The sequence below is a fragment of the Podarcis melisellensis genome (assembly GCF_964234715.1).
Source record: "Podarcis melisellensis genome assembly, chromosome: 3".
NCBI lineage: Eukaryota > Metazoa > Chordata > Lepidosauria > Squamata > Lacertidae > Podarcis > Podarcis melisellensis.
Genome location: NC_138530.1, coordinates 29,089,993 through 29,162,081, shown reverse-complemented (window position 1 = coordinate 29,162,081; position 72,089 = coordinate 29,089,993). Strand labels below are relative to the sequence as shown.

The following is a 72,089-nucleotide window of genomic DNA, read 5'->3' as shown; positions in this document are numbered from 1 at the left end:
GAGTAGGCTCAAACGGTGGGATGCAATGCCAGGCCTACTCAGAGTAGACTCATTGAAATTAATGGCCATGACTAAGTTAGGTCAATTAATTTCAGCAAGTCCACTGTGAATAAAAGTTGGTTGAATTCCGCCCATAAGGTTGATGAATGGAAAGAAACGCCCAAATGAATGAGAACCGCATGCAGACTTGTCGAAAAGCCCATATCCTGATTAGCTAATTGGATTTGCACATGTTTTCCCTAATAGAAGGAGCATATTTGCAAAATCAATTATATGCTGTGCTTTTACAGGTTTATTATTATAGTCAAATGTGGTCTCGGTTTAAAGAGTTAAGTATTTTTTTTTAAAGTAACTTCAAAGCAGTTCTTGTCTACACGGATGACATTTGGAAAATTGCTAGTCCTTGTTTTATAGAGTTGCTATACGTTGCGTAGACAAAATTAAGTTGCACTGATTTTGTTTAAGGAAGATTATAGGCACACCCACATGCTAATTCATTTAAAAAAACAACCCACAAAACCCTTCCAGTTTAAGAACAGAGGTTCAAGCACCACAAAGCCAGGAAACTGGAAGTGAAGGCTAATTCCTTAACAAATGTGTCTTCTGTTCTGGAAAGATGTTATTCAACATCACACAGTGGTACCTCGGGTTAAGAACTTAATTCATTCTGGAGGTTCATTCTTAAGCTGAAACTGTTCTTCACCTGAGGTATCACTTTAGCTAATGGGGCCTCCCGCTGCTGCCGCCGCACCACCGCCACACGATTTCTGTTCTCATCCTGAAGCAAAGTTCTTAACCCGAGGTACTATTTCTGGGATAGCGGAGTCTGTAACCTGAAGCGTCTGTAACCTGAGGTACTACTGTATTCTGCTTGATTACAGCTTAGTACACATGGGGCACCTTCGCTGTTCCCAGACACTCCAACATCTCCATTTGGATTTGGGCCTGAAAGAGCAAGGAAAGGGGCAGGGCATGGGTGGGATAAATTGTAGGTATGCGCAATTTATGGTCTTCAACCAGCTGGTGTTTGTTTGTTTTTAACATTGAATTTTTCTGGGGTTTTTTGAACGCATTATATTAACATGTTGAGGAATGTGGGTCCAGAACCTATCAATAATATTTATTTTAAACTAGTAACTGTAGGGAACCTCATACTTTAAATTGCAGTATGTTCAATATGCAGACGTAGACATAGCTTGTGCAGACCTTTCCAATATCTATCAGTGATCTGAACCCATATCTCATTGTTCCAAGTCCAACACTCTATTCACTAAACCAGGCTGGCTCTCTCTTTTAAGATGGATCATTTGTCCTTTTCCAGCTGATTACGAAAACAATCTCTGTACAGAAAATTCCTTTGATTCTTTCCAGTCTCATCTCCTTTCTGTTGTCCTCCTTTCTGTTTTTTTCACTCTTTTCTTCTCCCTCTTCGTTCAGTTTTCCCCAATGATATATGTTAAAGCACAGCATGCTAGGCGCCAAGATGGGGTGCCAAGGTGAAGGAAGTGGCACCTGAAATGTTCCCTATTCCTTGCTGCTCCACCTTTGTGCATTCACCTGCCCCCACCAGCAATCCCTTTCTAAAACCAGGATGTCACTGCAAGTCTCCAGTCCCTTCATGCCCTTTTCACACCACTGCCACCACCTGCTATGAACCACCATTGGCAGGATCAGCAGCAACGGCAGCAGATATGTTCTAAGCTTATGATAACATTTTATCCTTTTGTTAAATATGCTGTTTTAAATGTGCATTTTATGTTTGACTTCCTTTATTAATGTTTGCTTTTCAGACCTTTGCGATTTCTTTTGGTTAACTTTGCTGTACTCAATGTGAACCTGCAGTTGACCTGCTTTGTAATGTTTTCTTTTGAAATCTGATAGATAACACTTTAGTTTCCTGTTGCTTTGAATGTATCGTTTATATTTGACTTCCTTCAGTACTGTTTTATTCTGGCTTGTTTTATTCTGGTTTGTTTTAATGTGTTGTAAACTGCTTTGAGATTTGTTTCCTTAGAAATATAAAGCGGTATAGAAATGAAATGAGTAATAATAAACAATCATAACTGAACCATTGCTGCGATTGCATCTTTTGCAGGATGGTGGTGTCACTGATTAAGTGTAGGTGTCACTCCCCTTAACTCAGCACATAAGAATCTCATGATTCCAGCAGATGTTTCCGCTTCTTCGCCAAATGTGAAGTTTATGGACCGGCAATGTGAAAGTCCAGAAAGCTGTCACTCAGCATGTCACCTGGGGAGCTTCTCTTGCTTCATAAAATCACTTCATAAACATGCATTCCTCTTTCATACTGGACGAAGAACTCCCTTCTCCCAAACTCTTAAAATGTAGAGCTTCATTAAAAATCAAACAGACAACGGAGAGTCTCATTGCGCGTCAAAGACTCGCAAAGTTATTGTGGCATTAACTTTCAGGGACTATAGTCCATTCTATCAAATGCATGAAGTGTTATCCTGAGTTATGGACATAGTTATATATGTTGGGGGAGGAAGGGACTGTAAACAGTGAGGTGAGAAGGAAATGAAACATAAAAATAAAGATTGTGATAATTACATTATAAACAATGGCTGTTAACAAACAACTCCCCACACACATTTGTTGATTGTGAATGCATGTAGTGTAACAAAATCCATTGTCCCAATTCAGTCTACAAGTGATAGTATGGAACTTCTTGAAGTCTTATGGTTTCATGTTGCAGTCTCCCTTTGTAGTTCATTTGCTCTAGTATGGCCACCTTAAGATTTGGTACAAAGCATCCTGGGTAGCTGAAATGTCTCCCCATTTGTTTTTGGATGGTGCTATTTCTAATATCAGATTTGTGCCCATTATTTTTTTAAGTATACATTTTCCTGTTTGTCCTGTGTAGAATGACAAGGGCATTGTTAGATAATGATAGAACATAACACATCGGCTGTTCGAATCTCCGTGACAGGGTGAGCTCCTGTTGCTCTGTCCCAGCTCCTGCCAACCTAGCAGTTTGAAAGCACGCCAAAAGTGCAAGTAGATAAATAGGTACCGCTCCAGCAGGAAGGTAAACGGCGTTTCCGTGCACTGCTCTGGCCGTTGCGCCAGAAGCGGCTTAGTCATGCTGGCCACATGACCCAGAAAAACTGTCTGCGGACAAACGCTGGCTCCCTCAGCCTGTAAAGTGAGATGAAAATTGCAACACCAGAGTTGTCTGCGACTGGACTTAACTGTCAGGAGTCCTTTACCTTTTTATGGGACAATTAGATTAAAGCACCTTAAGGAAATGTTTGATAACTATTGAGAAAATTTGGACATGCAAGTCATGTAGCCAAATCAGACAGAGAAAAAATGTACTGGCAATTTATTAGAGTATGACCAAGGGGCTTTGACAGAAACTCTGGCATCATAATATATTTTTAAATAATTGGTTACTGCTTAGTGCACTTCCTGAGTAACTTCCCCAAATTTTATCAGTCTACTGCTGTGGAGTAACCCATGAGTCTCCAGATGTTGGTGGACTGTATCCCTTCAGCACTAGCCAACATGACCAATGGTGAGGGATAATGGTAGAGCCTCCAACAGCATCTTGAGGACCACAAGTTCCCCATGTCTGCTTTAGTAAGCTGCCTGGGACTTGCTTCTGCACAAACAAGAATAGCATCACGCCGTAAGTGTGACTCGGTTTTTTTTAAAGGAAGGCTATTTTTATAAAGCTTGCTTTATGAAACAGATTTTCCACTAGAAGCCCCCTTCAAGTCAGGCCTAAAGGTCTGAAAATTATCTGGGTGGAAATGAGCCTCTTTATACCCTTTTTAAAGTGAAAAGATCTAATGGCAGAAAACATCAAACTTTTGGTCAAATAAGAAAAATAAACTTCTTTTGAGGCAAGCCTCTTTCCCATAAACTGAAACCTCTATAAGAAGCGTCTGCCAAAAAAACAGACCGTTTTCCTGGAATGTGGGGAATGGAAAGTCAGCAGCTTGCTTTGAATATGTTCAACCAACATCCACTGCCACAGTTGACATCCTAGCTGACCCGGTGAGCAACTTTTTGATTCCTGTTGCTCCCCCCCCCATCTTGGGGTATTCTTTGAGGACTGTGTACATTAAAAAGGAAGCTGGCCAGCAAGAAAGCTACTAATGGACCTCGATGTGCTGGCCAGAGCTTCTTTTGCCATAAAATAATCATATATATTAAGACCACGCTTATCTGGACCTCCCATAACTAGACCTTTTTCTCTACTAGGCAGACTTCCCAGTATTAACTATATCCTATATACTTTATGCCTCTCTGCCTCCACAAATTTCGGATATCCGCTACTGTGGATACATTTCACGTCCCCCAGGATGTCCGGATCTTATGGGCTCTCCTCTATAACAAATGCCTTCTCAGTGAGCAGAAAGACTTTGAACGATGCTGAGGAATGCTACTTTGACTAGAATATCCTCTTTGCCTGCTAACATTGTAAATCTGTAATTGGCAATAAAAGGCAGACCACACTCTCTCTATTTCACTAATATTTACTTAAACCTTACCATAAAGTGTACATAGCTGTTTCTCTAGACTCCAGCAAGACAGAACCTCTTAGCCAAGGGTAAAGAAAAAAAAAAAGAATGAGAGAGAGTGTTTTATAACACTGTTCTGTAATTTTTAAAATAAATTTTCTGGGGAGTAAAAATATAAGGCACAATCCAGGCACCATTAAGCACTTCTAAGCCCATTTGATTTCAGTGGGAGAGTTAAGCATATGTTTTATCTTTCCAGTTGGAATCAGAACTTGGGCTGAATCATGCCTGGAGTATTTTAATTTTTACTGAAACTTCCCGTGTTCATTAGTTTTAGACATGCTATCCAATCCAAGAAGGTTGACCTTCTTATGGAATGGATGAAGTCGAGCACACTTCCCAACCTGGCACCCTCCAGATGTTGTGGAACTGCAGTTCCCATCATCAGTGACCATTGGCCATGCTGGCTGGAGCAGATCAAAGCAGTAGTCTAAAACATCTGGAAAGCACCATGCTAGGGGCGGCTGAAGTACAGTCCAAACAGGCAACCGGAGATACCCAGCTACTTTCTCCCCTTTCAGATGTAATGGTTCTGGCTTGCTAGCTGGGAATGACTGTCAGATCCACTTGCTCTTCCTCTTCTCCTCCCAAAACATGCTGCCTCTGATGCTGTGATACTGGTCAGTTGGAACCAGAGAATCAGTATTACACCTGAACGAAGCACTCTCGTTTAATGTCACTTGAACCAGGAACAGAGATATATCTCCCTACTTATATCTGTTACCTGATGTTGTGTGTGTGGTAGGGTTTAAGGTATCCATGCTTAATGGTAATAGCTTTATAAAAACAAAGAATGACTCTCTGAGCTCCTCAGAGACATGATCTCATACATTGCTATTCTGACGTTTTCTTTAGCCTTATCTCTCAGCATCAATTCACCATATATCAGTGGTTTTCAACCAGTGTGCCGTGGCACCCTGGGGTGCCTTGAATGATGGTCAGGGGTGCTGCGGGCAACACTGGCCTCTGTCCCTCTTTCCTTCCGTCCCTCTCTGATGCTCTCTTGTGTCTCTGCCTCCCAAAGTCTTTCACAGCTGTTTGTTGCAGCAGCACTGGATACAAGCTCCCCAGGTGAATGGTGCCTCTGGGGTTGGCCAGGGGGTGCTTCCGAGGCCCCTGTGGGGCAATGTGAGGAGGCACCTCTCTTTGGGGTGGGAGGGGTAGCTCAGAGACCAGGGGCGGCAACAGTGGCTGCCCAGAAGACTCTGAAGGAGAGGGGAGAGGAGAGGTTGCTCAGGGAATACTCCACAAGGGAGGGTGTTTGAAAAGGGGTAAGGGGCTGCCAGCTCTGCAGCAAGGGGTGACATAACTGGGCCCCTGGAGCCCCACAGGGGTGCCGCAGAAAGAATGTAGTTGATGAAGGGAGCCATGGACTCAAAAAGGCTGAAAATCTCTGCTGTATATTAATATGATGTTTATCATCTAATTCTCATACAGAAGAGGAAACAATACAAACACCTTTTCTGTGGACATTTTAACGACAGACAAATGATCACTACAATCTAACCCCTTCCCCCCACCCAGTGGGTGTTGCTTGTAATGAAAAAAAAGTTTCGTATTAGTTTGAATATTTAAACTGTGAATCTTACTAAGATATTTATTGTCAATGTTGCTTCTTTGTATGAAGAAATAAGTTTAAATTGCATACTTTTTAAAAAAGAAAATTGCTTTTTTAAAGAAATGCATTCTTACAAATGAATGGCATTTTATTTGAAAAATCTGAATAGAATATATATTTTGTTATAAAAATGTTTATTTTAATTATATAATTTATTGATCTCCTTTCCCTCTTTTTCATGTGCTTTCTATCATCTTTCTTATGTGTTGGCTTCCACTTTAGCCATACAGTAATGGTCAAAGTGAATTATTTTTTCTCCAAGGAAAAGTAAATAAAGTGAGCTTTACAAAGCCTTTTATGTTTCTTTCTTTGTTGTATACTTCTCCAGTCTATCTGGGTTTGCATGGTAACAAAAGTTACTCATATAGAGTTAGCATTTGAGTCACTGCATTTCAGGTGATGCGAAGGTGGCACAGCCCCTGACGTTTATAAAAATGACTTTCTAACAGTCTGTAATTTTTTTGTTTGTTAAAAAAAAATTGTTTCGGCATTTCTAAAGCTACTGCCATTTAGCATGACTAGCTTACAGGATAAGAAGCATAACAATGATAGCTAATAGCTACCACCATCGCTACCACCATCGCAGAGTAATTCATGTGACATCGCCAAGAAGAAAATGCCCCCCTGCAGGAAGTGGCCATTTGATGCTGGGCAAGAAAACACAGGAGTAGTGCTGTAAATAGCAACAGGAGAATTGCAAACAGTAACATTCTTTTCATACCCAGCCGAGATCATACAAATTTAACAAAATGTGGAATCTTGACAGACAGAGCTTGTGTAACAATAATGGGATTAAAATGAAAGGATATGGAACAATGAACAACATCCCATCTTGGGTGTTGATGTTGGTTGAAGAAGAAGGACATGTTGTGAGTGTTAGGAGGTTCAGGGGAAACCTTAGCTGTAGAGGATCAGAAGGAATTCCGATTCCTTAACACTGCACCCTCCCCCCCCCCATGGGATAAAAGCTATGATAGCTCTTGAGTTGGTCAACAGACAATCATGAAAAGCTTCTCACCTTGCAATCCCAAACCTTGTAGAATCCAGGGAGGGGCAGTTCCTCTACCCTAAACTCCTTCCCATAGGATACTCTGCTGGTTTCTCACAGTTACTTCATTTTTCTACAATTTTTGAGATGGGTACATGCAACATCAGCTGGATAGCTGAGTGTGGTGCTGATAATGCCAAGGTTGCAGGTTGGTTCCTTTAAGGGCCAGCTGCATATTCCTGCAAGGGGTTGTACTAGATCAGGCATAGGCAAACTCCGGCCCTCCAGATGTTTGGGACTACAATTCCCATCATCCCTGACCACCGGTCCTGTTAGCTAGGGATGATAGGAGTTGTAGTCCCAAACATCTGGAGGGCCGGAGTTTTCCTATGCCTGTATTAGATGGGTCCCTTCCATCTTCTCTTCTCTTCTCTTCTCTTCTCTTCTCTTCTCTTCTCTTCTCTTCTCAGCTCACTACAACTCCCTCATAGCTTCAATTGACAGAGAGCTGCCATTTTATAGTCCTGGAAGACCCCATCCCAAGGAACATTCTGAGGAAAACATCATTGCAGCCATTACAAAAGGAAGAAGAATGAAGGTGGTTGACCCCACTGCAGCCCTCCATTTTCTGTTGTGGCTACCATCTTCTCCTCAGGATGATGATGTTTAATTATTATTAATAATTGCATTTGTATACCACCCTTTATCCTCAGCATTCGGGGACAGGAGGGTAGTGTTTTTTTAAGAGGGGAAAAAAACCTCTGGCGACTGTTAGGCAATGAGAGTTGAGAGGAAGCTCTGGTGAGTTTGTTGGTGAACCCCAAGATCTGGAAGAGTGGAGGCAGCTTCACTACTTCTCCTCCTCTTCTTACCCCAAATGCGAGCAGAACATTTGACAGTTTGAACATTTGGCCCAGCTTTAAGTGGGATCCAGTGGAAGCTTTTCTTTTTAACTTTTGAAAGAGCTGAGGCAGATTCTCCCCCTCCCTGCAAGCAAATAAAGAATCCAGATGGACAAAAGTGTGCAAAATAATTGAAGAAATGTCTCGAGGCTTGATGTATTTTGTGATTTTGTACATATTTTTTAAAAAGCCAGTTGGTTGTTCATAATAAGTTATTATAACTAATGGTATATTTAATAAGAGTTGCTAGCCTTGAAAGATTTCTGGACCTTACCAGATGATGGCTGGCAGACCCAGCAGGAAGCTTCAGCCCTACAGAGAAATAGGGAAGACTTTTGAGGGTCTGCCTGTGACAACATCTGGATACTATAGCTGTTCCTGATGGGATGGGCAGGAATATTATGGTTTGCATCTTTCAAAATATACCATTGATTCTAGAAATTTGAACAACTGGAAGTGTCACATGGGTCTTGATCAGATACTCTTGCATCAAACATACATTGACATTTCTTTCCCCCCATGAACTTCAGAACTTAATAACCAATGGCTGAGTCATATATATATATACACACACGCATCATCCAGCTGTCTCCTTTGAGCTTTTGGTTGAGCTGCTAAAGCGAAAGAGTCGGGCTGCAAACACCCCATACCTTGGAAGCACATTCAAAACATGTTGTTTCCCTCAAAGAATTCTATACTCACAGAGTTACAATTCCCAGCAACCCTTAACAAACCACACTGCCCATAATTCTCTGAGGGAAAGAATGTGCTTTGGATGTGCTTTAAAGGTATAGTGGGTCCATAGCCTAAGCCTCAGAATATTGACAAGCAATGAAGACATCTTGAGTTAAGGGGAAGATTGGCAGAATTGGCTCTTAGGGATGAAAAACAGGGCAGTGAAGTAGACGAGCTCACTGGGAGCTTTCGAAGTGATCTCCTGAAATAGACCAGTGAAGACACAGGCTGCATACACATGACCTTTTATTCTAGAATCAATGGAGGCTGAGAACTTTTTTCTCCTATGCAGTTCACACACAATATAGATCTATGGTCCTGGCAGTGTGTGTGTGTGTGTGTGTGTGTGTTTGTTTGTGTGTGTGTGTGTATGCTCAATGGTGTTGTGGCTGGGCCTATGTCAAGCTCACAATTCCCACTCCCTTCTTTGTTCACCTGGGGGCACAAACAAGGAGGAAAAGGCGTGGACAAGCTAACCAAGGGGAAGGTTTTCAAATGTTTAGCAAGCAACCTCACCCACCCTTGTGGATGGCAGGATCTAGAATCAATCTAGATTGAAGCCAGCATATTGAGGGCAAGCGTGATTGACTCTGGAAAAAACTACATTTTTGTATTACAAATGGGTTAGTGTGAAGGTTTTTGCTTTGTACAGAGATGACAAAGATAATGCCAAGTCTTTCATAGGTTTAAAGGTTATGGGATTATAAACATGCTTTAAATTGAGAAAGGTTACAGGAGACACCTAGAACAATGTTGGCCATCCACCAATCCTGTTTCTGTATTGGTACTAATAATGACAGCTGTGCTGTCTCCTGCCCTGAATCTTCATCATCATTGGGTTAGAAATAAAAACAGCTAATCATGCCACTAGACACATGGCAGTCTATGTGTATACACCTCGTGTAAAGGGTAAGGAATCTGCAACCTTCCCACTGTGGTTAGAATATAACTCCTAGCATCCACGAGACTCTTGGGACTCAGCTATACAGCTGCAAATGTGTTTTAAATGTGTTTTTAGTGCATTATACAAATGTGACACGAGGTGGCAATGGTGAGTTAAATGGCAAATTCAATATGTTTTTTAAAGTGGTTTTTTAAAAAGCATTTTCACTGTGTTTTTCTTATGTGTCTCAATTCCACCTTAAACTCAGGCTTGTGGGTTTGAGCCCCAACTCTGGGCGAAAGATTCCTGCATTGCAGAGAGTTGGACTAGATCAGTGTTTCCCAGCCTTGGGGCTCCAGCTGTTTTTGGACTACAATTCCCATCATCCCTGACCGCTGGTCTTGCTAGCTAGGGATGATGGAAGTTGTATTTCAAAAACAGCTGAAGACCCAACTTTGGGAAACACTGGACTAGATGACCCTCACGCTCCCTTCCAACTCTACGGAAAACACAAAGGCAATCTATGCCTGAGCATTGGCCATGTTGGCAGGAGCTGGTGGAAATCTTCCACTCCTGCCTTATGCTAGAATGCTCTATAGGACTACAGGTTTGTTTTGTTAACCTGTTAACTTGTGTTTGAAAACAGTTCATGATGCTTGGGGATTTGTCAAGCAAATGCTACGATTTGTCGATGCTCTGATCAACACTGCTTTGTCTCAGTTAATGAAGAAACAGCCTAAGCTTCTCTTTCAACAATCTCTTAATGCTTGTTGGGTTTTCTTGGGTGGGTAGGGAGACACTTGGAGTTTATGAAATGGAGCTTGCAGGGGAGCCACCGAGCTAAGTGGTCTGATATACAGTAGCTTTATTGTACTTCGAAGCGATGCTTAATTCGCAAGCGACAAATGTCTCTGACATTTCTATAAACACACTACCTTTTAAGCAGTCCAGAAGCTAGGCACGTCCTTCGCCTGCTTTTTTTTAAAATAAATAAATAAATGCAACTTCTGTGGGCTTTGTAAAGAAATTGAATTCTCCAGTAGGCATTTCTACGTTGAACGGCTCTTAAACCCTAAACAGGTTTAGTAGTCAAATACTTGCCTGAAGCCCTATTGGGGTGTTACTGAGCTTGTGAGGAGCGAGACCATTATGTGAAGAGTGCAATGGAGCCTTTTGGGTGTATAGCCTGGAAGCTGCAAATTTTGGGTGTATAGCCTGGAAGCTGCAAATTGACTCAAGCAGCTGTTTACCTGTTTTCAAGAAGCATAATCCAGTTCACAGCAAGTCAGGGCACAATTGTCCCATGATTTTATATGCACACGAGGTTTGGGGTGAGGAAATTCAGAGTAAAAGCTTCCCTGAAACATCCAGGCTAATTGCAAATTGAGCCCAAACCATCATGAAATTCAGGCTCGGCTTGCAATTAGCTCATTCCTAGCGCCAGCAGCAGCCTACTCATTTGCCAAAGATGTTACTCTTCTTTCCTACTCAAAATTTACCTCATGGCAGAAAGGCTGCTGACTTCTGTGATTTCCTCAGGTAGACTGTGACATGACTTTAGTTCTCCAGGACTTCTGCATCCCTCATAAGGACTGCAGAGCTCTGTATAATTCCTTGGAATTTTGGTACCCAATATGCTTCTGAGAAGCTTACTCAGCAGGTTCCCTGGAAAGTGACAATTCCATGGGCTAGTAAAGGTAAAGGGACCCCGTGACCGACTCTGGGGTTGCGGCGCTCATCTCGCTTTATTGGCCGAGGGAGCCAGCATATAGCTTCCGGATCATGTGGCCAGCATGACTAAGCCGCTTCTGGTGAACCAGAGCAGCGTACGGAAACGCCGTTTACCTTCCCACTGGGGCGTTACCTATTTATCTACTTGCACTTTGATGTGCTTTCGAACTGCTAGGTTGGTAGGAGTAGGGACCAAGCAACGGGAGCTAACTGCGTTGTGGGGATTCGAATTGCCGACCTTCTGACCGGCAAGTCCTAGGCTCTGTGGTTTAACCCACAGCGCCACCCACGTCCCTCAGCGCCAAGTTGCCACACCAAGGGCTAATCAAGTTGTTTTTCTCATCTGTACCTGTAACTGCTGACAGGTAAGAAAGGGGGAAAGAGCAAGATAGATTTGGGAGGAGGAGTTCAATCTGGACAGCCCTCTAGGCTTAGCTGTGTTCCCCTGTGTGGACAGAGGCCTTCAGACCTCATTGCTTTCCCGATGACAACATTATTATCATGATCAGTCCTGGAGTTCAGGATGAGCCCAAGGAAAAAAATGAACTAATTCAGATCTTTTGAATTATGGTTGCTTTTGAATTATGGTGCTGGAGGAGACTCTTGAGAGTCCCATGGACTGCAAGAAGATCAAACCTATCCATTCTTAAGGAAATCAGCCCTGAGTGCTCACCGGAAGGACAAATTGTGAAGCTGAGGCTCCAATACTTTGGCCACCTCATGAGAAGAGAAGACTCCCTGGAAAACACCCTGATGTTGGGAAAGATTGAGGGCACAAGGAGAAGGGGACAACAGAGTAAGAGATGGTTGGACAGTGTTCTCGAAGCTACCAACATGAGTTTGACCAGACTGTGGGAGGCAGTGGAAGGTAGGAGTGCCTGGCGTGCTCTGGTCCATGGGGTTACGAAAAGTCAGACACGACTAAACGACTAAACAACAGCAATTCGGATCTAAACCAAACTGTGCCCAAATTAGCCATTTTTAACCTAACTGAACTCAGGAGAGCTTGCTCATTGCTAGTGCTATGTGACACCCTTAATTATGGAACCGTATCTATGCCATTCCACATTCTCAAACAGCAAATGCATATTTAACAACACACGTTCATATAATGTGTGTGTATGGGGAAGGTGGGGGGAGAATGATGGCCAATTTTGATTCCTTGGCATGTTCACTTGGATAATGCACATGAGGGCAACATACATATGTTTTCAGAGGTACGTATGCAAAGTTTTGCATGCTCATGTTAAAGACTTGCACATCTTGGGGTGGTGGAAGAAGAATGATGCCTGCCATGTTTGATTCCTCCTCCTCAAAAAAGTGTGTGCATTTGGGGGCAGGGAGAGAGATTGCTTGGATTCCATACAATAAAGAATAAAAATTCTGGGATGGAATTGACCCAACACCTATTAAGCTTTCTGCTGAGAAATATGCTGCATTAGGAGAAAACAGAGCTACGCACATATGGAAAGAGATTGTTTTCCATGTACCCTATGCCACAACTGCATGTTTAAAAAAGTTGAATATTTGTTCCCCTATTATGTTGATGGTTTGGGGGGATGATTCCTGATAGTCTCAAGCAGCAGAGGGAGGTGTAAGACAAACAGCGGGTTGTGGGAGGCTGGCAACGAAGCGAGGAGAAGCGGCCACACAATGTGAGAAAGATAGGGCTGGAAACGCTTAAGAAAGGGTTTTGTTTTAAATGCATGGATTGAGAAAAGCCTGGTAGCCAAAAACAAAAGCAGCCAGAAAGCTAAATGCATGCAGCTGAAAAACTTAAACAACTTGAGTGGAAGACGTGAGAGATGGCCAGGAGAGCATTAACAAAACTAGGCTGTCTTCCAGGCCTTAATCTGAGCCAGCAGGACACCCCAGGCCTCGGCCCCGGAACCAGATTTCTGAAGGCCAGGCCTCAGCTAGGGCTTGAGACTTGCAAAGTAAGTCATGAAAAGGGAGAGCACTTTGGAATGAGCAAAGTTGTGGATCGCTGGTAGACCACATGTTTTGTATGCAAAAGGTCTCAAGTTCAATCCTGGATTTTTCCAGGTGGGGCTGGGAGGGAGCCCTGTCTGAATGCCTGGAGAGCCACTGTCAAGTCATTGTGGCCACCACTGAGCAAGGTGAACCAATGGCCTGAATTTGTACAAGGCAGCATCCTATGTTCACCAGTGGATAACCACAGACACTCCCTTCTGCACCTCGAAATGGGGAACCTGTCGCTTAGGAGTAAACTCACACTTCAAGCGTTACACTTCAAGTAACATAATTAAACAATAAAGTTCTCAGAACAATGTATGCAAGTAGAGTAATTTAGTATTTTAGTATGCATCTCTCTTGATATACACATTTTTGTATGCATTTTTGCCTAAAATGCACAGTTTTGCAAATCAATTTTTCCTAGTAGAAAGCATTTTTGTATCCTATTTTCATGAATATATGCATTTTTATGTACATTTTTGTATTTTTGTACACATTCAAAACTGCAGCTGGAGAACCGCATTGCAAAATTCAGAGCACTATGATTTTAATGTTATGGCTGTTTGGGGAAGTATAAATTTGGTAGATTTTCCTTTAAATACAAATGGAATTGAATTTATCCCCCATAAGAGCAAGTATGAAGCTCCTGTCTGTGGCCTTTTGTGTTTAGATAATGAATGTGCCATGAAGTTGGTAGCCATGTCTTTACAGGAAATCATAGAAAGTAGCATTTCAGAATCAGAGTGGATGTTTTGCATGTGACAGAGTTCAGCTCTAGGAATGACTGAATTCCAGCTCGGCTAGTTGTGCATCCTGCCTATCCAAATTTCGCTGTAGTTGAATTTGGATGTCTTTGCTTCCCTTAATACAAACACAGCTGTGTGGTGTTTCTGGTGCTCTGTTTCCACCATCTCAGGGGATATATTTTGGCAGGGCTTGAAAACTGACCCACAAACATACATCCTGTACAGTGTTTAAAGTATATTTGGGATGGAATGTTCCACGAATTACGTAGAACAATATTGCTGATTAAAAAAGATTTTGGTTTTCAAATTAGTGCTTTAAATTTCACCGATAACTTTGGCAACGTGCAGGAAAATTAATGTCCAGTGTTTACTGTATCTCTAAAACTGCACGTTAGATCAGAAAGTACTTTTGACTGCTTTTCCTTCTTCAGAAAGAAGGCAGCAGAAGGAGGAGGAGAAGTTTTCCCCACTCTCTCATAATACCAGAATTTGTGGCTTTTCGGTGAAGCGGAATGTTGGAAGATTCAAGAGAGACAAACAAAAGTTCTTCTTCAGACTATGAAATTCTTTCCTGCAGAGGCAGTGATGTCCACCAACTTGGATGGCTGTAAAAGAGGATTAGACAAATTAATGGAGGAAAAGGTTACCCATGGCTACTACAAACAACAGCTCTACCTCAAATGTTAGAAGCAGTGAACAAGAGCCCCAGGGAATCTTAAGTTAAAAGAGGACCCAACTCCCACCTGAGAGCATCCCATGGTCATTTAATTGGCCACTGTAAAAACAGGTCACTAGAATAGATGGGTGCGGCGTTTGCCCTCCTAGGTGTGTGACATCATACTGGGTTCATAAGGAAGGGGTTAACTTATTGTAAAATGAGTAACCAATGGGAACCCAAGGGGCGGAGTTAACTGTGTATAAGGTTTAAGCACAGAGGGTTAGGAGAGACAGAGAAGATAAGTCTGTGGGTTGGGCTAGTCTGGTGTGTGAGAGAATTTGTTAAGAGGAGTCTGTCAAACAGTTGAGATAATCAGTCAGAAGGTATTAGGAAGGTATAGGCCGGTAAAGAAACTAAAGTTAAGATACTGACAGGAATATTATCTGAGAAACCATAAACTTGTTAACGTTTGTAAAATAAACTTGTTTTTTTGGTTCACTTTTAACAACTGACTGGACTCAGTGTTTTACCCGAGAGTAACGGGTTGGTGGCAGCGGGGAAGCGAGCACAGTGGTGGCACAGGGATCAATAGACCATCAAACATCCGGGGACCCTGTGTGATCTCCACAGTGGGCCTTTGGCCTGATCTAGCAGGGCTCTGATGTTCTTATGTTTTAGCTCACTTCCACCTCTCGTTACCACAATGGCTAAGTAGAACTGATACTTTCCCCTCCACTGGCTTCTGGGATTGCTACAATGTCTTTGCTTGGCATTATGTACTGTCCTTAATAATTTCAGTTGGTCTTGGTGCTCTGGAGGACTGGTAGGGTGTTAAGAAGCATTTATCACCAACGGGATTCCATAAGTCAAGAATGTCTTGCCTCAGTTTCATCAATGAAGCATCACTGTGGAAACCTCCCTGTATTTCCCCCTCTTTGCAACAGTCCCCTGTGCTGAAGAGCTTTAAGAATGTAGCAAACATCCTACCACTCTGGGAAACTTCCCCCTCCCTTTCCAAAAGTAAAATATGTTGAGTGGAGGGAACTGCCTGTGATACAGAATGAATTTTGTAAATTGGCTTTCCCCTGAACATGACACACCTCCATATCAAAAGGCACCACACTTTTATTAATTTCAGAGTTCAGAACCAGGCTGAAATTGAAACATGGCATTTTAGTCCTTTCTTGGCTGCGTTACTTGCGAGAATCAATTTGTCACTGTGATACAGAATAATAACCGTTCACATGACTAGGGCAAAGGTGAGGGAGAGTGTATCGTTAGTGCTTTTTGTATTACTTGCTTTCAGAAATATTCCAGAAGCTACTAGGTGGTTATGAAAACATTACAGATCCCTTGGTTCAATTTCCATTACTAGTCATTTATCATACTCCTGATACAAAACTTTCAGTATTCCATTTAGTAAATCAGATAGGTAGCAGCCATGTTCTGCAGCCAATGAAATGCCACCGATCGTGGATAATGTATAGCTGCATTCTTCAAGAGTTTGGCAACTGTCCAAATGGCTGAGTGAGTTATTTTGAATAATGAAGACATTTCTAAGAAATTCAGAAATGATTCGCAGCTTCTTCCCACCAAAGTCTAAAGTCATGCTATTTTTCACTCGGCGAATATTAGTTGAAAAACTTTCTTGCTTGTGAATGTTTGGGCCGTTTGCAGTTCTGACAGAAAACAACAGCAAGCACCTTTCAATGGGGGTCATCTCTTAGGAACATGTAGAGGGGACCCGGTTGCCCTCTAGATGGTGGTCTCTCTGCAAGACCCAACATCCCTGACCATTGGCCATGCTGGCTGGGGCAAATCATAGAACTGTAGCATTGGAGGGGACTGCAAGACTCATCTAGTCTGATCCCCTACAATGCAGGAATCTCAGCTAAAGCATCCATAATAGATAGTCATCCAGCCTCTGCTTAAAAGCCCCCCAAAGAAGGGGAATCCACTGAACAGCTCTGACTATCAGAAAGTTCTCCTTGTGATGGGAATCAGAGCCCTGAAGGGCTGCAGCTTCCCCAGCCTTGCTTTGCTTGAATGCCTCAAACCCAAGGGACAGAGCACAACTAGGCAAATTGGGCTTTGAGGGTGACCCTTTCCTTGCCCTGAAAAAGGTGTGTGTGCCTACAGGAGGAGGAGTTTGGATTTGATATTCCGCTTTATCACTACCCTAAGGAGTCTCAAAGTGGCTAACATTCTCCTTTCCATTCCTCCCCCACAACAAACACTCTGTGAGGTGAGTGGGGCTGAGAGACTTCAGGGAAGTGTGACTGGCCCAAGGTCACCCAGCAGCTGCATGTGGGACGCGAACCTGGTTCCCCAGATTACGAGACTACCGCTCTTAACCACTACACCACACTACACACAGGTAACAGTAAGGGGCACAGTCACTTTATTTAGGGAACTCCATGAGGGGAGTGGGGACAAAAAAGGCAGGTGAGACCAAGATGATGCTCGCATTTGCTTATTCCATCACGCCTTCCTTCCTTCCTTCCTTCCTTCCTTCCTTCCTTCCTTCCTTCCTTCCTTCCTTCCTTCCTTCCTTCCTTCCTTCCTGCCCTCCCTCCCTCCCTCCCTCCCTCCCTCCCTCCCTCCCTCACACGAACCCAGAATTCCAACCTCCCAAATGTTGGAGAGAAAGACGAGTAGCAGAAAGTGGAAAGATGGGAACTGGGAGTTCAATGACAGCAGCATGGTAGGGCCAGGCCTGCATGTGAGTGTACTTGGATTAGGGCCTAAATGTAAATGCTAAGAAGGAAAGAGAGAAGTATCTGATATGTTATGGAACTCTGCTCCATGACACATCAGAAAAGAATATATACCTTCCAAACAAGCAGTTTCTCCTAAGCCACATTTACTCATTCTTCCATTATGCCTAACCAATTGCTGTGGCAGCCTTTTGCCTGTGGTTTGAACATGCAGCCAGCCTAAGAGGAACACAGCATGCAAGCGGCAGAACAGCGGAAGCATCCTATAAACATCACTGAACTTGTTTGCCACATTCACTACAGATTCCAGTCCTGGTCAGGGATTATATTCATCAGTTAAAACCAATGTGTGAGTCGGGAAAGGGGCCACATTAAGTAGCCCTGCCCCTATGCACCCACACACTATCCACCTGGCATTCTCACATACAGATGTATACATACAGTATGTATACACAGGCTTCCACACAATCATCCCTTCCAACTCTACAATCCTACAATCCTATGATTAGCTTCTCCTGAAACAACCATGGGAAAATATTGCAATATAGCCATAGATCAGGGGTCAGCAAACTTTTTCAGCAGGGGGCCGGTCCACTGTCCCTCAGACATTGTGTGGGGGGGCGGACGGACTATATTTTGAAAAAAAAAGAACAAATTCCTATGCCCCACAAATAACCCAGAGATGCATTTTAAATAAAAGGACACGTTCTACTCATGTAAAAACATGCTGATTCCCAGACCATCCACGGGCCAGATTGAGAAGGTGATTGGGCAGGATCCGGCCCCCAGGCCTTAGTTTCCCTACCCATGCCATAGATGATGAAGATTGGAATGCACAGTGGGATAAAACCCCCGTAAGTCCATTTCAGTTCACACCAAAGATGTTGAAAATCACCCACAGTTGGTACATGACTTGCTCAAAGCTGGCATGCATCAGTAACACCTACCCTGCAATAAATTGGTTCTGTGTCAAGGTGGCAAAATTGTGGGTTACTATATTTAGTAAAATGAGAAAAATTACAGGCAAAAATATTGCTAAACACCACGAGCGGCATTGTTAAATCTTTTTATGGAAGAAAACGAGGACTTGTTATTTAAAACCTTGATAGGACATATGTTGGTGGCCGCGAGAATAATAGTGGCTCGTTTTTGGAAGGACTTAAGAGGAGCAAACTTGGATGAGTGGAATGCTAAACTGTGGGAAATGGCCTTATTGGAAAAACTTGCTCAAAAACTTTGGACACTGAAGAGGAAAAAGCATACAGAGATGTTTACAGCAGATTGGTATCAATTTATTGTACACACAAACAAGTCGGTTAATAATAGAAAAGTCACGGGAGCAGATTTGGACAATCTAATAGAACTGCTTTCCCTAAGTTTACATAGCACTATATTCTCCAGTCATTATTTCTATTTGTTATGTATATTTTGAAAAAAACAATAATAAAGAATAAACAAAAAAAGAAAAGAAAGCATTGCTACTTTTACCAGGGGTGTCCAAACATTTTTCAAAGAGGGCCAGATTTGATGAAGTGAACATGCATGAGGGCCGACCAAAGGCTGACCAAAGTTTTTTTTTTTAGGATTGAAGTTGTTGAACTTTTTAAAAAATGATTTTACCCCAGGAAGTAAACTGCCACAGGGGCCAGCTTAAACTGACTGGTGGGCCGGATTAGGCCCCCGAAACAGACTTTGGACATGTCTGGTTTAATCACTTCAGGAGCAAAGAGATTGGGCCATAAAGCCTGTGGTAAATGAGTCAACTGCTGGGATGGTGGATAAGAGGAGAAAAAAGCCTGAAGCAATTCTGTTGTTCTTTGGGCATAATTTGCATTAGGAGCAGTGGGATGCAATGGGGTCTCTGTGACAGGAGGGAGAGGCAGCTTAGGGAAAGGAAGAAAGGAGTCCCTAATCTTTACTGAGAGCCACTGGGGATCATGACTGCCATGCCCATGGGAGCAAACTCACCAGCAACAGAGGAAACAGCGTGTTATCTGTAAGATGTAAATTGCCTCTGATTACAATAAAAATCCTTCCTCAGGTCCCTTGTGAGTTTCCCTCACCAGGGTCAATAGCGTCGAAAAAAGGCAGCCATGCCAAAATGGCGGGAAATTGTGGTGTCTGGCCCACCAAGCATTGTCCAGGTCCTTTTTGTTTGAGCAAGGGTGCTTTGGTTTTTCCCATAGAAGAAGAGTTTGGATTTGATATCCTGCTTTATCACTACCCGAAGGAGTCTCAAAGCAGCTAACATTCTCCTTTCCCTTCTTCCCCCACAACAAACACTCTGTGAGGTGAGTGGGGCTGAGAGACTTCAAAGAAGTGTGACTGGCCCAAGGTCACCCAGCAGCTGCATGTGGAGGAGCGGAGACGCGAACCCAGTTCACCAGATTACGAGTCTCCCACTCTTAACCACTACACCACACTAGAAGGCAAAAAAGCCACCACCCTGTCTGAGGGGCGGGATGAGGAACTGAGAAAGCATGTTCTCCATCACGGAGAGTACGTGTTGCAGTTGGAGATTCCAAGACACCTTTCTGTTTCTGGGCAGATGGTTTGGCCAACTCGTAAGCAGGGGCGGGCTGTTACTGGGGAAATTTAGATGTTGCCATTTAGTGATTGACAGCCCTATTTGTTAAATACAAGGCACGCAGCAATGGACGTCCTCTTTCGCTGCATGCTTCGGATCACCCGCCCTCCCTTCCCTAATGTTAGGCTGTTTGCTTGACCTTGCTATTGCCTGTCATGGGGTCGTCTGCTTTGGGGCAGGGGCCAGGTAGGAATTTTGCCATTTGGCTGATTAGTGTGTGCCATTTGGTTTTCGCCTACCGCGTAGCAAATCGTCACAACTTGTAAGGTTTACGGTTAGGCATTGGTCTGGAACTGGTTGCTGGAGGGGTATGGATTCGGTTGCGGCTGCCCCCCAAAATGCTGCTGCTGGTGGAGGGGTATGGATTCGGCTGTGCCTGCCCCTCCAAAATGCTGCTGCTGCTGCTGAAGGGTTTTACCATTAAAGGAACCCAGGGGCTCCCCCATGCTTTTGTCCAAAACCCCCTGGCAAGGGGCTAGGGCCACACAAGCCCCTGGGAGCATGCTGGGGAGAGGTGAGGCATGGTTCCCAGTCCCGTCTCTCTCCCCAGGTGACTCTCCCTTCCTGACTTCGCGGGGGGTGCAAATGTCAGAGCTGTCCCCGTGCGGGGGCAGTTAGTGCTACCAATGCCTAAGCAACCACTCACATTGCTGTATTTGAATAAAGTTGTGGCCAAAATTATGCCAAAAAATTTAAACAAAAATTAAGTGTCAATTGTGTTTTCCTTTGGGGTGTATTGGGGACCTCGACACGCAAATGCTGAGGAAAAGAAAGCATTTTTAAAAACAACACTTCTTTGGGGGAATAAACATAGCAGCAGGTAACAGCGAAAAATCAGGGGAAAGGACAGAGAGATTCTAAACAGGATGTGCTTTGAGCTGAGAGAGGAAATGGACTGAGTTTCAACAGGAGGAGAGAAGTGAAGTCTTTGGCTGAAGCAGTGGACATTTCCTGTCTCTGAGCTGCAAGGGAATCGGAATTACCTTCTTAGAGACCATTGCCTTCCACGAGGGAGTCAGGAATGGCCTTGTTGCTTGTGTGACTGAGAAAGGAGGCTGTATCCATTCCGCAACAGGGTCTGCCTTGAGATGATTTATCAGCTCCAGTCTCACTAACTGGAACCAACAGCAGTTTGGGGCTTTTTATTGGTTTAGAGCTGACTGAGAGGGAAGTAAGTGTCCCTTAGCTAGAGAACACAGGGAATCTCGTTCTCTGCATTTATTGCTTTTCCAGGCAAGAACCATTTCCCCCCTTGGCGTGCTATCCTGTGAAATGCGGCTGGTGCCCACCTACTGAATTCCCAGGCTTTTGTGTCCAGAATTTCCTCCCCCATCTCAAATGGAAATGGTTTTAAATTACAAGGGCTGGCTTGTACCTTGCTCTATCTATGCCAATGTAGTTGCAACATTTTTCATATCAAAGTACTTCCCTGTTCTGAAGATACATTGGTGCGGCTTTTAACATACTGCTCGAGGAACATGTTTTCCAAATTATATTCAACTCGCCTGGCTGTCTTTTCCACTTGGGGCATGGCCTCTAAGTGTGCTACATATCACAAGCTGGGAGAGCACCAAAGCTCAAGACTCATTAACATTCTCAGGCATTAACTGTTGTGTTTAAAGACACATGCATCAGTTAGTCTGGTATAGGTATCGGAATGAATTCCTGCGGCTGTAAAGAAAAGTCTGAGCTGAAAAATGAGAGTCCAACAGAGACTAGGTATCAGGATTACAGTTCAATAGAGATGTCATTCATAAACGAAGGAAAATACCAGCTAGGAAGGTAACCTATGTTCTCCACTGGCTCCATGATACTACAAAGCTTAAGATGTTTAATGGGATACAGCATTGTTATATTTTTAAACTCAAAATCTCTTGAGCATAAGTCCAAAATAGAAAGGGGAACATCAAAAAAATCCATTGCTCAGACATTGTTAACTAGGAATAAAACTGACCTAGGCCATTTTGCTGTATTAGGTAAGGACAAGATGGCACCCTCCACCCTCATGCTATGTGCAAAACCTGACTGGAGTGCCAGTTGAATCATACCTCAATTTGGCAACTGAGCAATGTCTTCCACTAGACTGGTGGGCAGCAGGCTAGCTTTAGGGGCACAAGGTAGGACACATGTCACACAAAGTTATGTTCCCTTCTACTTCTCTGCCACTCAAAGCCCTACCAGTATCTACCACGTGAGGTGGCTACCTCATTCTGCCTAGTAGTAAAGCTCACCTGGTAAGAATGTTTTTTTGGCTCTCATGACCTTATTCCTTCCATGTGGGATCTCCTTGATCCTATAACCAATCATTGCAACAAATGGAAACTTTGGGACAGGCGGTCAGTAAAGTACCACATTCAAATAAATGTGCTTCAGCCTGGATCCAAAGGGCTCTGTAGTGAGTGTCGTCTACAGCTGAGATCCTAACTACCGGTATGTGATGAACCTAAATATATTGCTGTTTTATGGGCAGTCTTGCCTCACCTGTGGGAATTCATTTCAGCATGTCAACCAATGGGTAGATAGAGCAAATCCAAGATATGTTTTGTGCCTGGGCTTCCAAAAAGCTCTTGACAAAATACCCCAAAATGCTCCTGAGTAAACATAGCAGTCGTGGAATGGAATAAAGGTTCTTTTTATTGACTAGAAACAAGTTGTGGAATAAGAAGCAGGAATGAATGGGCAGTTTTCATAATGAAAGGAACGGAAGTAAACAGTTAGGCCCCTCCCCCCAGGATCTGAAAATGGCACTGTTTAACTTTTCCATTAACAATCCGGAGCCATAAGTAAGCGGTGATGTGTCCAGACGACACCCAACAGGACTGAGGTCTCTGCTCATATGTGGGTGAGTGGAAGGTTCAATCCTGCTCTCTGCAGAGCGGTTGCAGGGGCAGGAGGAAATGTAGTGCTTCCTTTTCCTCCCCCTCCTACTTGCATCATCATCATCATCATCATCATCATCATTGTACCCGGCCCACCTGACTGGGTTGCCCCAGCCACTCTGCCCTAGCCCTATGTTTAATTAGGGTTTTCAAACTCTGCTCAGATATGCCATTGGCAGGGAAAGAAGGAGCCACAGGATATCCTTCTTCTCCTGACCCCTTCCAGACCACAATTAACCCCCAATTAAATATGGCTTTCTCTCTCTTCCCGCCCCCCACCAATCAATTTGGGTACAAGGCCCAGCGTGGATTGGGGTGGAGGGGTGGGGTATGTACAGCTCTAATAATTCAGAACATGTGTTAATTAGACCAAGTGAGCAGTGGCCCAAAATGTCTAAGTATTGAAAACTGAATGTTGGACTGGAAGAGGTTAGTGGAATAAAAAGCCATAAACCTCAATAGTAAAATCCACATGGGGAAAAAACCCCAATGCCTTCATTTCCTTCAACTCTGAGTTACTTTTCAGAAAAGATATACCCCACATACTACATTTAAAACGGATTTGGGAACATATAAAACAAAGAGTACTCTGACACTACCCAATATTTATGAAGTATATTTCCACACGTATAAAATATATTGTGTCATGTCATTGATTTTAAATGCCATGGAAATTGGCCATGTCATAATATTTTAAGGCTTGTTTTATACTTTGTCAGAGCTATCTTGAAAAATAATGTGCTCAGCATTTCTGTGAAACTCCTAACACATGGACATATGGAAAAAATATTGCATGTCCATAAGGGACAAAGATTTTAAGTGCAGGGTAGAACAAATACATATTGGCTAAAGTCAGAAAACCTTGTTGGTTTGCTCCTAAGGTTACAACATCCCAACTTAAATTACTTTTTGCATATCTCTATCTATCTAAGCGTAACTCCCTCCCTGCCCACAGTTGCATTCGGAGTTTCAATAGAACTATTTTTCACTTAACCACAAATCCTAATATTAAAAATAACTTTGCTTAGTTAAACCAATGGTTTTGCCATTTTGCCTGCTACCTCGTTGTTTTCGGAGCGTACTCCAAATCCCTGATAGTCTGTTTAAGTTATCAGCTGACAGCAGTCCTGGGATACCCTGAACAAGAAGAAACGTGTACTGAAAACAGCTTTGTCATGTCGAGTTCTTCCCCTTCGTAATGTGTAGTAACACTTAAGCTTCTGTTGTGATGGCAGTATGTTTCCCTGCTCCACCTGGTTGGCTGTTGCTTCTAGGGGCGGAATGCAAAAGGCCGGCCCTTCCATTTGGCAGAGTGAGGTGGATGCCTCAGACAGCAGACTGTTAATGATTTATTATTGTCTCAGGCAGGAGTGGTCAGTGAAGAGGGCTGGTGCACCTGACATTCTGGCAGCGAAGTTGTCAAGGTGAGAGGTGCAAGGTAAAGTTGATGCTGTGCGGGTGCACTGGTGAAAGTACCAGATTGCCGATGTGCCCATACAGCACTGACCTCCCCACTGCCTCGTCCCTCTCCCTAGTGGTCATCATCAGTGACTCCGCTGCTGGGATGGGCAGAAATGTCCCTCTTCACTGAGGAGGCTCCTGGGCCCAGGTTATCCTATAATCATAGAGTTGGAAGGATACCTGAGGATCATGTAGTCCAGCCCCTGAAATGCAAAAATATGCAGATGCCCCATACGGGGATCAGACCTGCAACCTTGTTATAAGCACCATGCTCTAACCAACTGAGTTATAGCTAAGAAAATTGTCATAGCTAAGAGAATTTGGGTATGGTGAGTGCCTGGATGGGTGACCACGCCTATACTTTGCCTTAGGTTCTGTGATGGAAGGGAAATGTAGGGGATAAATGTAAGGGGAAACAAAAACAAAGCTGTCAAGGGGTGGGGTGAAAGCTAGTGGGATTTTCTGCCTCAGGTGCCAAACTAGCTAGCTTTGGATACTTGGAATTGCAGAGGTGAAGGAACACTATTTTCTACTTTATTTCAGGCAGCAAAATGTCTCAGCCTCGCCTTGAACCCACCACGTCTAGCAGAGGTCAAGCTCTATCCAAACTTTTAGCACTACAGTTCACACATGCATGTTCTTCACTTGTTTACTGTACGACCAAGCAATGACATTTATTTATTTATTTATAAGACTGTAACATCTTGCTCTTCACTCTACAAACATGATACAGCAGCTATTCTTTGAATGTGGATTAAGATGGCTCGGCTAAATGTATATATAACTGAAATAGCACCAGTGTTTTAAAAAGAAACTTTTAAAAAGTAAGTAACATTCAGTTATATATTTCCTCAAATTAGGTTGGGATTCACCTGCTCCCCAGGTGCTGCTGAAAACCAAATGTTGTTTCAGCACTTCCAGGAATACAGGACTTACAGTGTCTGGAATGCTTTTAGCTTAATGAAGCCAAGAAATGGTAAAAATTAATCTGAAATATTTTAATACATAATCAAAAGGTTCTCCAGAGCAACGTATATTCCTTTTACGCATGTGTAGGGTTTTTTTTTTTAAGGCAGTATATGAAACTGTTCTTTGTTGTCTAGGATAATATGTTGTCCACACCACCCCCCTCGGGCTTTCCATACTGGTGGAAAGGGATTCACATAGCAAATATATGTATGTATTCAGATGTAAGCCTGATTGACTTCAATGTGGCTCACTTCCCAAAAGTCCATACTGGATTTTCATCCCACCACCTCTGCTTTATGTTTCAGGGCAATTATTTGCCAAATTATACGAATCCCAAACTCCCTGTCCGAAAATGAAGAATGCAGCAAATCCCTGCATTCTTCCTATTGGGAAGACCCAGTTTTCTGAGGGCATGTTCTGGAAGTTGGGCAATAGGGGCAGTACAGGATTCCTTTTGGTGTACCGACCTCCCCGCTGCACCAAGGATTCCCTGCCCGAGCTGCTTCAGGTCGTGGCGGATGTTCTCCTGGAGACACCTAGCTTGGTCGTCCTAGGGGATTTTAACATCCATGCCGACACGACCTTACAAGGGGCCGCTCGGGACTTCGTGGAAAGCATGGCCTCCATGGGGCTGTCCCTGAATAAGTCTGGCCCAACCCATAGCCGCGGACATGCCTTGGACCTGGTGTTTACCTCTACGGATGTTGGTGATCTGACACTAAGTAAAAGTGAAACGAAAGAAGTGCCATGGTCAGACCACTTCCTGGTGCAACTAGACTTCTCTGCGACCCATCCCCTCTGCAGGGAGGTGGGACCGATTCGGATGGTCCGCCCCCGCCACTTAATGGATCCAAATGGTTTCCAGAGAGTGGTAGGGGATGCTTTATCCCATGTTGATGGCCTTTCAGCCGATTCCCTGGTGGCCCGCTGGAATGTGGAGTTAACCAGGGCTATTGACTGTCTGGCTCCGAAGCGCCCTCTCCGATTGCATGAAGCCCGGAGAGCCCCGTGGTTTTCCACAGATCTGAGGGCAATGAAACAATCGTTGAGACGGCTAGAGCGCCGGTGGTGGATAACTCATTCTGAATCTGACCGGACACGGGTTAGAGCTCAACGTCGAGCCTACCAAGTGGCGATAGCGACGGCGAAGAAGACTTTCTTCACCGCCTCTATTGCATCTGCAGAAAACAGCAGCAGGAGACTCTTTCAGGTGGTTCACAATTTAGCGGAACCACCTGTAACATCGGGGCCCAGTACGGGCCACATGTTCTCCTGCAATGATTTTGCAAATTTTTTTGCAGATAAAATCGCTCAGATTCGGGAAGAAGTAGACTCCACCGTGGGAGCAGGGCCGGGGCGGGAGAGTGCTAGAGTCCTGTCTGGTCAAGTTGTGTGGGATCAATTTCAATCTGTTACCTCCGAGGATGTGGACAGGCTGCTTGGACGAGTGAAGCCAACCACCTGTCTCCTGGATCCTTGCCTATCCTGGCTTATAAAAGCTAGCCGGGAAGGACTGGGAGATGGGCTTCGTGGGGTGGTGAATGCTTCCCTCCGTGAGGGAGCCTTCCCAGACCCGCTGAAAGAGGCGGTTATCAAACCGCTTCTTAAAAAACCATCTTTAGATGCGGCCACGATGGCCAATTATCGCCCAGTCTCAAACCTTCCATTCTTGGGCAAGGTGATTGAGCGAGTGGTTGCTGAACAACTCCAGGTACGCCTGGAAGAAGCGGACCATTTGGATCCCTTCCAGTCGGGATTCAGGCCTCATCATGGGACTGAAACTGCCTTGGTCGCACTGGTTGATGATCTCCGGCGGGCTAGGGACAAAGGTGAGAGCTGTTTCCTAGTTCTGCTGGATCTCTCAGCGGCGTTTGATACCATCGACCATTACATCCTTCTGGACCGTCTTGAGGGGCTGGGAGCTGGGGGCACTGTCCTACAGTGGTTCCGCTCCTTCCTCCTGGGCCGTGTTCAGAAAGTGGTGGTGGGGGATGAGTGTTCAGACCCCTGGCCGCTCACTTGTGGGGTGCCTCAGGGTTCTGTCCTCTCCCCCATGCTTCTCAACATCTACATGCAGCCGCTGGGAGGGATCATCAGGAGGTTTGGGCTTGGTGTTCATCAGTATGCAGATGATACCCAGCTCTACCTCTCTTTTAAATCAGAACCAGTGAAGGCGGTAAAGGTCCTGTGTGAGTGTCTGGAAGCGGTTGGAGGATGGATGGCGGCTAACAGATTGAGGTTGAATCCTGACAAGACAGAAGTACTGTTTTTGGGGGACAGGAGGCGGGCAGGTGTGGAGGATTCCCTGGTCCTGAATGGGGTAACTGTGCCCCTGCAGGACCAGGTGCGCAGCCTGGGAGTCATTTTGGACTCACAGCTGTCCATGGAGGCACAGGTCAAATCTGTATCCAGGGCAGCTGTTTACCAGCTCCATCTGGTACGTAGGCTGAGACCCTATCTGCCTGCGGACTGTCTTGCCAGAGTGGTACATGCTCTGGTTATCTCCCGCTTGGACTACTGCAATGCGCTCTACGTTGGGCTACCCTTGAAGGTGACCCGGAAACTACAACTAATCCAGAATGCGGCAGCTAGACTGGTGACTGGGAGCGGCCGCCGAGACCATATAACACCGGTCTTGAAAGACCTACATTGGCTCCCAGTACGTTTCCGAGCACAATTCAAAGTGTTGGTGCTGACCTTTAAAGCCCTAAATGGCCTCGGTCCAGTATATCTGAAGGAGCGTCTCCTCCCCCATCGTTCTGCCCGGACACTGAGGTCCAGCTCCGAGGGCCTTCTGGCGGTTCCCTCCCTGCGAGAGGCCAAGTTGCAGGGAACCAGGCAGAGGGCCTTCTCGGTGGTGGCGCCCGCCCTGTGGAATGCCCTCCCACCGGATGTCAAGGCGATGGACAACTACCTGACATTCAGAAGACATCTGAAGGCAGCCCTGTTCAGGGAAGTTTTTAATATGTGACATTTTAGTGTATTTTTCATTTCTGTTGGAAGCCGCCCAGAGTGGCTGGGGAAACCCGGCCAGATGGGCGGGGTACAAATAATAAATTATTATTATTATTATTATTATTATATTATAGATGGCATGTGTGTGGAGGAAGAACAAGCACAGCAGAAATCTCTACATGATACAGAGGGCTGGACCACACATCTCAAAAACCAACAGCATCTATAATAGGCCAATGGTTCATAAGGAAGGTGGGACGGTGAAGCTAAACAGGTCTCTGGTCAGTGCCTAGATGGGTGACCACCTGGGAACTCCATGCACATCACCTTGGGCTCCCTGATGGAAGAAAGGTAGGATATAAAGGTAAGAAATGAAATAAACAACCTTTCTCCTTTTGTGGAACCTCTCACCCTTTGTGAAGTGTGGGCAATTTTGTGACATTCAGAGGCAGGCCGATTTTCAGATTTGCGTGAGGTATTACTACTACTACAACAACAACAGCAGCAGCAGCAGCAGCAGCAGCTTAAAGTAATACTACTTTAAACAGTCATGGCTTCCCCCAAGGAATTCTGGGAGCTGTAGTTTTTCCAAGAGCTGTTAGGAGAACCCTATTCCCCTCACAGAGCTACAGTTCCTGGGGTAGCACAACAATCTCTCTCTCTCCACAGGGAACCAGCCTTGGCCAGTATGAATCTTGACATGGGGAGAGTGTGTGTATGTTATTTGCTGCACCACCTCACACAGCAAATTCATTTGGCCAGACTATCTCCATCCCTTCCCCATATGAATGTCTCATGTTAACAGTAATAAAAACACAGCAAAACAGCATGCAGTAAAAACTTCCCTATACAGGGTTGCCTTCAGATGTCTTCTAAAACTCAGTTACAGATAGGTAGCCGTGTTGGTCTGCCATAGTCAAAACAAAAAAAATTCCTTCCAGTAGCACCTTAAAGACCAACTAAGTTAGTTCTTGGTATGAGCTTTCGTGTGCATGCACACTTCTTCAGTGTATCTGAAGAAGTGTGCATGCACACGAAAGCTCATACCAAGAACTAACTTAGTTGGTCTTTAAGGTGCTACTGGAAGGAATTTTTTTTGTTCTAAAACTCAGATAGTGATTTATTTCATTGACATCTGATGGGAGGACATTCCACAGGGCGGGCATCACTGCTGAGAAGGCCCTCTGCCTGGTTCCCTATAACTTCACTGCTTCCAGTGACGGAACCACCAGAAGGCCTTTGGAGCTGGACTTCAGTGTTTGGGCTGAAGGATGGGTGGTGGAGGTGCGCCTTCACGTATATCGAGCCAAGGCTGTTTACAATCTCCTGTAATGCCCTCATCTTTTCCAAAATACATTTTCTTTAGGCCTTTTGATGCTCCCAAATGCTTGCCCTTTCGTATGTGCAATCTTTTGTGTTGTCCTCTCTCTCTTAACATTTCATCTTTGTGCTTCCAGGCTGTTTTAATGGCACTGCCCCATTTGAATCAGTGGCACAAGCTTGGGCACTCTCAGCCTGATGCATTTAACACCACTCAAGGGATAAAATTACCAGTCTAGAAGAATTTTTTTCAATAAAATAAAATAAAATGCACTTTTGAGCCTTCACTACATGCAAGGTTTTTAGCTTTCATTTTTCTTACTTGTGACTCTCTGGGGTCCAGTTGGGAAACCGTTCTGCCCCATTTGCTTCAACTTTGGCTGAATTTTCCTCAGAATGAGTGTAGAATTGAGTGTTTCTAAGTAAAATACATGAATCTGTGTACAGTTACTTCTTTATATAACACACACCGGAGGGAGTGTGTAAAGGGGAAAGAGGGAAGAAGGGGGGTGGCAGCAGGAAAATCTGGATTTATGCTCTTGTTCTTTTTCTCACAGATATATGCCAATATCTATAACTATCTATTTATACCAGTTGTCACTATAACTAGTAGGGTCACAGTAGTAGGGACAAGAAACAGAACCTGGGATAGGGCTACACATAATAATAATAATAATAATAATAATAATAATAATAATAGAAATTGCACTTATTAGTCCCATTTTTAAGAAAAGCAACTCAAAGCAACTTACAGATACGTATTATATAAATTAAAGCCAATATAAAACAGAGCAAAAGTTAAAAACCCATATCTATTTATAAAAGGGCACTGAAGGAGGCCATGAATATCAAAGCCCAATATAAAGGCTGAAGTCCTGGTGGAAAATAAATGCTTTTGCTTGGCATCTGAATATGAATGTATGAATTCATACAACCTCCGCCCTTTCCAAGCACTGAGGCTCCACCCCCACCACTAATGCCCTCAGCAAACACTTCTCCCAATTTTGCCAGGTTCCCCGCTTACGTGTACATTTATGGGCAGTGTTTCTGCTATAGGTGCCGGCAGTTGGGTGTGTGGCCTCATTGCATGTTGATGATATTGGGGCTAGCTATATTGGGGCTAGCTATAAATTGGAGGTGGGCGGGGGGAGGTCGTATGAACCTGTCTAATGGGTCCCTGAGGTCGTCTGCAAATATCTGAAACAGCAGCAAGAATACTCATTGTGAAGTATTGGAAGACACAAGATTTACCCACCCGGGAAGAATGGCTGATGAAGTTGATGGACTATATGGAACTGGCAGAAATGACTGGCAGAATTTGAGACCAGGGAGAAGAGTCGGTGGAAGAAGACTGGAAAAAGTTTAAAGACTAGTTACAGAAATACTGTAAAATTAATGAATGTTAGAAAAATGTTGGAATGAAGTTATATGGCTTTAGTAGAAATGTTATAAGGAATTAAGTATAAATAGATTATTAGAGTATTAAAGGAAAAAATAATGTTAGAATATCTTAAGATAATTATAGGATGGAAAACAGAGGAAGATGGAAAGGAATTGCTGAAACAATTAACAGAAGTGGAATACAAAAAGGGACGTGCGAGGAGGTCATTGAAATAAGTGAATGAAAGATAAGATATTGAAATTGGTAGATGTGTTTTAAACTGTTTTTGTTTTGTTTTGTTAGTTTAATGTGTTAGTGTTATGTAGTGTTTTTGTATTGTATTGTATTGTTCTTTTTTTGTAGTGTTTAATTTGTTGGAAAAGTAATAAATATTATTATTATTATTTTAAAAAAATATCTGAAAGGCTGTCCCATGGAAGATGGAGCAAGCTAGTTTTCTGCTGCTCCAGAGGAGCTGAAGTCAGTCCAGGCTCTGCCCTCCCAGGTTAGGTGGAGAAAGGTCTGCAATGCACAATTCTAGCTTTATTAGGACATTGTTACTTATGGTGAGGGTTGTTGTTGTTTTTTTGAAAAGAAAACCCTAGGTTGGAATGTAGGCTCTTCAATGGATTCTGTGGAATACGATCAACTGTGTTAGTAATGAGATAAAGTTGTGGGAAGCAATTGTTTCATGCCAAAATTGTGTGAGAGTTTTTCATACATCAAAATGTACATAAAGCGATCATAATAATGTCCTAGTGTGTACGTGTGTGCTTAAAAAATAGCAGTGTGTAGTATAAAGGGAACTATTTAAATCCACCCAATTTCTCATCCCACTTGTCCCATAAATAGAACTAAAGGCAGTGAGATATGGCTGAGGAGAGGCCAATATTTCAATATGAAGCGGCCTTGAGGCTCATTCTATGCTGAGACTAATCTGTACAAACAGAACAATCATATGGACATTCAGCTGTTAGACGGCAGATATTCAACAAGAACTGGAGCTATCAGTCATAATTGTTAAGTTGTGGGTGAACATATCAGACAACACAGCGATTCTTCAACAGCTCTTGTTTATTCACAGGCCAGAACAGAACTGAAATTAAGGGTTCATCCAGATCCACTAGAATGCAACAGTAACCATTTTCTGTAACTATCCAATCACTGAACGTCACTTTCAATCCCATATTTGCATATGTGGACCTGAGTGAAAACTATCTACAGTATCCCCCTGCTGGCCCAGGGTGAGAACTTCAGTACCATCACCCATTCCCACCACCCTTCTGAGTAATACCCCTCCCCACCTTCTCACTATATAGAAGGGTCTGGAAACTTCTGTTTCAGTGTATCTGAAGAAGTGTGCATGCACACGAAAGCTCATACCAAGAACTAACTTAGTTGGTCTTTAAGGTGCTACTGGAAGGAATTTTTTTTGTTTTGACTATGGCAGACCAACACGACTACCTATCTGTAACTGTCACAATGAAACATCTTCCAGAGAAGTAGTAGCAAACTTGTATGTATTTATTATTTCTTAAATCTGTATCCCTTTATTCCTCAAAATGGTGGTCAATGACAGAGACATGTAGCACCTCTAGCAGGAGCAAGTTTAATATGGCATAAGCTTCCACGAACTACAGTCCATTTCAGATTTTATTTTGTATTTTTCCCCACTAATATATATATACCACATAGGAGGAGCCTGCTGGATCCTGCCAATGGCCCAGCTAGTCCAGCACTCAGGCTTTTCTATAAATATTTGGTTTTAAAAAGCTATTTTTGAGAAATTTGCTTAAAAATTAAGGGTATCCCAGGATGCAACCAAACTTATGGCTTTTGCCTCCACTCTGTGGTCATTCATTACTTATATGACAGGCCAATCAAGGAGATGGCAAGTCTCAGTGAAATTTGGTTTTATTTGTTTTGTATTTTCTCGGCATCAGGTCGATTTTTGCTGCAACATCTAATTTATTGTCAGGGACTGGCTGGGTGGCAAGGTATGGTGGGTGGCTCTAGCCGGAGAACCCCCTAGGGAAGCCCAGTAGGAGGAAAGCTCAGAGCCAGGGGAGTGGTAGTGAGACCCTGAGGATGAAAGGGGCAGCAGGGGAAGAATGGTTGAAGCAACAGGCTTGAGCGAGAGAGAAGAGCCCAATGCAGAAAGCAATTCAGACAAAGGACATGAAGCAGATAAGGAGGGGTCAGAGGTTGCAGAAGCAGCCACAGAGCTTGCCTTTTCAAAGAGCACAGGTGGTCCCCCTGACATAGTTCAAGGCTGCTTAGGAGACATCTGGCTGGGGAGGAGACTTAGGGAGAAGTAAGAGGCATAGATCATCAGTCTTGACAACTGTGTGACTGGGGCAGGCCTTGCCCTGAGGTTCCACTGCTTGTATGCTGTTTTTATTGAATAAACAGTTAACTTTACTGCTTATCTCTGAGTCTTCTGTGCTGGCCTGCCTCTAAACCAGCCCTGACATTTATAGTACAATCTCTTGAAAATTGATTTTATGTGGCAATGGCTGTGAACCCTGTTTTTGTAGAGGATTCCCCCCACTTTTCTTTTCTTTTTTAATTTTACATTTCTTACTGGAATATTATGTTAACTTCATAGTAATGTTTTGAAAATGAAAGGATTAAAAGAGATATATTCAGATTTTCCACTTAAAAAATTAAAGTCTCAAAAATTCCATCCACGAATTCTCCCCAAGAAGAAGTTTCATGCAAGCTGCCTGTTCACTTCCACCACCTTCATATGCCTCAAGTTAACTCTACTGCCCTCCAGCCAGAAACCCTTTAGGTTATGATATTTTGGAAACTTGCAGGAGCCAAATACCCAACCTTTGGAATATTATGTGTGATCCTACCCGCCCCCCGCAAGTTAAATGTCATCGGAAATGATGATGACTTTCTTGCCTAAGAATAGTAATCATAATCTTAAAAATTGTTACCAGGTCAATTACCAGAAATATTGACAGCTACAGCATTGGGACAGGGGGAGTTGACTTTGGCCAAGTTTTCATTAATTCTAAAATGGGCTGTATTGGAGCTGCTTTAAAGATCTGCTCTATAAATAGCTGAATGAATCCAAATCTGGGGGGTACTGAATGAATACTAGTCTCAGTTTCCATTATTTATTAACCTAATAAGGCCGCACACAAGAAGTGATTTTTTGAGTGTTTTGTTTTAGTACATAGATAAAGCCAGGAGCCTGATGGAAGGGAAGGGCACACTTTTCATTTAAGAATTCTGCAATTAAAGCAACATTAGACTATTTCAGCATCCAGGAAGCATTCAAATGGGCATCAGGCTATATTTTCGGCATTCAGCAGGTAAAGCTGCATTCGTAAACACACTTACAAGGCAACAATCCCCTTTGAACAACAGTGGGACCTACTTCCAAGTAAACTAGCCTAGGACAAAGGATTTTTTAAAAGACTTTTTAATAACTCCCCCCCCCCCGAGGTTACATGCACACAGCCCCTGCTGCTAGATTAGGTTTAATAATATTCACATACATACCAGCCAATCAGAGATTCACGGAAGCTATTGGAGGGACTAGATATCCTATCTGTCTGTGGACTGATTTTGAAAACACAGCACTGGGTGACTGAAGGTGTGTCATGAAACTAGAGTAGGTCATGTGCTCCTCATGGACAGTCTCACTCTCTGAGTAGGGGTGACTGGCTAGTGCAAGAAGGGAGAATGACATCTTTGAAGCTGGAAGTTGTAAAATTTCATGCAACCCCTGGAGAACCCTGATTGAATGATATCTATCTATCATCTATCTATATCTATCTATCTATCTATCTATCTATCTATCTATCTATCTATCTATCTATCTATCATCTATCTATCTATCTATCTATCTATCTATCTATCTCTATCATCTATCTATCTATCATCTATCTATCTATCTATCTATCTATCTATCTATCTATCTATCTATCTATCATCTATCTATCTATCTATCTATCTATCATCTATCTTCTATCTATCATCTATCTATCTATATCTATCTATCTATCTATCTATCTATCTATCTATCTATCTATCTATCTATCATCTATCTATCATCTATCTATCTATCTATCTATATCTATCTATCTATCTATCTATCTATCTATCTATCTATCTATCTATCTATCTATCATCTATCTATCTATCTATCATCTATCTATCTATCTATCATCTATCTATTTATCTATCTATCATCTATCTATCTATCTATCTATCTATCTATCTATCTATCATCTATCTATCTATCTATCTATCTATCTATCTATCTATCATCTATCTATCTATCTATCTATCTATCATCTATCATCTATCATCTATCTATCTATCATCTATCTATCATCTATCTATCTATCTATCTATCTATCTATCTATCTATCTATCTATCATCTATCTATCTATCTATCTATCTATCTATCTATCTATCATCTATCATCTATCTATCTAGGTTTTCAGCTAGATAGGTTTGCCTGGTGCCTACTTTTAATGGCAGGTGCCTGGTGTGGACAATTTTTGTACTCTCAGGCTTTTCAACATCTTTTAACATTTATCATATGTTAACGTACTTCATATCTACACCCAGATCAAGCAGGAGGGTGCCAAGGTGGGAAAAGTCCAGTTTGAAAACTATCAAAGACCTTATAGCTTGGGAGTGGGCTGCCTGCTGCACTGAACAAAGAAGCGCCTTCTTAGAGAGAGGATGTCATCCAGCCCAGGGATGGTGCTCAGCAGCTCTTTCTGATATTTTGAATTACTATAATTTTACTAAATTGTATTCATTGGTCTGATGAATTTATTGTTGTTGTTTGCTTTATTTATATGTCACTTTATTTGGTATTACAGTGTTTACCAATGTTGTGAACCATTTTGAGCTCCATGTTTGTGGTTGGAAAAGCGGAATACAAATATTAAAGCAAGCAGGCAAGCACTCAAATTTTTTATTTTAGTCTCTGTAGAATGACGACAATTTGGTCTGTTTCACCTTTTGAAGCTGTGCTGAGCTTTCCTGTTATGCCAATTGGACTGGTTTCTGAGGTCTGATTTGTGTCTATGTTGGATTGTATGGCTGTATGGTTTTATTGACTTATGGTTTTTGGTTGTCTGTCTTAATGTTGTCTATTTTTACTGTGTGCATTGCTTGGATAATATATTTTTATTTGGCAACTTGTAAATTGAATTAATGAATAAAAATAGATAAAACAGCCACCTCTTTTGCACATGTGACTGCAGCGAAAAGGATTTGCAATCTAGTAGTAGGCCAAATGGTACCTGGACCGCAGTTCCATTCACTGTTGCTTAGAAGTAAGTTCTGCTGAAAAAAAGTGGGAATTACTTTTGAGTAAAGGTGTATAAGATTGCCTTAACAGAACTCGCAATCTTCATTCAGCACAATTTGCGATATTCGGCAAGGGAATAAATCAATCTCTTTTATTTTCCTTTTACCTCATAAGGAAGAGAAGGGTGTTCTTACAATCTGGATAGCGTGTCTAGAATGGTGGCCTCTTGTTCTTTAAACCTCAGCTATTCGACAACTGCATACAAGTAGCTGAGTCACACATGTGTCATGAGCACTGATGGAACATTGCACGATTAAGAAGAAAGAAGTCTGGCTTTGATTACTGATAATTATAGATAAGATGTAGTTGACAATCATTTTCTGACCACAAACTCAAATCAATCAATTAAGGACTTCGTACAGCAGCACTCAAGCCTAATCATTCCCAGGCTCTTAAAACGATCCATTAAGTCTTGAAGCATGTCAGGGCTGCTGCATTCCATTTGTTCGTGCTTCCACCGATCAGCTACCCGGCTTCTATTCAGCTAATTTCAAGTGGCGGCTTTTGTAGCTTTAAAAATGCTACGTTCGTGCGGGGAAATTAGCTAAAATTGTAAAATCTTTGGCTTCGTTTAATGGGGGGGGGGACTTTAGAAATCACGATTAAAACAACCTTGCTCTTAAATATGTGCACAAATATAATTATGCACATTTCTTCCCGGCTCTGCAGATTTCCGGGAAAGGTTGCACTTGGACCGTAACATTTTAGAGGAGTTGAAACGGGATCAGAGTTCATGTACTCCAGCCTCCTACCTGGCGCCAAAGTCAACAAATCAAGACTATAGATAAGCATAAAGTAATAATTTGAATGATGTTTCCACCCCCCTCCAAGTACACAATGCCTGGAATATGGGTCACTACTTGACATGAACCATTTTGTTAACTTAAGCAAAATTGTTGGATTCAACATTAGCCATGATTTTGTTTATAAGTTATATTCTGACTTTTGAGCACATCAGACATTTTACACTTCCAGGCAATCGTTTCCTTGGCACAGCGCAGTGCAAGGCATTTCAGAAAGGAGACAAATGCTGGTTCCATCCTGTTCTTCTCTAAGGAGGATTCATGTTAGGACCATGAAACAATGCAGTTACTCCCCATTTCAGCATCAAGAAGCTGAAACTACTGGCATGGGGTGTAGGCAAGTTATCTGTCCCTCATATATAGGTATGATGGCCAATGGCCAGGGCTGATGGGAGTTGGAGTCCAATGACAGCTGCCGAGCTCAAGAACTTCAATGCTAAACAAAGCTCAACAACTTTAGGGTAAAATCATAAAAAGGTCAACAACTTTGGTTGGCTCTTTGGTTGGCCCTCACAGCCCTTCACTTCATCAAATCTGGCCCTCTTTGAAAAAAGTTTGGACACCACTGGCATAAGTTGTCAAAAAGAGGCACTTCAGGGGCATGGCGGAGACACTCACAGCTACTTCAAATCCTTTTCAGCTCAGTCATGTGACTTAGCAACCCAGCAGAACTTAGCCAGCCAAACAAGCTGTGTAAATCAAATTCCTCCAAAGTCCTCCTGAACAGAGTGTGGAATGGGGTTGATTTACAACAGATTTCTATCAGCAGGATTGTTCTGTGAAAGTACATGAACAGACCAGAATTTAAACATTAAAAAACTGTTGTAAAAATACAAGCAGCAGAAACCATCTTAAAAGAGTGCAGTAGCTAGGAATCAGCAGGCAACCTTTGGGGGAATAATTTGGTGCAAGGAGAATGTTGTCACCTGGTACCTAAAGGACCATAGCTTGTGGGGAGGGTGTTCCATAAGTGTTAAACTTTGAGAAGTCTCTCTGACTAGCAGGGATGGGCAAATGAATCAGTTTTTGTTTCTCTCGTTTTCTCATTACTCCACTCTTAAGTTCACTTCTCCATACTTTGTGAATTTTTGAAAAATACATCCTCCTGAAAATTCAGCAGCCCTGTAGTACAAATGTATTGTAATACACACGTGGCTGTATGTGATTTTGCTCGATATTTTGCCGAAATATATTTTGTATGCTATTTTCACTAATATAGGCATGCTTCTGTCCACTTTAGCCTAGTAGACAAGTTCTTGTATGCATTGCTTGGTTGGAGAACTGTACTGCAACATTCAGAGAAGCATGAACTTTGAAGGACGACTGTGTTTCAGTTCCTACATTGTTTTGGAAAGCACTAATTAAATTGGTTCACCTAGAAATGCAAAATGAATCAAATTTCTCTTCCACTCTTACTACCTCATAACCACCATCCTGGGGGCAGGAAGAAGGGTCTCAGAGAGGATCTCAGTATGGGTAAATGGGATCCTTTGGATAATCTGGCTGGAAGCTGTTTAGGCTTGAAACAGATTGGCATTAGAATGAGTAGTAATGGTGGAACTTGGGGTAGCTGAAATATATCCTTAAGAAAACTGGTGGGTACTGATCTGGAAGCTCAGATCACATCTGAAATGTGCCAAACTCATTTTCAGTGACTGGGCTTCTCCTCAGCCTTAACTGTAGCTGAATACTAATGCAGAGTATAACCCTTAGCATCTAGTTACAATCAATACTTTAATTTCAATGAATGCTGGTATTGAGATGGCTAGGTTATTTGGCCAACACGTGCTCCCTTTTTGCCCTTCCCCTCAGGCACAATATCAGATAATGTATCATCTTCCAAACTAAAGCTAAACTCAATAGGAGAATTAATTGGATTTATGTTTCCCTGGCTAATGTAAGTCTTTGTTGCTTAGACTGAAAGAAAATATCTTCCAGTGGAATTAATGCCCAACATTTTGACACAAGGAAGTGCATTTTCTAAGTGCTGTGGTTTCGGTGCTTGTCACTTAAGACGTTGGAAGAAAATCCTTAAATATACAGCTCAGGGGGTGATTTAAAGATGACTTACTTTGGGGTCGTTCTCTCTGGATTTAAAATAGCTTATTAGAGAAAGGAGCACAGCCTTCATGCCAACCAGAAAGATGCAGGAACTTATTCTTTCATGCCCAAACACCTCAGATGTTCTTTTTTCCAGGCTATTTGCAGCCATTTTTTAAAAAAACAAACCATTCCCAGTGTAGCAGTACAATAAAGCCCTCTAAATGCACATTGAAATGAATCTGCTTCGGGTCCCACACTATCACTTTGCAAGACTTATTTGTTATACGCTTGAAATGTAAGTTTTGGGAGGTCAGTCCTAAGTAGGGCTGCTATATGTTCAGGGTTTTCTGGTGTGAGGAGAGGTAGCCAAGGCAGCTCCTGGTGGCAGCTGGTCCCGCTCTGGATGTTGAGTCAACAGGGGCTGCAGGAGGTGAGCCAGTCACCAGTGTGTAGCCAGGGAAGGGGATTTTCAAACAGTGTTACAATTTGCCCCCTACAAAGGCTCAAAAGCGCAACAACTTTGGTGTCCGGATTTTCACTTTTTTAAATATGGCAACCCTAGTCCTGACAGACAAGTCAAATGGTTTCAGGCATTGACAATTCTTGCAATTATTTAAATAAATAATTTCAATTTTGTTCCCTTAAAATTTGGCACAGTTCTTATTTTAATGACAGAGCTGACAACATGATATGAGACATGGTTGACACAAAGTTTGTGCAATAGACATGAAAACACATGTAATACATCAACGAGGAGGAGACATCTTTCCCAACCTGGTGCCCTCTAGATATTTTGAAGTGCCACTCCCATCAGCCTCAGCAAGCACGACTAATGGGGAGGAATTATGGGAACTGGAGTACGACAATGTTTGCTGTGCAGATTGAGGAAGGCTTACGTAGAGTATCTGCTATATTTGTTGATTTGTTGATGAGATGGTCTTTGCCTGCTTCTTAAAAAGCTGTTTCTCAGGTCTCTCACATATTTAATTGGGCTGTGCACCAATCACAGAATTCATCCCAGATATTTTGTGCTTCAAAAAAGAACCAGATTTAGTGAAAACATCCAGTTGTTGAGTCAAAAAAAGCTTCAGAGGCTGTTCAGTTTAGCTTCTGGTCTATATCTGAATCTTGGTCTGGAAAAAAGGCTTCATGCTTCCTGCATTCACTAATTACAGGGAAAACAAAATAAAAATGCTATACTCTTTCCCCCCCTTTGGCAGAACTGGATGAAATTTGCAGGCATGGTAGTCCCTTCTGAGAGAATTGATATTATTAAATCTCAGAAAATGGCTGCAGTGTTGTTCTTTTTCAGCAAGGACAACCTACAAACATTGGGAAGGTTAAAAATGATTCACTTAATCTCTCCTATTGTTTAATGTTGACCTGTGCTACAATCCTTATTTTGAGTCCTCACCCACCCACCCTGCTCCCCCATAACTGCTAATTGCACCTGAAAATTGCACCTGAAAAATAATATTAGGGAGGTTTTCATTACATCCCCTATCCATGCATGTAAGGGGATGGTACCGGATCAACACACTGAAAATTGATTCATAGTTAGGAGTCATGTGGTTTATTTTTCAGCTTTATTTTTGCTGGAAATATCATCACTACTACAGATGGTGAGACCAAGCCTAAGTATGGTAAACCAGTGTAAATTAAAGGGAAGACTAAGCCTAAGTATGTTAAAAGGACCTTTGACCATTAGGTCCAGTTGTGGCCAACTCTGGGGTTGCGGTGCTCATCTCACTTTATTGGCTGAGGGAGCCAGCGTACAGCTTCCGGGTCATGTGGTCAGCATGACTAAACCACTTCTGGCGAACCAGAGCAGCGCACGGAAACACAGATTACCTTCCCGCCGGAACGGTACCTATTTATCTACTTGCACTTTGACATGCTTTCGAACTGCTAGGTTGGCAGGAGCAGAGACCAAGCAATGGGAGCTCACCCCGTCACGGGGATTCGAACTGCCGACCTTCTGATCAGCAAGTCCTAGGCTCTGTGGTTTAACCCACAGTGCCACCCATGTCCCTAGTGCCACCCGCGTCCCTCAGTGTAAATTACACCAGTTTAAAATAAGCATGCATAAAGTACACTGGATCCAGACTCTGTTCAGGAGCCCTTGGGAAGGGTAAATGCCTGCTGAGTTGACCCCAGCCTGTTGGATGGAAAAGCCATGGGAACTGCTGCCTCCTGTTGAAAGTGCAAAGGAGAGTTCCCAAGACCTTAAAACTTTGATGGCACACAACTATACATGCTGGTCCAGAAGTCAACAGACACGTGTCACCAATCTAGGTGGCGATCTTTTTGTCTCTTCACCATTGTAGCTTCTTTAGTGGCAGTAAAGATACACAGAATGGAAAGACTCTTGAGGACACTTGATGAGCAAATCCCAGTTGCCGAAAGATGTTAGCAATCATATAACGGGCAGCATTGCAATAATGGAATGGTCACAGGGTATTCCCGTTCTGAAACTCGATGTGCCACTGACTCTAACCCAGACCTCTCCCATGCATAATTAACCCTTGGTGCTCCACACTCTATGTCAGCACAGTACTCAACATAAGGAATGGTGGAGAAATTAGGTTTCAATTGCATTTATAGGTGAATTCGCCTAATTTGCTCTTCCCGAAACAGAATGTGAGCTGAGATACGGCCTTCCTTCTAAATGTGCACTTTGTCCCATTTTGCAGTGCTGTTCTCCCTCCAAGTAGTGTGCATAATAATGCCTATATTCGTGAAAACAACACAAAATGCATGATTTTAGGGGAAATTGTAAAAACATGGATATCAGGCAAAGTTGCATACAATGATGTACACATTAGAAGTCTGCAGTACAATACTGATGGATTTTCATGAGGACTTGTAAATAGATAAAATTGATGTGGAACAAACTGATGTGGATCACTAAAATTAAGAACAGGGGAGTTTTTAATGTTTGATGTTTTACTATGTTTTTGTATGTTGGAAACCGCTCAGAGTGGCTGGGGCTACCCAGTCAGATGGGAGGGGTACAAATAAAACCATTATTATTATTATTATTATTATTATTATTATTATTATTATTATTATTATTAACTGGAGGGGAAACAAGGAGAACTGCTAATCTGCTCATTTTAGATGCTGGGTAGGAATGTGCAAATCTGAGAACTTTGGTTTATCTCTGTTTCTAATTTTCCCCCAATCTTAAATTTAGTTCTCCACATTTGTACTGTATTACCTGAACCCCCCTCCCACTTGCCTTCAATATGGTTGCTTCTTAACCCATCTGGAACCCAGCTGTTCCTTTGCTAGGAGTTTGCCATCATGTTTTAGACTCTTATCCATGGCTTATAAAGGCAGTGATAACCTAGGCTTAACATCAATCACATAGTTTATCTGTAGACCCCCTGTAGTCCATTCTATTCCAGAACCACGGGTACCTATGGAGAGACAGATGTTTGCAAGATGATGGTGGTTCCTTCCCTGAGATGATCTTTTACTCCTTACTCTCAGATCCACCCTGACGTTTCCTATCTTGCTTGAAGAAAATTCAGCTCCAATCTAGGAAACTGTAGCAATATAACACAATTGGCATATTCATCTTCATATAAAGTGATGATGATGATGATAATATCACCCATCCCTGATTAAGCCCCGTCTTGCTTTCCTTATCATTACAAATTCTGTGCCAGTGCTCTCAAAACAGGGGAGAAAAAACATATCTTTCTTCTTCTTCTGCTGACATTCTGCTGATTCTTCTTGCCTTCAAACGTGGACCAAAACGAGCAAACCGCTAATCATTCACAAATGTTCACATGCTCAAGTAGTCTAAACATGAAGAAAGAAAACTGGGCTTCTGTCACAAGGTCATTCCATTCAAAACCATCGCTACACAACTCATGCCATTATTTCTGATTTGAATTACAGAGCAAACAAACAAAACGCCATCATTGCAACCTGGCGCCAAGAGGTGGCAGTACTGATCCACTGTTCATCTCTCAGAGAGAACCCAGTGCGGTTGCAATGTTTCTCCCTGACACAGAGATAGTTCCTACTCCTACAATCTTGCATCTTGGTTTGCAACAGAAGACAAATATTAAACATTTGCTTAATAAGGCTTCATAATATTGCTTTTATTTTTACCGCGGCGTGGCAGTGGTACTGGCTGCAGGATAAGCTGTTGGGCGGTGTGTCTTTTGAATGGGAGCTCAGGATACATCTTCTGCAAGAGACTGTAGTATACTCTATTCTCTTAGCACTCATCTGAGGAGAACAAGGTTTCAGTTTAATTTAATGCACTCTATGTGGGGCTTCTTTTGTCCAAAAGATACAGTTCGTACAGAATGTGAGACCCTGTCAGCATGTAACACCTTTGCTCAAAGATCTGCACTGGTTGCCAATTTGTTATTGGCCCCAAGGTGCTGTGATTGGTATATAAAGCCCTCAGCAGCTTGGTACAGTGGTGCCCCACAAGACGAATGCCTCGCAAGACGAAAAACCCACTAGACGAAAGGGTTTTCCATTTTTCGATGTGCTTCGCAAGACGAATTTCCCTATGAGCTTGCTTCGCAAGACGAAAACGTCTTGCGAGTCTTGCGATTTTTTTCACTCCCCCCCTTTTTCTAAGCCGCTAAGCCTTTAATAGCTGCTAAGCCGCTAAACCGTTAATAGCGCTAATCCGCTAAGCCGCCAATAGGGTTGCTTCGCAAGACGAAAAAACCGCTAGACGAAGAGACTCGCGGAACGGATTATTTTCGTCTTGTGAGGCACCACTGTAAAAGTTTACTTGAAGGACTGTCTCACCCCTTGGAAGCTGGCACTAGCCAGAGCTACTCCCACCACCCATTGCCTGTCTCATTGCACATCACTAGTTTTTAAAAAAGGTAAAAGCAAAACACACAATGGTAAAGGAAAAAAAAAGGTCCTTTGCTTACAGTTACTTCATAATCACAAGGATAGCTTTGGGTTCTAAGCCTACATTGTGAGACATAGTTTCATGGCATCCTAATGCAAGAAGTAAGAGAGAGAGAGACAGAGAGAGAGAGATATCACAGGAGGAATGGACGGAGCTTAGTTGTTTAGTGGGAAACCACAAAGTGTTTTCCCCCCATCCCTTGGTCTCTACGCTGCCCAGGAGTGGAGGAAGGGGGGTGCGGTGGGGGTGGGGTGCCCCGGGTGTCACCACTGGGGTGTGTGTGACAAAATACTGGGTGGCAATCATTGTGGAGCTTGCAGTGCGCCCAAGCCATGCGTCTCTTCTGGGAGTGACGAGATGGCTTGGGCGTCTACAGGCTCCTCGCTGCCCCAAACAGTCTGCCTGCCCCTCAGCTGTAGGGCGGCTGAGTGGGAGGAGGCAGGCAGACTTCTCGGAGGCCCCATGGAGCGTCCTGGCCCCACCCTGTGGGCAACAGGCTCCGCCCCTGGGTGCAGGGCATGTGTGCTGCCTGAGGCGCCCGATCAACTTGCTCTGACGCTGACCTCTCTATATGCTGGAGGCCTGCAAGGTTGCTTACACCCAACAATGCATACATTATAGTGATGTAGATGGTCTTTCTGATATTTGGGGCCTACGTCATCAAGGCACATAAACACTAATGCAAGCCCTTTGAACTGGGCTCAGGAACAAACTTTATGTCTCCTCCAGAACTTAATGTTTTACAGGGGTCCTTCTCATTACATGGACATGCATGTTGCTTCAGTTACTTCAAATGGTATTAGGGTCGCCCCCTGCCCCATAGATGGTCATGTGCATTGCTTCAGGTTTTCATTTTTGAAACACATGGTAAGCTAGCCCTGTGGCAATTGGGAGTCCTGCTGCTCATTCTGCTGAGGGGGCTTTGGATAGAACCACTGAAAGGGAGAGATGCAATGAAAACAACCTTTGCTTTCATTCAGGCTGCATTTACATGACAAGTTACTCTGTTCTCCCGATGTTTCCCTAACTGTTAATTTCCACATTATATTTGAGTTTTCACATGATTTAAAAGTCACTTCCAGAAATATAGCAGAATATTCTTCTTCTTCGGCTATCACTCATAGCCGAGTAAGATTGTCTTCCATGACCGTGTTCATGGAAGCAGAATATAGCACAAGCTTAGTACTCATTTCCATGTGATTTGCTTCCAGCAAATAATAATAATAAAAAAATCTGTTTGCAGGTAACACAGAAAATAGCATTAAACTTGCACTGCATTCTGCTCTATTTCTGGAAGTGGCTTTTACATGTGAAAGCTCAAGCGAAATGTCATGGAAGTGGAATAAACTGCCATGTGATTGTGGCTTGGATCTCATTACTTCACCTAGATTGCTATGCTAGCTTTTGTAGCCAGAAAGAAAGATGACAGACTCCACAATCTTCCTAGCATTCTGATACCCCTCACTTGCACACGGACGATATCATATTGGCTACGTAAAAAGATAGGCCATTAGAGAATTGAGTTGCTGTTTGTATATATATCTGAAAGCATTTCTAAACTGCTTAACTTTTTTTAAAAAAAATCTCTCCACCATATACAATATCAAAACAATATCTATTAAAACAAAAATATGACCTAAACCAATAAAACATATAAAAATAAACAGAGAATCAGAGGGTTCCAGCACTTAAAACATGGTCCAATCATGGTATTTGAGGTGGCCCATTTTCCTACTCTAACTTCCAGAGAACTCTGGATGAAATCAGGAGTGCAGGAAAAAGAAAATACTGTTACAGATGTGAGGGCACCCATAACTGCTAGAGTTAGTGAATATGAGAAACTTATAAATGGCAGAATTTTGAGTATTGAAGGGAAGATAGTAGACCAGTGATAAAATACAGGCTAAGCTTCTTTTCCAGGACACCTGGGATAGAAGACGAAGACGAAGACGAAGAAGAAGAAGAAGAAGAAGAAGAAGAAGAAGAAGAAGAAGAATTTATTATTTAGACCCCACCCATCTGGCTGGTTTCCCCCAGCCACTCTGGGGGGCTTCCAACAGAATATTAAAATACAATAGTCTATTAAACATTAAAAGCTTCCCTAAACAGGGCTGCCTTCAGATTTCTTCTAAAAGTCTGGTAGTTGTTTTTCTCTTTGACATCAGATACAAGTTGTTAAGAATGGCAAAAGGTGCTGGAAACAAGACATTAATCCACCAATGGAAATCATCAACCAAGCAAGAGGTTCTGCTGATGAGGGGAGGACGTTGTCAAGGTGATGGTGGTGGCATGATGCCACACAGGAAAAATGTGCCCTTTCATAAAATAGAAGTTGGAAATTTGTGCACTGCTTGGTGGAGATTGGGGTGGCCAGTAACAGTACATTGATGTACAAGAATTCCACCAATATTTCTGCTTGGTTGCAAGCCAGTGTTCTTAACTTGTTGGGCAGCAATACATTGATTTCAGCATGAAACATGTTTATTAACTATCACTGTTTGGAGAAGGGTTCAGGTGTGGGTGACCTGACTCCAGACACACTTGCTGATGCTGAGAAATATGTCTGTCACCTGTGTGATCATGGCAATACAGTGTCTGTCACATTCAATAGATATTTGATGTCACAATCAATGTCTTCCAACACAGAATGCACTGAATCACCGTCTGAAAAGAATTCAGTATCAGAGCATGGTGTGGAAGCAAGCATACGCACAGACTCCTGTCATTCTAAATCCTGAAGACATGGGATGGACACTTGAAAATGGAGAACTGAAATCCGTCTTGATGACAACTTTATGCAAAGAAATTATGTTCTGGGGGAGCAAGAAAGGATGTGGAGCATATCAGTGCAAGTGTAAAAACAGCAAAATGACATATATCATACACTGTCAATGTAACCTTGAAGACAGCACATGTGTGGACCAATCAATGCACTGAACTTGCACATCTGTTGTCGACATTAGTTGCTAATCAAATGTTTAGATGTACCAAAATGTTTTCATATATAATAATAAAGTTCCTGTTATAACCGGTCTACAAACTGATTCAGATTTGAGAACAGAAGTGAGGTTTTCCAGAGCCATGGATAATTTGCACTTTGGGGTCTCTTCTTCTGATGAATATCCATTGTGGACTATCACTGACCGCACTCAAGGTGAAGTCTGTAAACTTCAGAGGTAATTTAAACTTCACAGATTTTCTTATAGATGAGATGTGTGAATCTGCACTTCAAATATTACATTAGAATTAGAAATTCTGGCAAGATTTGCTTCTCTTTGACCTCTGAAACAGCCTAGGGACATGAGGATCTGTCAGTTTCAGTTTCTCATTTTTCCAATCTTAAGTTCAGTTCTCCACCTTTCCATATCAGTTTGTGCCTTTTTTTAAAAGGCCCCAGGAAAATTCATAAGCATTCATCTGCATTTTTTCTCGTAAACATATTTTTGTATGCAATTTTGCCTGAGATACACATTTTGGAAAAGCAATTTCCACTCATATAATGATTGCTTGTAATTCATTTTCTATTTTTTAGATTTTTTTTTTTAATTTAAAACATCCATACAAACACAAAAAACAGACAAAGAAAGAATACACATGTCAGGGGCTCAGGAGCAGAGGCACAGGGGAGAGAGGAAATGGAGAGCGAAGGGGAAGAATATGAGGGCAGCGTAGGGGAGTATGAAAGTGGCCCGAGAGATTCCATGAGCCTCTCCAGCGAATCAGAAGATTCACAGAGGGGGGCGCCGACGGCCAGGGCAAGGGGAGTCCCAGGGGGGACACACCAGAAGCAAGGGGCCAGCGGGGACTCCCAAAGCAGCAGCGGGAGATCAGGACCAGCTCCTCCACCAGAGCGTAGTGGGGGGGGGGGAAGAGTCACATGTATCAGGGCCAGCTTCTCCTCCAGCAGGGAGAGAAGATGAGTCAGGGCTGGCCACGCCTCCATCGCAGAGTGAGGGAACGGAGGGGAAGTCAGGTTCAGCTAGCCTCCCCGAAGGGGGAAGCAGTGACAGAAGCAGTGTAACGGTCAGGAGGAAGGTGGCCGGCTGGGCGCGCGCGCCAAGTTCGAATGTACAGGCGCGCGGCGCAGCAGGAAACCCGGATTGGGAACCAGGTCCTAAAGCCCGCCGGAGGGAGGGGGAAGACTCAGGGGACTCAGCGTCAGAAGAGTCTAGAAGGGGCGAGACCCCAGCGGACAGGCAGGCCCAGAGGAGAAAAGAGCAAAGGAAGAGGTGGAGCAAGGCTAGAGTCTTAAACTGGTGTCAGGGGGGAGGAGATTCAGACGGAGCTTCAGCGGTCTAGAGTTTGAGACGTAGAGCTGCGCGCCGCGGCTTTGAAATCGAATCTGAACTTCAATAAAGACTTTTGTAAATAGTAACGCACTGGCGTTGGTCCTTTGTGAGCTGGGACCTCGGGCAGCTCTGACAACACAATTTATACATACCCTAACTACCACCACCCATAACACCCCTGTGACTTCCCTGCACCGCAACTGGACATCCTTAAGTCCTAGAAATTCATCTATCATTGCATCTTTTATATATTACTTCTCATATATGCCTTACTATTTATTAATTTCATTTATACCTTACATACCTAGTCCATGCATATTCTCTTTAGAAAAGTGTTTTTTCATATAATCTTCAAAACATTGCCATTCTGATTTTAGTTTTTTATTTGTCTGATGTCTTATGGCTGCTGTTAACCTTCTATGAATTCATTTAGTTTGCATAGCCAATCTTCTTTTGTAGGTATATTATTCAATCTCACTAATATATGCATTTTAATGCATATTTTAGCCTACTGCATATTACTTGGCTGTAGAACTGCACTGAAAAATTATGAGAAGTGAGGATTTCAAAGAATGGCTGTGTTTCAGTTTGTGTATTTTTTCAGAAACCGTGAACTGGGTAGGTTTTTTAATGGACTCTGAATCGAAACTCTCCTCCAGCCTTAATAAGAGTCTCATTGATGCAAAATAAGATACCAGCAATTTAAGTCAGATGAGGAAGTCTAATACTAGATATGACCCGCAACCCAGACTGGTCATTTACCCCCATGAAACCTTTTGATTGTGATAAGCAAGATTTTCTTAGCTGTAATAAAGTGACATTCTCTCGCTAGGCATGAAATATTATCTCTCCTCCCAAGAGATTCATTTCCCCTCAACTTGTTGAGATTGAGACCTGGGCCACCTGCATGTGAGCTATCAGGAAACACGGTGCTCTCACTTAACCACCAGACAGCTATCCAAATAGCAAAGCGAGGGGCTATCAGAGTTAATGCTGGTGTGTGCTAAAATAAAAGAACTCTCTGAGGTACAGCCATGTTTCTCTTGCCATTTGTCAGGTGTATAATCACCCTGGAGAATAGGAATAGTCAGGCCTTTGTAAAACTATGAATCAATGTTCTCTGAACAATTCAACTACTGTGTTTAGGTCAGGTCAATACCTTCCTGTCTCCAAACACTACTTAAGCCCTCCTGCCTTGCAGGGCCCATTACATCAAGAGATATTGCTAATGCTGCTGAAAATCACAGCTTGCAATGTAATACGAAGAGATCCCTCTTAATAGCCCTTTCATATGAACAGCGGTTGGGGGAGTTGCCTGGGAACATTAATCCTTGTTTTCAAAATGATGCCCCATAACTCTGCGGCTATAATGTGGAGAGGAGAGAATTTGATGTGTGTGCAGGCAGAAGTCAGAACTGCAGTAAAACATTTCACTTCTAGAAATTTGAGCAAAGTCACTTTCATATATACAATACTGTACGGTTTTTGAAGGCACCTTGAATTCTCTTCCAACCAATACAGTGGTACCTTGGGTTAAGAACTTAATTCATTTTGGAGGTTCGTTCTTAACCTGAAACTGTTCTTAACCTGAGGTACCACTTTAGCTAATGGGGCCCCCCGCTGCCGCCGCTGCCCAATTTCTGTTCTCATCCTGTAGCAAAGTTCTTAACCCGAGGTACTATTTTTGGGTTAGCGGAGTCTGTAATCTGAAGCGTCTGTAACCTGAAGCATCTGTAACCTGAAGCGTCTGTAACCCGAGGTACCACTGTAATGGAGAATTTTCAGGAAAGTGAAGTGACTTCTAAGTTTGCAAAGTGGTTTGGGAGTTCCATAGCAGGAAATAGCTCAACGGCAGAGCGTTTGCCTTGCATATACCCCAAGTTCAATCCCTTGCAGCTCCAGATAGAGCTCAGAGAGAACTGCTGCCAATCCATGTAGACATTGTTGTCTAGTTGTCTGTTTAGTCGTTTAGTCGTGCCTGACTCTTCGTGACCCCATGGACCAGAGCACGCCAGGCACTCCTGTCTTCCACTGCCTCCCGCAGTTTGGTCAAACTCATGCTGGTAGCTTCGAGAACACTGTCCAACTATCTCGTCCTCTGTCATCCGCTTCTCCTTGTGCCCTCCTTCTTTCCCAACATCAGGGTCTTTTCCAGGGAGTCTTCACTTCTCATGAGGTGGTCAAAGTATTGGAGCCTCAGCTTCAGTCCTTCCAGTGAGCACTGAGGGCTGATTTCCTTAAGAATGGATAGGTTTGCTCTTCTTGCAGTCTATGGGACTCTCAAGAGTCTCCTCCAGCACCATAATTCAAAAGCATCAATTCTTCGGCGATCAGCCTTCTTTATGGTCCAGCTCTCACTTCTATACATCACTACTGGGGAAACCATGTCTTTAACTATACAGACCTTTGTCGGCAAGGTGATGTCCCTGCTTTTTAAGATGCTAAGTTTGTCTTTGCTTTTCTCCCAAGAAGCAGGCGTCTTTTAATTTCGTGACTTCTGTCACCATCTGCAGTGATCATGGAGCCCAAGAAAGTAATGTGTAGACATTACTGAGCTAGAAAGACTAAAGGCCTGACTCAGTAGAAACCAGCTTCCCATGTTCCTAAGCTTCTGGAAAAGAAAGATAGGAATTTTTTAATGGCCACCCCGCCCCTTGAATCATAAGCCACAAGCTTCATCATCCTTGCAAGTAATACTACTATTTGAAAGCTGGTGCTGTGTAGATGGGATATCTTTAGCCTCATTCATGAACTCACACTGGCCTTAGGCAAGCAATGGTGGTATATACCTAACCCTTTGCCACCATGCTGTTTGTTTTCTCGATGAAATGGTGGCTGCAAGTGGGAAGTGCATAGTGCAGGGCTGTGTTCTGGTGGTCCATGGCATTTCTGTGAAAGACAGTGGGATCAGTGGCTGCGAATGGCAAGTGTAGTGATTGCTCCATCATCCTAATAACCAGGGGGTCTGTCTGGAAGGTGAGGGGGCTGTACCAAAGTGATGGGCAGAGGAAGAGACTTTAAAGGAGGGGAGAGGTTTAGGCACAAGAAATAATGATGATGATAACAGAAGCAAAAAAACACCCCACAATTAAAATATCCTCCAGCATCTATAATAATAATAATAATAATAATAATAATAATAATTTATTATTTATACCCCACCCATCTGGCTGGGTTTCCCATTAAAAACAAACAGCATCAGACATTAAAAACTTCCCTATACAGGGCCGCCTTCAGTTTTCTTTTAAAAGTAAAATAGTTGTTTATTGCCTTGACTTCTGCTGGGAGGGTGTTCCACAGGGCAGGCACCACCACCAAGAAGGTCCTCTGCCTGGTTCCCTGTAACCTCACTTCTCACAGCGAGGGAACTGCCTGAAGGCCCTCGGCGCTGGACCTCAGTGACCGGGCTGAATGATGGGGGTGGAGACGCTCCTTAAGGTATACAGGATATAACACAGTATGATTGCTGCAATATGCAAAAAAAACCAACCCCAAAACCATTAAGTAGTCTGCCAAGACCCTCAGAAAGTTCCAATTGGCCCATGGGGGAAAAGGTTTGGTACCCGGCATATCACTTTAAAGAGAGCCTGCATGAGAGTCTCCTTCTCAAAAGTCTGGATAGAATTTCTTTCTTTCTCTTTCTTAGCCTTAAAACTGAGACAGTGTGCCCGTGAATCAAAAACTGGTGTTTTTTCTTTTCTTTTTTGGTTACAGAACACTGTTGTGAAGGTACCCGAGTCTTCTGTGTGTTGCCTGATGACCAAAGCCTTGGAGTGACTAAGCACAACCCACATATCAACCACTCCCAAGGGACATTGCAGCCAGTCGGGGAAGACACAATTTTTTCGAAGAGGCGTCTGCAAAGAGGTTACAGGAGGGCAGTTTCGTGTTGCTCCCCACTTGCTCCCAAATATGGAAGATGGAAGATGGTGGTGTCCTCTCTGACGCGCAGCGTATATTAATAATGCAGAGTTTTAAAGAATAAAAGCTTTACTGAGTTAAAATAAACTTCTTCATAAACCACATGGTTCCAAACAGTTTGACTGAGCTTACATACTGACTCTGCTCACAACTGAAGCAGACTCTCACTGACATCTTACAGAGAAGCACAAAGTGAAACTGGCTGCTAAGTCACATGTTAGAGTGACTCAACAGTTAGCAGTTAGGCCTGAATAACTTTAGTAGGCCCAAATGATTGTGCAGTCCCAGCACTTTGCAGTTTGCTTTGCTGCTTCTGTTCTCATGTGTCTTTGTCACATGACACTCTCTTTCACTGCAAGTGTCTCCCAAAGTTGGGCCAAACCTTCAGTCAAGTATTACATAAGATAAACAATTTTTTCTCAGTGGGGCATCTTTCAGACTGTGTGGATAGAAAACATCTGATAGCTCCTGCAGAGAGTTTTGCTAACTTATATTTCAAAAACGCTCCTCTGCGTGGCCTACTTTTCTGCCTTTAGGGGTATGGAAACGAGGGCTGCTTCAAAAGTTGGCAACTCGATATATCCTTCAAGCCCAAATACAAATGCCTGCATGACAAGGAATGATAACACTGGCTTAACATGTTTGTATGTCTGAGTAAGCAGCAACAAACTGGATACATATTGAAAGATGTAACATTCAAGGTTATTTGGCTATCAGCTCATAATTTATATTAATAGTGATATTGGGGACTGAAGCTCTTAAAAAAAAAACTTTCATCAAATTATTAGATCAGGACATTGCCAGGAACAATCTGCCGAAATACACACTGCTTCAATTAGAAAGGAAATATTTGAGGTGAGAGTTGTAATGTATGCATGTCCATGAAGGCATTTGTTCTCTTTTCTGCATATCCTTTGCAGTTATTTCTTTCAAAAATTACAGAGTTCATGCTACGGAATACTTCCTAGCCGCCGAAATCAATTTTATTGAGGAGCTAAACAGAACAATAAGATTCTCTAACAACTGGGGCACATCCTAGCTCTTGTCAGCAGAAAATGTAAGCTAGGGCAAACCCTTTTCATCTTTTAGCGAGGGTCCATTATTCCTCTCTCTCTCTCTCTCTCTCTCTCTCTCTCTCTCTCTCTCTCTCTCTCTCTCTCTCCTGTGCTTTATGAAAAAGTTCGTATAGTAAATAATGATCGACTGTGTTGCCGTCCTTTGTTCTTTTGCCAAGCTCCTTTTAGCTTTGGCAGCAATTCTGTTTTCCCTGTCATCATCTAATGTCTATTTATTTTACATGGCTACAAAGCCAGTGAAATTCCCTCTTAAATCCCAGGTTGCAAAGATGAAGAAGCAATTCAATTCCTTTTATTAAAATTCTCCAGTGTACTCTCTCCTCCATCCACCTCCTAATTAGGTTCAGAAAGGGTCATCCATTTGAAAAGCTTCTGGAGAGGCCTCGGCTGAATGAACAGGTCACGCACACAACATTGCTGAGCAGCACTGAAATACCAAAGGGCCGCTGGCCTGGTCTTCGCCACACTCGCTTCTCTGTCTCCATCTCTTTCTGTCTCTCTCTCGCTCACAGTACATGGCTCATTACCTAAAGAAATAACTCACGTCGCAAAAGGAATGTAAAAATAGGATCTCTAGGCAGGATACAAGTGGATTCAAATTGCAGTTACGGAAGAGGGAAAGTTTGGGACGAGCAACTGGTTTGCCAGGGATGACCACAGCAGAATTCTCAAGCTTCCATGAGATGAAAGAAAAACACTTTTGCTTGTCGCATGTGGCTTGTGTGCCCAACTTTACATTTGTGCAAGGCTGCTGCTTGGTGGCTGCCACGTTTGCAATCTCTTGAGTAACAGGGTATTTTAATGATTGGCCTGGGAGACACATGTCACTGGCCACCAGTATAATTTTAATTTTTCATTTGGAGCATTCATAGAGCACTTTTTAATGTGAGGATTTCAAGGTAGCGTACAAAAATTATAAAATTATAAAGAAGCAGCAAGGTGGTCATAACAAAGAAAGAAAATGATTAAAAGTCAGAACGCCTAAAATGTTCTAGAAATTTAATATGTTCTTAAAATTCTGGGTGCCTAAAAGATCAAAAAGGTTGTTGCTATGAATATGTCTCATTGGGGTGGAAATTCATAGCCTTCTACTTAAATATGTACAACAGTATCCATCAAAGTAATTCCATTAGTGCAAGGATTTCTGTTGGCACAACAGAACCTCCCTTTCCTCTCCTCTCTTCACGTGCCCTCGTGCACTCCCCAGATCTGCTCCATAGGGTTGGGGAAACCCCCAGAACTGGTTTAGGGGAACAGAAGATGAAAGGGGATTTCTTCTGAGCAGTCAGAAGTCCCTGTGCTAACACAACTACTTTGTAGCATATCACCTTTACTAAATATAGTATCCCACATTTTTGATCTTGGGGGATCCCCAAGGTGGCCTAAAAAGTGAATTAAGACGAGCAAGATACAAAATAGCAAAACAAATATAGAGCAGAACAAAAATACAACAAGAAAAATCACATAAAATTTATTTATTTAATAAGTGTATTTATTTAATAAGTGCCTTTGTCAAAAAGACCATAGAAGTGGTTTACAACAACAAAGAAAACAAATACTGATACATAACATAATATCATACAATATAATTTTTTAACAGTCCTAAAAATACAGTTGTGATAATAAGAAATACAAAATTAAATACAGCTTCTCATAACGGCAACAACATGTAAAATAGGAGAAAATCAACCTCAAGGTATCGGAAATACAAAAACAGTAGACAAATGCAGAATCTTCTCTCTATCCAAAAGTAGCTCTTATTCCCAGCCCCCACAGAAAATGACAGACCCTCCCCAGTTCTCACCTGAGAGCTTTCATAATAATAAGATAGCCAAGCAGCCTTTCCAGTTCACTGCATTAAGCAATGAACTATGCGTTCCATGCACGCAGCCTCATGCCAGAACTGGGCTCTTAGCCACAAAGCATGCAGCATTAGCGTGCCAACGCAGCACCTGCCTGGACCACAGATCCCTGGCATGTGACTGCTGCAGAGAGGACTGGTTTAAATGCCAGGCAGGCAGGTGGAAAGCCACACTTGTACGTTCCCTGCCCCCGCCCATGCACTTAGTGTCACGTTTAAATGGGGTTCCTCTTCCACATAGCTTCCAAACAGACACCTTGAACAAAGGTTCCTGGCTGTGATGAGCCCCAAGCTGTTAGGATAACGTAGTTTGCTTCTTGACCCACTGACTTGACTGCATAAATAAGTCGGTAAATAAATAATCCATTCATAGTGGAGTTAACAGAAGGAGCATATGAAAATCTGTAGATATTTGGCCCATAATTAGTTTAGGAAATCCAGGCAATTAATTTGGTATTAGTCTGGTGTTATGCTTGGCGCCTGCTTGCATGAAATGTTCTCCAGACAGATACTTTTCTCTATCATTAATCGTGATAAATCACCGCTTGCAGCAAACGGCAGTGAGGAGGAGGAGAAAGAGGTTTAAACCACCTTACTTACTGCAAAGTGCCTAAATTAAAATGGCCTAAAACCAACCCAGATTATCTGTTTGTCATGATCCAAGTAAAATTATGATCAGAGCGGAGTAATCACCTCTGGCTGCAGGATGAACTTTCCATTGTGCGAAAGCCAAACCAGTTTGCTTGCTCAGATTTTCACTTGAATCACAGCTCCTTCTGCATTTTGGTGATTCAAAGATGGGTGAGCGTTGCGGAAAGAGTCAGACAGAAAGAGCAATAAATACTACTCAAGATGATGTGTCATAAAACCAGACAAGCCTCATGGGAACAGTCAGGATTTTGTTTTTGTTTTTTATGTACTGTGACATAGGTTGGGAATAGAACTACATGTATTGCATAGTAGAAATCTGTCCAAATGAAAAATAGTTCTGTTCCTCAACAGACCCATTTTCACGTCCGCAACTTAGGAGTGTGTTGCATTTTCAGGAGGTAACCCTAGACCTTGCTAAATCCCAGGCAAAATATCTCCACCACCACTCCCATCTTCACTGCAGCCAGATATAGAGTCTCCCTGGCCCAGACACATAGATGGAGAATTGTGACCCAACACTGCTTCTTTTCTCAAAGCAGTGATGTGGATCCTCACTTTCCCAATTACCCCGGTCTTCCTTTCACACCTAAGCTGCACGCTAGATCCCATTGCTGTAGGGAATGCTTGGAAGTCACATTTCCCTTGTGGAAGCTAAGCAGGTCTGGGTCTGGTCTGTGCCTGGATGCATTCCCACCTGGAAATGACGTGCACACATGAAATGAGGTCCACTTGCACAGTGGGGCCTTCTCCCCACCCCCTGTTAGGTCCCTGTTTCTAGGGGTTTCTCAAACTCTCCTGAACAGATGCAAGGGGGGGGGCTACAAGGAAGGAGGAGATGAGGGCTAAGTCATGTTGTGTTGGTGGTCCTTGTTACATTCACACAACTTAGTTGAATGCCACCCAATTTGTGGAGTTCCTTCTTCCCACATCATGATTTAATGCATTTTGGGTTGTCCTTATTTTGATATGAGAACTGCATTGCAAAATTCAGAGAAGTGTGAAACCTGAAGGACAGTTCCAATTCCAACCTGTGTATCCATCTGAGAGGTGCTAATTAAGTTGGTTTGCTTAAAAATGCAAATAAAATTGTCCTCCATGCTTAGCATCTTCCTGTTTGTCTTGATCTGTATTTTATACTTTAGTTCCCTAAAAGCTAGGTCTGGTACTGCCAGTAGGAATAAAAGGAGCTTAGGAGAAGCAATTTTCAGTGGAAACACAGCACAAGCAGAAAGAGTTAAGATTACACCTACACTGATCTTGATACTATGGTACATTTCAGTGGCTGAATTTTGTGTGTGTTAAACACCCCCCCCCCACAAAAGGTTCACCAAGACCGTTGCTAAATTTAGTCCATTTCATATGTTTATATCATGTATAGTGTTTTAGCTCTAGGTTACTATAATGCATTCTTCCCCGATCTGTTGTCCTCCAGATGTTTTGGGTGACAGTTCATATCAGCTACAGGGTGTAAAACATCTGGAGGGATGCTGGCTAGCGCTGATGGTTGTTGTGGTCCATAATTATCTGGAGGGCATAGGACTGGGGAAGGATGCTTAAAATGGTTGTTTGTCCCCATGTCATTTCAGAGTTGTGGTGCTATCATTCACTGGACAATGGACACTTTGGCCCAACTGTGGTGAGTGGGATTAAGGACCCAGGCCGACAGGGCTCGGGAAAGTTTTGTTTGGGTAGCATTTGCAAGTCTGTAAGGAGGAGCTCGTGCTTGTTAGCTCATGGGTTCAGCACACAAGTAATTCCTCTTCACAAAAAACCAGGGCAGACATTGTTTAGATTTCATTAGAAACTCATCAGACATGCTGGATGTGAAATCATGGTTGCTTTGGGCCAGCAAGAAAAAAGAAATAACATTTGTGGCAAGGAAACTCTAACCCAGTAATTAGACCCAAGGAAACAAAAAAGAAAAAAGGAACTCTTGACCCATTTTTTCCCTGTTTTTAAATATATTTTATTGTCCCGTAGCAATCACTTGGAAAGCAACTGGCAATACAAGTCCAATCACTCTCATCTGTTGTCAAGATCCACCTGATGCCTGCAAGTGGGGCTGAGTAGCGCCTTGCAGTGGCTGAAATCAGAATAATGAAACGTAATGATGTATTTGCTCATCTTAAGCAGTGGCGCCTTCAGGGAATCACTTTGGGGCAGATGTCCTGAGCCCCACTCAGCAAAATAAACAGCAGGATCCCCAAATTCAGCATGGTTCACTAAAAACATTTAAAAGTAAATTAAGTACAGTGGTACCTCGGGTTACATACGCTTCAGGTTACATACGCTTCAGGTTACAGACTCCGCTAACCTAGAAATAGTGCTTCAGGTTAAGAACTTTGCTTCAGGATGAGAACAGAAATCATTCTCTGGTGGTGCGGCGGCAGCGGGAGGCCCCATTAGCTAAAGTGGTGCTTCAGGTTAAGAACAGTTTCAGGTTAAGAATAAACCTCCAGAACGAATTAAGTACTTAACCCGAGGTACCACTGTAATACACATTGCCATCTAAAGATGGTACCCTCTTCTTTAAGATCATTATGTCCAGAGTCTAAGGATGCAATCCTGTGGTCTCTGGGAAGTCATCTCAGCAGCAATAGGATGGACTGGGTCCCTCTACCCGACGTCAGACTCAGAATTCCAGTGTGTAAGACAGCGAGAGAGACTACATTCATCCCACATAGCAGGGCCAATAAGGGGCCATCTGAGAATGTTCCTCAGCCTTCCTCCAGGTCTCCTGTCATGTTCCCCAGACCAGGGGGCAATTTAGATACCCTTTTGAGCATGTCTAAACCTCTCCTTCCTATTGCAAGCTCAGTTAGAAACATTTAGAGGGAAAATGGAAGGGAGGAGGGAAGGATTTGAAGCCCAGAAATGGAGAGAGGAATGCAGTACTTTCCTGCACTCTCACTCCCATGCTGCCGGCACAGTCTGGCAGGGTTTAGGATGAGGTGATGGGTCCTTTCCGCCTTTAGGATTGCAGCACAACAATAGGGTACCTTAGTTGCACCACTGATTTTAAGATTGTCACCTTGGTGCTTTTGCAGGAGCCCTTAAAGAGTCCCTCCAATATATATATTTTAAATTATTATTTTTCAGCATTTCCATATGCCTCTCTCAACATTTTCGTTTCCAGCTGGGTTAGAAGTCAAAAGAGGCCAAAATACCTAGACAGGAACAAAGGCCGCCAAAATACTGAGACATGAATAGAGAAAGGCCAAAATACCGAGACAGTAACAAAATAGTAATGAGAAGTACTGGATGCCCCACAAGGCAGCTTTCATGTTGTGAGAAATCCAATCATATGTGCTGACTGACGAGATCCAACTTGTTTAGATAAGCTCCAAATAAGCATTTAAATCTTGAGGTACTTATCTGAGTTAAATGCAAATTAATTCTGAAACTCTTGGACTTTGCCCACAGCTTTCAGTGCCACTGGAATACTTTGATACTCCATGTTCAAAATTAGAGTGCACTCTGGAAGACTGAAAAAAAAAAAAGGAATTACTATTTTAAAAACACACCAAATTATAGCTGGCAGTTGAGTAGCAAAGTACTTAATGTCCCAAGTAAGCAAACGGGTTTGGCTGATTATAACCTATTTTCTTAACTCAGTCTGTCCAGGAATGAAAATTGTGAGGAGAAGTGCACTGGGCAAGGGAGAGGGTTGTCTCCAAATAGGTTTTCCTCAGAGTAGACCCACTGAAATCCGGAGAACAAAGTTAGGCATGTTGATAACTTTCAGTAGGTCTGCTCTGAGTATGACCAACACGGGATACAATCCAGAGTCTTTGCCAAAGGTAGATATGGTGTCTGCTTAAAAATAATGGCAGTGGTTCAAAATGACTCCCTGATTCTAGGATAGGGTGCTGCCCTCTGCTGCTAACAAAAATCCAAGTAGAATACAAGAAGATTATAAAAAAATAATCATTCGCTACCTCTGGCACAACTGGAAAAGGACAAAAAGGGATGCAATTTCATTTTTAAATGTGCTTGGATAAACATGGGGCTGCAGCTATTAATATCTTGTCAAAATGTTTGGGTGTTTGGGGTGGCACAATTTCTTCTCACTTGGAACATGAAGCCCATGTTATAAACAAGAACAGCTACAACTACGGTTGCTTAGAGATGCTCAGTGTCAACAGCCCTTGAATTCTAGCAAACCAGGTCATTCCGAACAGCAGCGCAAGAGCCTATGTGAGGACTGTCTTCCTGAACTGGACCAAAGGTCCAACTTGCATCCTGTTTCCAACATTAGCTCGCCAGAAGAAGGCTTTTAAGGTTATTATACCCAGTACTAGAAGGACTATTCACATGACTTCTTGCATTCAGCAGACAAACAGTCTGTGTGCACAAATAGCTGAGCTGTACAAACCAACATGTACACTCCTCTTTATGCAAACACTTGTGTATGTGTAGAGACACCTCGTACATGTTCACATAACTATCATTCCCCCTCTTTCTCTGTATCAACGGCGAACTCATTCTCCAAGTGACGATCCTTGTGGAGCCAAAATAGCACTACTCCTGCACATGAGAGAGATATTGGTAGGCTTGGGAGAGCCTTGGGGTTTGCAGAACTAAAAAAAAAAAAAGGAGGGGGAAACGATTGTCAGAGGAGAGGAGGGGAAAGTGAATAGAGTATCCTCAAAAATGGCATGTTTGGCCGGCTGCTGGGGTCCTCAGCAGGAGCACTCTGCATTTTTGCTGCAGTTCCCATTTGTTATTTATCACTTATGACATGCCTTAACTGCACTAAACTATGTGCAGAGATTAAAAACAAGCCGGACTTACAATACAGAAGTCAGGCCCACCGTATTAAAGGCATGATATACATTGCATGAAGAAAGGGGATGGGGAGGGAAGAAGGAAATGAAACTAAAAAAGTTATGTAGTAGGTCTTGTAACCCATAGTGGTTGGCGAGGTTGCATAGGTGGAGCTGTATTGCTCTACTGTCTTCCCAGTGCCTTGCATCACTGCCGCTTACTCGCCAGAGATCAGCACGGTACGGACGCAGTGACAGAGCCAATCCCAGACTCCTGATGCTGCCTCTGCCCTGCAGTGAGGTCCTACTACCTTAATGCCATCAGTAAGCGGCAGTGACACATGGCATTGGGGAGATGGGAGAGCAATGCATCGCCATAAGTGCAACCCTGCTGAGCACTACTGCTTATAACCACCAGCTTGAATGGAAAGTGGTCCCTCAGTTGAATCAATGACCAGTCCCTTGCTTTCCTTGTTGTTGTTTAGTCGTTTAGTCATGTCCGACTCTTCGTGACCCCATGGACCAGAGCACGCCAGGCACTCCTGTCTTCCACTGCCTCCCGCAGTTTGGTCCAACTCATGCTGGTAGCTTCGAGAACACCTTCCAACCACCTCGTCCTCTGTTGTCCCCTTCTCCTTGTGCCCTCAACTTTTATATGTCTGTTGTCTTTGTCCATGGAGATTTCTTGGAAGGGATACTGGAGTGACTTGCCGGTTCCTGCTCCAGGTGGATCACATTTAGTCAAAACTCTCCACTATGACCTGTCCATCTTGGGTGGCCCTGAATGGCATAGCTCATAGCTTCTCTGAGTTATTTAAGCCCCTTCACCACGGCAAGGCAGTGATCCATGAAGGAACTTGCTTTCCTAGTCTTTCCTAGATTCCTAGGACAAAGGTAGAATGAAAGGTGGAAAACATTGGTGGAGAGATGCAGCCTTAGTTAACATTCACACAGTGAACACAGTGAACACATTACATGAACACAGTGTGGGTGAGAATCTCATAGTAACCCAGTGTCACACATTTCCTCTCTTTCTTTCTTTTTTGTCTGAAAAAGCATTCCTTCCCATCCATGCATTCTTTACACTAGCCTCCCACACGAGTTCCCACACACAATTATGACTCCTCTCCAAAAAGAATAAATCTAGAAACTGGAGAGAGCATTCTGAGAATTTATACGTCTTGACCACTATAGCCTTGAGAATCTAATAATACCCAGAACATTTATTCAAAAGTTCAGTTTGCTTAGAATTCATGCACTTTCTACTCTAGGCCCAAGTCACACTGGGACACTTCTGAAGACATCTACTGTGAACTTTGAGCTGCTGATGGACTACGGATCCTCAAAATTCATCTTCCAGTGCCAAGTACTTTTCTTCCCACAGCCATTTCTGCTCTCCAGGAACTAGTTGTGTCTCTCAACAGCCAATGGCATATTAACAGACACGTATGGAGATGTAGAACCACAAGGAAACATCTGCTTTTCTTGTACAAAAAAAGATAAAAGATGTCAAGGGAACAAGAAAGGGATTTCAGACTATAGGCATGCTATAGCGTATATATATTATTTTCTCATCAAGAGAATCACATTAGTACATATCAATGGTTTGGAAAGTTGATAGCTTGTCTAGAGTTGCTTCTGGAATTTCTAGAGAGATTGGCAAGAAGGCCATGTTGATAGTTTCAGATAGGATGAATGATTCTCTCCGTTTTTTTTGGTTTCCCTTAACTTTCTCATTTTCCCCCAGTCTTCAGTTCACCATGAAAATCAATCAGCATTTTGGTGCACATTTCTAGTGCATGCTTGTTCTAAGTAATTTTTCTTAATATATCCATTTTGCAAGCAATATTCCTTACTATTATTATTATTGCTACAGGCAACTCCTCATTTATGCGTGTTCGAAGCACACACAAGCTCACACATGCACATTGCCACAAACTTTTCCTTCACTCACTTCCCTTCAGTCTTAGATAGTTCAGTCTTAGATGGTTCATGGCTTCTACAAGTTGCTGATTCAGAAAAGAAAATAAATAAACAGAGAGGTGGTGAAATAAGCTCTCCTTGTGCTTTTCCAGCAAACACATGAAAGTGAGGTGAAAGACACAATACTCGTGATAGGAGGGAAGTAACATAAGGTCTGCAAAGTGAAATAAATAGCAAAATAAATAGAAACAAAGGATGTCATAACAGGTTTGGGCTAGGAGGGCGAATAGCTCTTAAAATAGGAATAAATTGTCTGTAGAGCATGGAAACCAGGCCTTCTTTTTTTGCCTCCCCGGTCCCCCACCCCAGGAACTACGTAACCACAGAGTTCCTGTTTACTCTATATCTTGAGGATAAAGTTTTCTGTGGTATAAGACACCTAAGACCATTAGGCACACACACACTCAAGATCTAAAGAAAGTCTATTTATTGAAGCTTCCAGGAAAAATATTGACTGGGCAGTAAAAATACTTTCCTTGATTACTCAGGCTCATATTTTAAACTTAAAATTACAGGAACCCTTTTTTAAAAAAGCAATTTATTTTTAGCCTCTATGTTTTGAGTTTTTTAATTGAAAAAAAATTGCTTATGTTTTAAACACATTTCCATTGACCTCGCAGATCAGGTTAGATTGTACAGAGGCTCTTAATGGACCTCTCCACACACATACACACTTTCCAAATATTTCTCTCATATTGAATAAAAAGACACATCATTTTTCAGAACCATTGCATAATATGCGGGTGGGGAGTTTGGACCTTAGAAGTTGCTGGACTACAACTCCCATCATCCTGGACCATCTTTTACTGGGGTTGGTGGGAGTGGGACAAAAATGCCTGGAGGACTTTGAGGTTCTCCACTCCTGCTTGAGACAGTCAAAACTGACACCCATAGCTTAGTGATTGAGATGACGTCAGTCCTGAGTGCTTGTTTCTGCAAGGGTGCTGTGGAGTCCAGTTCTGACACAGGTACGAAGGAAGAAGAAGAGTTTGGATTTGATATCCTGCTTTATCACTACCCAAAGGAGTCTCAAAGAGGCTAACATTCTCCTTTCCCTTCCTCCCCCACAACAAACACTCTGTGAGGTGAGTGGGGCTGAGAGACTTCAAAGAAGTGTGACTAGCCCAAGGTCACCCAGCAGCTGCATGTGGAGTAGCAGAGACGCGAACCCGGTTCCCCAGATTACGAGTCTATTGCTCTTAACCACCTCACCACACTGGCTCTCACACAGGCTTGTAGGCAAGAGGTATTATTGTGAAAAGGCAGCAGTCAAGGTAGCTGTCCAGGAGAACAAGAACCACGAAGGCCAGAGACCGGGAACATAATCATATAGAAGGGTTGGAGGGTAAATACTGAATTGGATGGATGATGTAGAAATGAGGGTCTGCATTGTTACTTGATGTGATTTGTTGTCCACACAGGCATGACATACCCCTTTAAAATGTGGCTCTTTTGGGGGGAGGGGGTATTATTGGGTTATTGCTTTTATTTTATATACTTTGATCTTTTTATGTAAACCGCCCTAAGACCTCCAGGTATAGGGCGGTATAATAATAATAATAATAATAATAATAATAATAATAATAATAATGGAACCAAAGGTCTGTAACATTTAGAAAACAGTTGCTACACTGCCCTTAGTGCATTGGTGCAGTTATTTTAAAAGTACTGTATTTATATCAAATGGCATTCTTTTTTGATCTTTGCAGAAATATTGGTCTTTGCTCATGCCCATTTAATCCAGCTGTGCCAAAATAAATGTGAATAGCCTTGAGAGTCTACATTGATTTAAAACCCATCTCGGTCCCTTGAGAGGTCCCTTGAGCACCTAGTGGCTCAAGACATAGGAGATTTACCTTGTTCAAGAAAAGAGGTTTCCCAAATTTCTGCTGTTACACGCACCACTTCCTCCTAAGTTTGGAAAGCCCGCTGAAATGGAATTTCAGACTGATGATGGTTTTTAACTTTTTAACCATAGGAAATCTTATTTGAAGTCAGTTTTGAGACTTTCTTTCTGAGCCCAACATATGGCAAATTAGACGAGTGGCTTTTTTTAAAAAAAAAATAAAAACAACAACAACCATGGGACGCATAAAAATAGGCCCAATAAAAGTACTCAAAAAACCGCTTGGAAAATAGTTTTATTCTGCAGCTTTTCCTGTATGTGGCCTATGCAGAATAATGTGGTCTGAAACGAGGGTTTTACTGGCATGGCTTTAAGATAACTGCATTACTCACTAGCGGCAAAGCCGCGAGACAGTTGTGTAGGTTGTTCCAAATGTAAGTGGCAAAGAAACCTTCCTAACCGCACAGTTTCCCTATCATCCATTCCCCATGGGCCTGTCATACTCAAATAACCAGTGACTGCATTTTCATTCTCTGCTGAACAGGGTTATTGACAAGCGGGTTTGATTCTGAAACCACTTAGAGGTTCTCTTACAATCAAGCAGTATGCAAATTGTGTTAAACAAACAAACGATGAATTAAAAACACTTATTTTCTAGTAATTGTTGCTGTCTTAAAAAAAGTGTTGCCATAATCTGATGGGTTATTTGCAGGTCTTTGGATGCAGACAATAAAGTCCTCTTATCAAGACATATGTCAAAATGCTATACAGGAGGAGGAGGAAGAAGAGGAAGAATGAGAGAGGGAGAAAGAGAGAGAGATGCTGTCTCTGCACAACTCCCAGTGTAGTGGTTAGAGTTCTAGACTAGGACTTGGGAGACCAGGGCTCAACTCCCCACTCAGCTGTAAAGGTCCTGGGCGACCTTGGCCCAGTCCATCTCAACCCTGGGGGAGTTTACGCACACCCCTACCTCTTTGGCACTTTGGTGGAATCTACACACATATAGAAAACACTGTGAAAATGCTATTTTTTTAAAAAAAAGTTTTGAAAAATATATTGAATTTGCCATAGCTCACCTTTGCCATCTAGTGTCACATTTGTATATGACACTTTGCAACACGCTTGAAAGGTTTTGTTTGCAGCTGTCCTTTGTGGTGCTTGAGAATTTTATTAATGCTAAGTGATCTGTTTGTTCTTGCTGATGCCTGCAACAGTCTCGGCTGCTTTGTGAGCAGTCCTGCTGCCCTGCAAATATCCACGCTGCACGTTCCGTGGGGTGCCACTTCTGCATCACCAAATAGAGGACAAAACATATATTTTGCAGACTTTTTTACATATGCTAACATGTGTTGGTGCAAACAATTCTATAATTTAAATAGAAATAAAATACATCTCACCATAGTAGGGAAGAGTGAGTAGATGGCCTGCTGGCCTGCCTACAGATAACTCAGTTTTGGCAATGCATAAATAGATACTTTCAGTCCCTCCAGACACCCACTCTAAGGAGTCATTTCCAGGACACTTTGGCCCCTTCTGTCTTTGCACCATTGATTAACTACAGTGTGACAGAGGCCACTGTTCTAAGGGATAGCTTAGTTGGTAGAGCATGAGATGCTTAATCACAGGGTCATGGGTTCAAGCCCTACGTTGGCCAAAATATTCCTGCATTGCAAGGGGCTGGGTTGAACTAGTTGACATTTGTGGTATCTTCCAACTCTGCAATCCTATGATTCTCTTTTAAAAAATACAGTGGACGCTTGGGTTGCGAACGTGATCCATGTGGGATGCACGTTTGCAACCCGCAGCGGCGCGTCTGTGCATGTGTGAGTTGTGATTCAGTGCTTCTGCGCATGCGTGACCACCAAAACTCGGAAGTAACCCGAAAAAACATAACCTGAAGCAGCTGTAACCTGAGGTATGACTGTACAGTGGTACCTCGGGTTACATACGCTTCAGGTTACATACGCTTCAGGTTACACACTCTGCTAACTCAGAAATAGTGCTTCAGGTTAAGAACTTTGCTTCAGGATAAGAACAAAAATCGTGCTCCTGCGGCGCTGCGGCAGTGGGAGGCCCCATTAGCTAAAGTGGTGCTTCAGGTTAAGAACAGTTTCAGGTTAAGTACGGACCTCCGGAACGAATTAAGTACTTAACCCAAGGTACCACTGTATATGGAAAGAAAGTGACAGAGGATTGCGGTTTGGGTAGGGGTGCAGCCCAAACTGACCAACAATTTATTTATTTTATTATTTTCATTTCTATCCCACCTCTTTCTCTGAGAAGCTCAAGGTGACGTACATGGTTCCCTTCCTCCGCAACTGATCCCCATGACAACCCTGTGAGGTAGGTTGGGCTGAGAGGCAGTGACTGGCTCAGGGTCACCCAATGAGCTTCATAGCTGAGTGGGGATTTTAACCCTGGTCTCCCAGGTCCTGGTCTGACATTCCAACCATGAGACCACACTGGCTTGCTGGCTCTTGGAGCACAGGCCCAAGCATGATTTTTAGGTACACAGAACAGACATGTAACACGGGCTGCGTCTCACACAGTTGCCACGGCCCCAACCTATATAATATCATGGTTTAATTCTGATTCTACATTTTCTGGAATTACACCTTGCCCCACAGGGCAGCTTTCCTACCATGCTCCCTCTTCATTCCCCCCTATTTTTGTTTAGCATAACATCAATCCCAGAGGAGAGTCCCACAAAGCTAATAAATACCTAATACTTAATAAAACTATTATCCTGTCAGTGGTTTGATTTTTATATATATATATATTCTAATGGGACAATGTGGCTGAAAATATTTTACTTGAAAGCTTCATTTTCCTGGCCTTTTTCATTACAAAATCATGAATCATCTCCCCAAAGTCAATTTCTCATGCAAGTTCACATTCAATGGACAAAATAGCTCAATGGCTTAACCATTCTTGCTCCATAGCAGAACGGTTGCCGTTTCAGATGTGTGTTGGTTATTTGCAAAATAATATGCAAATCAATGCACGCCACTGAAAATTACATTTTGTTTTGTCAACCTCATTTAATCAGGTAAGTGGGGGTAATTTTGTACTCTTTTTCCAAATGTGCATTTAAATATATATTTTTAAGGATGCAATATCTCACAAGGGCAATACTAAATGTCTTGTGACGTAGATATTTAGAAGTTCCTTCTATTTCCCCTGGTGTCACATATTTTAGGACTGATCAGAATGTAAAATTGTTCCCTTTGGGTAACCTCGTTATGTTTCAGGGTGCCTCAATTGTATTCATAGCCAGAATGGCAGTAGACATTTGCTCATCATATATTTTGGGCCTACGAACGGGGCCAGATTAAGACCTTTAGAGGACTGAAGCACTTAAAAGATTTTGGTGCCCCCATATATATCTAATTCAAAATATGCAGCTTGTTCCTCTCTTGGTGCGCCGGGCACTGGCGATGAAGAGACTCCCTCCACTGCCAGCGCCTGGTGTATGAGGAATGAGCTTCATCAACCCCGGCTCCACAAGGCACCAGGATGAAGCCATCGCTATTCCCGCAGAGGAAACTGAGACAGTTTCGCCCTGGCCCTTCGTGGGGCTGGGTCTCATCCAGCTTGTTTCTCCCTCCATTTTGCAGCATTGCAACACAACACTATATTGTGATGTTTGGCTGGTGATACATCGCGATGTCGAAAAGCTGGTACCGCCCAACCCTACTGAGAAATTTGTGACAATGTTGAAAATCTACAAAAATGCAAACGCAACACGTTGCCTAATAACTGTTAGTGAATATATAATTGGTTATGATTTCATTCAAAATATACAAATAAGCCATTTCAAAATGATGTATGTTCCATACAACACATCTCACAAAATATACAAGCAACTGCAAGTTGTATGTGTGTGTGTGTATATATATATATATCAGAGTCAAACAAAGAATCAAACAAATCAAAGAATAATCAGGAACGCCAAGCTGTTTCACAAAAGTCTCAAAGGAAGACGCCTCTCAGAAATCACAAAAGGATAGTATATCTGGAATAGTTCAACTGTTTTGCAATAAAGTCTTCACCAGTGAATAATTATCAACGAAATATTCATACTAGTGGGGATCATGCTAGTGGATCAGTGCTCACTGGATAGCTGCCTCTGTCCTTGGGATCAATGTGCTTGCTTTGTCCCTTCTACCAGCTGTTGTTTCCTCCTGCTTCCATCCCATAAACCCTGATACTAGTAGTTCTTGAGCTTGTGTCACGTAGGGAAGCACAACTCTCCCTGCCTCTTAAGCTACCCTCAAGCATGACTTTCTGTGCTTCCGCCACCGTGGTACCTGGACCAGGTCTCTCTGGCTCTCCAGTAAAGTATACCCTTCCCTCATATCCCAGGGATTGGTGGGAGTGGCTACAATGCCGCTTTAATGAATTTTAATGAGCCACAAACTTTCCTAGGGAGGAGCGCATGGAAAATGGGGCAGACTGAAGGGCACCAGGTATGAGAGCTCTGTAGAGAAATTGTCGTGGTTTCTCAGTACTTGGAGTGTATTAGGCCTTCTGAAGGAAAACCCCCTGATTATCAAACGCAATATTCGCACAAGGCTTCATGCCCTTTGGTCTGATGTTGCAGTGTATACAAGGTTTCAGTGTTCCTTAATAAATTACCTCTTCTTGTACCAATTAAATCCCATCTATGAAGATTTGGTGTCTACTTGGCCCCGTGCCAATGCTAACAGCTTTGGCTTAACGTTCTGTTTAATGGGATACCGTTGCGCTGAGAGCGGTAGCGGCAGAAAATCTTAACACTTAAGCATCTTCTGTGCTCCTTTGAACGGCAGACTACATTTCAATATAAACAGCATTTTCATTCTTCCAATCCCGTTATTTACTTAGAATTCCACAGGACTCGTGAAAATGCTGCCGTTAAGTGGCTTCTGTTGATTTATTAACTCCCCTCAAAAGCCTGATGGAGGTCGCTCTTGCAAAACATTAAAGGCACTCTGCTCCTTCAAGGCAGTGCCAGCAGAATAAGAGCATCCATATATTTTAGGGAGGCAAAAAAGCTTTAGCAATGCACAAGTCAATGCTGGTGTCTGTCTACTGTGCAGTTCTGTTTTTTAAAAGAGAAAATCCCATAATGGTTTGTGTTCAGTGAGAGAACCAGAATTACCGAAAAGCCCGTAAATTCCAATTTCTGCTGCTTACCCATGACCTTCTAAGATAAACCCAGAACTTGCCAGTCTCCATACTGCCATGTTTCCCCCCCTTTTCCATTTGGATAAGGGTCATAGCTCAGAGGTAGACACATTTCGGCCCTATCTGGAGATGCTGCAGATTGATATTGGGACTATCTGCAAGCAAAGTGGATGCTCTCCCATTTTCGGGACAAGGCTCTCCTCCTTTTTGAGTTAGAATTCCACCCCAGTGCCATTTCCCTCCATTCGCTTTGCATTCCTATTTCACACCTAGACCCCACTGAACTTCAAAGGACCAACAGGCATATGGTTTTGCCCAAAATGGCCTTTAGGGCCATATAGATTCCCCATCACCGCCCTGTACCATCTCTTCTAACCATTCTAATGTATGAATATGATGGGGTAATTTAAAACATGAAGTTGTTGTTGTTTAGTCATTTAGTTGTGTCCAACTCTTCGTGACCCCATGGACCAGAGCACGCCAGGCACTTCCACTGCCTCCTGCAGTTTGGTCAAACTCATGCTGGTAGCTTCGAGAACACTATCCAACCATCTCGTCCTCTGTTGTCCCCTTCTCCTTGTGCCCTCCATCTTTCCCAACATCAGGGTCTTTTCCAGGAAGTCTTCTCTTCTCATGAGGTGGCCAAAGTACTAGAGTCTCAGCTTCAGGATCTGTCCTTCCAGTGAGCACTCAGGGCTGATTTCCTTCAGAATGGATAGGTTTGATCTTCTTGCAGTCCATGGGACTCTCAAGCATCTCCTCCAGCACCATAATTCAAAAGCATCAATTCTTCGGCAATCAGCCTTCTTTAATGTCTAGCTCTCACTTCCATACATCACTACTGGGAAAACCATAGCTTTAACTATACATATCTTTGTCCTCGAATAAATATATTGGAAGCCTTTACATCAATTTGTCGCACTTGTACAAGTTTCTTCCAAGAAACTTTGGGTAGGTTATGGGGGCAGCACAGTTTGTGTGCCTTTAAAGACCCTATCCCTCTACTTAAAGATGCTGTTTCTTTCTACTGCTCACATTACAGGGGAGCTGGAACAGGAGTATCCCAAAATTATGTCTCACCTGGACCCCAGGTTACCTCTTTGTGGTCCTGCTCTTGAAAACCAGCTCTGTGTGTGCTTGTAGCAAAAAAAATGGGGAAAGGTTCTGGCCTCCAACTCTTTTGGGCAGCTTCCTGGAAAAATCTGGTTGGCTATTACTGGATGGTTGAACTAGATGGAGCTTTTATCTGATCCAGCAGGGCCCTTGCTATCTTCTTGTGGGAGGGCAGCAAACTCTGCATATGGGGTGTCAGTTGATTGACATTGCCAAAACATCACCTTTTTTGCTAGGGCACACACACCCAAGGCTGCAAATTTCATCAGTATAAAATCTGCAGTCCTGTGAAGTAAAAAACGCAGAGTCAGCAAAGGTCTTTGGAGTGACAGGCATGGCTTCTCCACTTCCCTCTTCCTTCAAGTAGCTCAGCAAGTATTCAGTGTTGTTATCTCTCCCGCTGTAGGTTAAAATAACACCGTGGTGGCCTTTTCCTCCCAGGAAGGGATGTTGTGCCTGCCCTGTAAACTCCCTGTGTAGTCACTTCGGCTACAATAAAAATAAAGCAAAAAAGAGAAGTTTATGTAAGGAAAAGACAATCACACCCTAATCAGAGAATGTGTGTGTATGTGTGTGTGTGTGTGTGCTGCTTAGGTGACAAATCTTAAACATACTTAATTGTTTTTCCACTTAGAGCTTATAGGTAAACTCAATTAAGATGAAGGACACCAAACTGGAATTCAAATGTACAGCTTCCCCTTTGAGGATAGGTATTTACCTGGGAATAAGCCTTATTGATCTGATTGTAAGTGGAGTGATTGAAATCAAGGCAATTTAAATCAACAAGCAAACACACACACACACACACACACACACACACACACACGCACACAAATCCCAATTTAAATCACAGCCTGGAATCAAGTTTCACATTAACAGTTCATATATTTCTGAAACCATGGTGCAGATCCGATTACTGATCCATATTAATTTGAAGCTAAATAAAGCAATATATATATATATATATATATATATATATATATATATATATATGCGCTTCAAACGATTTTCATGTGGGGGAAGCTATTTTTGTGAGTAAATTCAGGGCTGTTTTAAACATTACATTTTTTTCTGAATAAAGGTTGTCTCCCATTTGGCTCTTGTTCGGCACTGGCTTCCAGACATGTGTACTTGGAGTGGAAAAAATACTCATGTCACACTTTAAACTCAATATTGTTTGACGTGTGATGTGAATGTGTATGCATGGGTTTTGTTACAGAGCTGTAATGCATGTTCCTCTTCTTAGTCTTTTCTTTTGATCTGCCT

General features: G+C 42.8%; 1 long non-coding RNA gene across 1 annotated transcript; it reads right to left on the bottom strand.

Moving 5' to 3' along the window:
• Positions 1-56,753: 56,753 nt before the first annotated feature.
• On the bottom strand, positions 56,754-66,977 carry LOC309366055. Its single transcript, XR_014166448.1, has 3 exons — positions 66,809-66,977; positions 60,322-60,526; positions 56,754-59,431 (listed from the first exon to the last, which is right to left on the bottom strand). It is a non-coding gene; the product is annotated as an uncharacterized lncRNA (long non-coding RNA).
• Positions 66,978-72,089: the final 5,112 nt, after the last annotated feature.